The following is a 72,089-nucleotide window of genomic DNA, read 5'->3' as shown; positions in this document are numbered from 1 at the left end:
GATTAAAAATAAATAATATACTAATTATATTTATAATTAATTTATTAAATATTATCTTAGATAAATATTTGTAAATAAGTTAAATATACATTAATTTTTAATATAAATAATATAATTCATACAAATATAATCTAAAATAAATCCTTGTTAATCTTACTCAGATAATAATTTTAATTCATTTAATTACTTTATATTTAATAAAAAATCAGGACTTTGTATTATACAGAATCCTGAAAATTAATTTAAATAAAATATATTTATAGAAAGGACTGGAGTTCTAATTATATAAAAAATATATATTTTAATAATTAATTTAAGATTATTCTACTTTTTGCAGCCTGAGACAGTTGAGGCAGTAATATATATATTAAATAAAATAAACAACTAGAAGATCTTATATAATAAATTATATAAATATCTTGAGAATCTATTTATTTTTCTATATAAAAAATCTAATTTAGTTAATCTTAAGCAGTATAATGCAAAAGCTTATATAAAAATTATTAAATTATTCAGTTTTAGTAAGCTGAATCTAAGAATTCTAATTAATTATTTTATTAGCTATACTGCTTCTAATATATAAAAAATATAGAACTCTACTAAATAAAAGATAATATAAGTAAAATACTATATTTTTAATAAAATTTTATTATATAATTATTTATTTATAAAAATTAGTAAATTTTATAAAGAAGATTCAAGGTTAAATCCTCCTAAAGTTCTCAATTAAAAAGTATTAAATAAGATTATTAATTTTATTAATGAAAAATTCAAGAATTTCAGACTCCTACTAATTTGTTATAAAAGAAAATATTTCAAAAATTTAAATTATAATAATCAAAATAATAAAGATAATTAAACTGATTAAATTGATTAAAACGACTAAACTGATTAAATTCTAGGTAATTAATTATTAACTCTATTATTAACTTTATTTATTATTTTTATTAATAACATAGATTTTTCATTAAAATTTCATGAATCACATGATTAAATTATTAGAAAAAAAAATTAATTAGAATTATCTAACTCTGGATTATTAAAATAGGTTTATAACTTTTTAATATAAATAAACTAAACTAAGTAAATAAAGCAAATTTTATTATTTTTACAGGTATTTTTAACTGAAATTATAACTAAAATACTAAAAATATAAGAATATAATTTCCAATTTTCTTTAATTAATTAGACGAAATTATAAAAATATTTATTTTAATATTGATTTATTGAAGTTATAAAAAATTAAGTATTAATAATTATAAATAATATAAATATAGACCACTATTCTAATTAAAAAATTAAAAGTTATTAAATTTCTTCTATTAAAGTGGATCTTCATATATAAATATAATAAAAATATAAATTTATTAAAATTTAAGACCTATATTTATATACAGGAAGATCTTAACTTAATATTTTTATAAGAAAAAAACTAGGGCTCTAACTTTAGAATCTAGAATTTTAAAAATTTAATTTATATCAATTACAGTACTTAATCTTGAAATATATTAATTAAATACAGTAAATATCTTTCTAAATGATCTATTATATAAAAATATTTATATATTATTTTCTCCTAGTTTTACTGTTAAGAGAAAGATACTTAAATTACTTAAGTCTTTATATAATTTATAAAAGTTACTTTTACTCTGGCAGTAAATAATTAAAGAAATCCAAAATAAACTAGAGTTATAATCAGTAAGTAAAGACTTCTATATCTTTATAAATAATTATCCAATATTAATTATTTTTATTAATGATATAATCATTATTTTTATAAGAAAATAAAAAAATATTTAGAAGTTTTAAAAATGAACGGATTTATATATATAATATAAAAAAATAAATAATATAATAAATTTTTGGAATATTAATATTTTATATAATAAAAAAAATAAAATTTATAGATATTGTAAACAATATATATTCAAAAAACTAATTATTAATTTAGTATAATTAAGCAGAAACTATTAAACATACTATATATTACAAATATTTAAGAATAAATAAATGAAGTAAACATCCATGCAAATTCTTATTAAATTAACTTATATTAATAAGAAATTGGTTTTTTATTATATGCAGTTATTATATTAAGACTAAATATTATAAAAATAATATAAATATTAAGTGAATATCTATTAAATCTATTTCTAAAGTATTAAAATGCTGTAAATTATATGATTTATTAATTTTATAAATTAAGATATCTTTATATTAAATATTTAAATGATTGGATAATATAAAATAAATAAAAAAATTTAATTCTTTAAATTGCTAGTAATACAGTATTTATATATAATATAAATAAAATAAGCTTAGAAACTTATATTAATAAATCTTCTAATAGACTAATTAATTAGATATCTTAAAAGTAAAAAACAGTGATATTTTTTATTATAAAAACTGAATTTTTATTCTTTATTTAAATTAGTAAATAATTTCTCTGGTAGATCTGAATTTCTAAAATTATTAGATTTGATTTTAAATAACCTGTTTGCATTATTTATAATATATAAATAATATATATTCTTATTAATAATAATTTATTTTATTATTTAAACCTAAAATATATTAATATTTATTAAGATTAATTATAATAATAAATTAATATAAACAGAAATAAAATAAAATAAATCTTAATTAGTCAGATACTACCTGACGGGCTTATTAAGTAATTTACTAGTTAAAAATTTTAAAGCATTTATTTAAATATAAAAAATGTTAAATATCTAATTTAAATAGAATTAAATAATATAAACCAGCTATATTAGCAAGTTTTAATAAATATAAACCTGGAAAAATATATTAGCTAATAAATCTATTTTCTTATTATTTTAATTCTTATTAAATTATTAAAAATCAACAAATCCAGAAATATCCAGATTGGCTATATTTCCTATATAAATTATATGGAGTTTCCAGTTTAAAAGGAAAAATATAGACTAAATTCTTTCAAATTATTATATAATTACTTTTATACATGAATTCTCGTGTTTCTTGATATCATGATTATTATTTTAATTATTTACTATTATATATTCTGCTTTTGACTCTACTTTCCTTATTTAATAATTAAATATTAATAATTTAATCTTCATTTAGATTATCAGTAAATTAAATAAAAAATAAAGTTTTTTTAACTCTAGCTGATTCTTTTTAAGTAAATTAAATTATTTAATTTACTTCTTATCTTAGGATTTATTTATTTTTTATTTAAGAAGGTGGTTTGCTTCCCTTTAACTAATTTATTAATTATATTAATTTTTATTATTTTGATATCTAGTTTTCTATTTTAGACTAGTATTACCTGACTTGATTGTAAAGATTATATAATCATATTTTATATTACCAGACCCACTTATTTCTGCTTAGGAAGGATCATATCCTCTTAGGCCTAGTGGTACTAGACCGCCTTCCTATTTAGGCTTAGTGCCACTATCACCATCTGACATTATATATCTTAATAATATTTTATATATTTATAACATTATAAAAAATATATTAAATATATATAGGCAGTACTAGATTATTCAAAAAAAATTAATTAGTAATAAAAATCTTTAAGTATAAATTCTATATATGAGAAATATATTTTTTAGAATTTAAGATTGGGCTAGAAAATGTCTTAATAAAAAATAAATTAATATAATCTAATTATAACCAGAGCTAAAGATTATATATAAAATCCTAGTATTTACAGAATTTATGAATTTTTATAGATAATTTATCAAAAGTTATTTTTATTATTTTTTCTCTTACAGAGCTTATATACTAAAAAAAAGTTAAGATCTCTTATAACACTCCTTATAATATCAGAATAAAAAATTTAATAATATATATTTTTAGATTAATTTCTAAGTCTCCCAGCTAATTTAAAAAAATATTTAAAAAATTTAAAAAAAGTTTAAAATATATTATTCCTATAATACTTTAATCCGGAGCTGTAAATTAAGCTTAAACAGATTTTTTAAATTTTATTCTTAATATAATCATATGATAATCATAAATAGAAGAGGTATAGTATTCTACTATATTTTCTTTAAAAAATGATAGATATAGAGTACAGATATTTTATAGATAATTAAAAATTACTTATTATTATAAAAGTATTAAAGTAAAATTATACTAATCTTAGAATCTTTTAAGTCCTATACTTAAGAAGTTAAGTCTTTAATAAATTAGATAAATAAAATTATCTATAATATTCAATTTTATAATTAAATACCAGCCTAGGAAGAAAAGTTTTATAAATATATTTAATTAATATCTAGATCTTACTTCTTTACTAATAAAGATAAGATAAAATTTATTATTATTTATATTATAAAGTTATTCAAGAGTTTAATAAATCTAAAAAATAGATAAAATTATCTAAAAAAATACTAGTAAAAAATAGCTCAAGTAGTTATATAGAAAATTAGTTAATTATTAGGATATATATTTATAAAAAATATCTACAGGTATTAAAATATATCTATAAATAAGAGAAATATTAATAATAATATAAAAATTCTAGCTCTTCTAAAATTCTAGCTCTTCTAATACTACAGATTTATATATATATAGTAATTAAATCTGAGACAATATATTCTAATCTAGAGGATTTTATAATAAACTTATTTTATAAAATATAGAAAAAGAGTTTATAAATATAAAAATAAAAGATAAAAATTTCTATAGAAAAAAACCGAGCAATTTAATCTGAAAAATAAATATATAGTAATCCTGGCTAGCTTAATAGTAGATTAAAATATTATAAATAAATCATAATATACCAGAGAGTAGGTATTATTAAAAATATATATATAAATATATAATTTCTGCTAAAGAATTTAAATTTATTATTATATATTTTTAATAAGCTGGAACCGCTGCCCTGATCTAATAAATTAAATAAAATAATAATTATAAATTTTATTACAGGCTTATTCCTGAGTAAATAATAAAACAATCTATAATATAATCTTGATAATAATAAATATATATACTAAATTTATATTTTATCTACTCTGCTAGAAGAATATTATAGTTTTATAATTTATAAAATTAATATATAAATATACTATACCTATTCTCAGAAATATAAAAAAATGAACAACTAATAAAAAAACTATTTTTATAAGCAGATACTGGACAATCCGGTATTATTATATAAATATTTATAAATAATTATTAATAATATAGTATTTTCACATAAATAAGTAAATTAAGTGCCAAAATTAGACTTTTAAATATTATTTATAAATTTACTTAAATTTTTTCCAGAATAACTGGGCTTAATAGCTTCTAATAATTTAAATAATTTATAGTAGTATAATCTACAGTACTATAAAAATTATATTTTATAAAATATTAATAAATTTTATATTCTAAATATAAGTCAATATAAATTAAGAATCTCTTCCGGATAAAGCATCTGTTATAAAAAAAATAAATATTCTTATTAGAATCAGAAAATACTTGAAATCTTATTAAATAAAATAAAGAAAGTAATAGTAGAAAAATATAATTATAAATATAAAAAAAGATTTTTTAAATAAGACAGAAGATTATAATATAAATTAAAAATATTATAATTATTTATTTATATATAAAGCTTAACTACTGATAAATCAGATTTTTTTATAATTAATACTTAGAAATTACAGTTATATAAATTACTATTATTACTAAAATATAAAGATTTATATTTAATCTTCTATATCTCCCTTCTAGAATTTTATTATTTTTAAATAAATAAGTTTTATTAATCACTCTTGATACTAATTAACAGATATTAAAAATAATACTAGGTTACTGGTAAAAATAATATAGATAATTCAATATTATATATTCTTCTACTAGCAGTTATGTTCTATAAGAAATATATTATATATATATATAATTAATTATTTACGAAAATATTAAAAATTATTGAAAATTATTAGAAAATCTTTAATTATTTATAATTATGCACAAACACCAAATTAGAAAAAATAATTAATATTATATAAATTAATTAATATATATTTTTATATTATTTTTCTAATGTTATATATATCTGAATAAAGTATTAGTATTCTAAATATAAACAAACAGATTGCAGTAATAAGTTATGTATACTTATTATTTTTATAATTAAATTTTTAAAACTGATAGATTATATACTGAAAGATTAATTTTATTACTTTAAATATAATTTAATATAAGATATTACCAGGCTGCGCCCAGCAGCAGTAGTAAACTTCTATAATAATAATTATTAAATAATAATACTTACTGGGGACCCATTATATAAGTTAATCTATTTTATATCTAATATATTTTATATAAGGAAATTACTTACCGATATACAGGAATAGTAATAGACTAAATAATAATTATATTTAGTATATTTAGTAAGGATTATACAGTAAAGATTACTATTAAAACAGGATTCTATAAAAATAAAATATTAGTAATACCATAAGTATACAGGGCAGGTATAATATATAAATAATAATAATAATAATAATAATAATAATAGTACAGGTGGTAGCACAGGTATAAATAATATATAAAATATAAAAAAAAGCTATCTTTGTTGATTATTTTTATAAAATTTTTAATAAATAGTAATATACTCGGCCACGTACTTCTAAAAAGAAAAAGGAAATTAGTAGTCTAATATAAAAGTATATATAATATATAACTAAGCTATATATATACCTTAAAATCTACTTAATACAGCTATTTCTTATATAAAATATAAAATATATATTTCATTATATAAATTATTATATAAACTACCACCCATGCAGAATAGCAAGAAAAATATATTAAATAATTATTTTTATAAAATAATAAAAAATATACAAGTAAGCTATTTTATATAGAGAATATAAATAATATAAAAAAATATTAGAAATTATTATTACTAAGTAAACTAGTATAATAATATATTATTAAAAAAAAGAGATAACTACAGAAAAAAGAAAATAAAGAAAAAATCTCTAATTTTATATAATTTATTATTATAAAACAAACACAGTAAATAATAAAGTTATTAATAAATAAGTTTTATTTCTTAAAATAAAGGGCTGCAAGACTATATTTACTATTTTATACTAGTCTATTATAGAATGTGCACGCAGTATTATATTTTTATAAATAGAATTCTAGAATAAAAGTTATATTTTATATTAATAGCAGGAAAGATTATAGTTCTAATATTCTAATTAATTAGATTATTATGATTTCTTGATTTACTAATTAAGAGATATATAAAATTATATAGATTTTTCTATAGCTGCAGGGACATAGCCTCTAGAAAAAAAGAATAATATTAAAATAAATTAACTGGTTTATTATAACCTAGTAAATTATAAGAGTAATACACAGTCACAGATTATATAAAATATATTAAATTATATAATCTGCTTTTAATAATACACCTCGCTGCTTCCCGGTATTTAGGGAGGACAGTAATCAGTTCAAGGCAGAATAGTAGCTAGGCTTGCACATAGTAATCAAACTAATCACGTCTCTTACACCCCCCTAACAAAATCCTATTAATTAAAATCTTAAGATATATTTAGCATCCTGAAAATATAATTTTCATTTATAATAATGATATTGATATTAATATTCTATTTCTGTATAATATGCTAGTACTAGTCTTAGTAAGATAATTAATTATAATTAAAAATAGTCTTATAATCTAAAATTACTATAATAATTCTCTATAAAATATAATAAGTTTGTTGATAATGGTTTAAGAAATTGATGCAAGCCTGGATAATAGCTTGAGAATAAAATATTCTATATATTATTCTTGATAATATAAGTAATTTTCATAATTATTTAAATATATTATTATGATAGATATATTCCATTTAATCTTAGTACTTGACTAGTATTTAAGATAATATATAGATTCATTTTATATTTTTTACATTTCTTGAATCAAGAATATTCAGTAGTATCGGGAATTATAATTAAAAAAATAATAAAGTATAAAATAAAATATATAATCTAAGTTTATATATATAGATATATTATATATATACTTTAGTTCATTAGCTAGGTTCTATAATATTATATAGAATATAAACTAGAAAACCTTTAGCTTGATAATTCAATCAGGTTAGTCTTTATATATTATATAATAACTTTGTATTAGACTATAAACTTATAAATCCAAGTAATAAAAAGATAAAGATAATAAAATATAAAAATATTATGATATTCAGAACAGTAAATTTTTATAATTATTATAATATATCAATGAATATAAGAATATATATCAGAGAATATAAATTAAATAAAAAAAAAGTAATTAATATCCAATCTAGTATATAGTTATTAATAATTTAATTATAACAAGTATTTTATTTAATTAGATACTCTCAAATAAACAAGTATGTTTAACAAATTAATTTTTATAGTAATACTAGTAGTCTTAATCATATTTGAAATTGACATATCATATATATAAGCATGTTATGAAACATGTATAAAAAATAAAAAGATTTAAATTTGAATATATATATTTTTTCAGAATTATATAAGGATTTTAATTAAAATCATATATATTATATATTAAGACCTTTAGGCCTGGAGGTAGTATTTAATATAAATATTATTTATAAGATTTTATGTATTAGATAAATATTTCTTCTCTTCTTACTTATTTCTATTATATTATATATAAATAACTATTTTTTTATTTAGCATGTCTTCTTAAATAAAGAAGTAATCAAAGATATCTTAAAATAAACAAGTAGATGATCATTTAAGGAGTATATATATAAGTCAAGTATAGCAGATACTGCAGGAATGATTTAAAGAATTATTAAATAATAAGAGATTAAACAATGATTAAAACCACTAAATAAAAATAAAAATCTTTAATATAGGAATAATATAGAATAATACTAGTAGTATGATATTGAATTTATAAAATAATTCTAATCAGTTCATTATCAAAAATAAATAGTAAGGCCATTAAGAATGGTAAGTTCAACTAATCATTAAAAGTTTTATAACAATATATTAATTAAACAGATTAAGAGATGCTAAGATAGTTATGTAATAATATTATTTTTTATATAATCTATTTATATAGAAAAGACTAATATAGCTTTTCATAATAATAATTAAGAATAATTATAAAAGTATTTAGTTATTTAGGGTTTTCAGCATCGTACACAAGGCGCTGAAAAACCAAGAAGTAAAATAAATAATAATAGATTAATGAACTAATCTTTCTTTTTATAAAGAGATCGATTAAAGAATTTATGACGAAACTTTTGGATCATCTTGTAAAATTATAGAAATTTTTCTATTCTTTATCAGCAGTTATAAGATCCTTTAAATGTTCTATATCTTTCTTATTTTGATAACAGTAATAAATCAGAACATTATTAGTGAAGGTTTATTCCAAAACTATAGATATTCTATAGATATAACATAAAATAATATTTTCTTAATTGAGATTCATAAGAAATTAATGTATATAGATATCATAAATATAATATAAATTATCTGGTCATCTTATTCAAATCTCTATAAATTCATAAGTTCTATTTAAAAAATAATATTATTTGATTACTCCAATTATTTATTCAAATGTAGCAGATTATATTTGATTTTAATTTAATTCAATAAATATATATAAAGTCCTATTAAAACTTTTTATAAAGACATTATATAATCAGGAAACTCCTTTTAAGTTTTTCAAATTCCATTCTACAAGATTCTTCTGCAAGAGAATGACACAAAGAATTTTATTATCATTTATTATCTTATGAAACTACCTTAAATATTAGTGAATTATTAATTACTAAGATTAAGAACTATTATTAAATTATAATCTATATATTAATTATAATGACTAACTAAGTATTTTATTATTTATAGAATTATATTATTCTTATAATTAATTATATATAAATTTATATATAATATTATTTAGATGATTATTTTTAAAGTCCTGTACAATATATAATTAAATATTTTACAATAAAAGCTTTTTAAATTATTATTATTAATATTTTTTTTAAAAAGATTTATAATAAGCTAGAAAATTATGTATAAAAGATTATTTTATCAGTTACTCTAAGTTAATCTATAAGATTTATAATATTTAAACCTATTAGATTATACATTAATATAATATTATTTTTGATAAAGAACTTATAAATATTATTAATAATATTTATATATAATTTTAATCGTATTTATTATGATAAAACTAATATAGACTAGTCTTGAAGATTTCTATTATTGATTATTATTTAATATTTTTTTAATCCTAGTAATTCTTTTTTTTCAATATTTTATTATAATTAAGTAGATTAGTAGCAAGGAACTAGATTAACTGTTAGAATATAAATAAATTAATATATTTCTATTTTTATCTGTAATCAATAATACTATTTATAATATTCCATTCAAATAAATAACTATTTTTAAAAATAGTAAATCTAAAAATTATTCAAGTATTATAGGTCTTTCAGCTACTAGTATTTTTTATATAAAATCTATTATCTTTAATATAGAATCTGTATTACTATCTAAAGAGTTATTATCTTATTATTATATACATAATAAATCTTTATACACGCTCCTTGAGTTCCTGGAATTATATATTATTAATATTGATAATAATCCAGACTTAAATATTAACTTGTTATAAATTATTCATTGATAAAATGAATATATTACTAATGTTTTATTATTAAAAATTATAATTATATAATTTTTTATTAATCTGTAAGCTGGAAGAGTTATTTTTATTAAAGATTAATATTTTGAAATACTAGTTATATCTTTATTGTATATATAAATATTATAACTTGTACTAAAACATTTAATATAGAATAATATATTATAAAATACAAATCTAAATTAAATAAGATATTTTCCGGGTAGTTTTAAATTCCTATAATATGTATTTTCTTTTATTTAAAATTAATATGTAAAATTAAGTATAATGATATTTATAAGATCTATTTTATTATGAAAAACTTCTAGTAGTATATTAATAAAGACTAACAGAATAAAGAAATATATATATATATATATATATAATTAAGAAGATTATTTTTAAGACTTTTATTATTCTAACTATTAGATTTTGTATTTTAAATTATTTTAATATTATCATAGTATTCTTTAAATTATATAAATTAATATATATTAAGCTGCCGGACAGCTTCTAGAAAAATAATATATATAATAAATTTCTTAAGTTATTATATAGCTTGAAGTAGATATCATATCATATAATATATTTTAAAATCTTCTAATAATAAATGGTTATAAATATATATATATAAATTATTTCATATTTATAGAAAAAAATCTTTTATTTATTTATATTAATAATAACTTTTTACTTATATTAAACAGTACTGTGATTAATATTTTTAGAATATTATTTATTAAATTTATTAAATTTATTAATATCAGCCTCTGCATCTGCTTTCTAAATTAATATTATATAAATAAATAAAAATATTTATTTCTTACAGAAATTATATAAAATTAGAATACTTCAGTTTTTCTATAAGATCTTCTTTATATTATATAATCAAAAATTCTTTTACCAAAGTATAATGGAACAGTAGCTTTAAGAATAATAAATATATTAAAAATATAATAGCATGCTTATCTGGATTATAATTAATATATATTTCAATATTATATATATAATATATAAATTATTATTCTTTATAATCCTACTAAACTATATACTACAATAATAAATCTTATTTAATAGTATTTTATTAATTATTTAATTACTATTTTCTATTATTATAATAGACTAGATCGTATTAGCTTTTATAATATTAATTAAGTTAATTTTGATTTTTCAATATAATGTTAACTTTTAGCTATATATTTTAATTCATTGAAAAACTTATTTCATGAAATTTAAAGAAATAAACTATTATTATACTATTTTCAACTAAAAATAGATATATTATATAAATATAGTAAGACAGAAATTAATCTAGCTTTGATTACTATTTACTAAATTAAATTTTTGTTTTAAAATTATATTTATTTCAATAAATTATTCTATTTATAATTTATGCAGATAACTAGTCTGTTATTATCTTAATTAAAAATCTTAGATTCTATACTTATATAAAATATATCATTATTAAATAATGTTATATATTATAAGACACATGTTAAAAATATTAAAATTATTTATATCAATTTAATTAAATAAGTAGTTAACAGTCTTATTAAGCTACTTAAATATCTTATCTATTTTTATTTTAGTAAATAACCTAATATAGTAGATTATATTCAACATCTTATCTAATATATTTTATATTTATATATCTTTTATTTCTTATTTAAAGAATATAAACAATCTCATGTTTTCTTTTTTTATATAATGTTATTAACTATATCCTTGCTCATGGGGGGTGTAAAAGAAGATTATATAATCCTAAATCAAGTTATATAGTTATCTTTTTATATAGTTAGCCGCTAGCTTATATACACAATCCATTTTTGCTGTCACAGTAGTAAGCTGTATTTGTAAGACTATATCTTAAAGAAATATAAGTAAAAAATCAGTATAGAAGAAGCCTGGCTGGTATAATAATAATAATATCTCTTTAAAATTACTAGTAAATTCTTATAAATCCTTTTCTGATATGATATTTTCTATATTTGTATTAATCTCTAGATAATATATGTTTAACCAATTTAATAAAATATTCTTTTTTTTCTTTTTGAGTTTCTTTTTATCAAAAGAAAAATAGAATTATCAAGGAATAAGGATCCTGTAAAAATATAATAAGATTAATTTTCAATAAAATATTACTTATTATTTTATTTAGAATTAACTATTATGTTTTTATAGTACTGGAGAGAACTAGCAAAATATAATATAAAATTAATTATATAATTTTAATTCATGTAAGTGATAATTCTGTATCATTTATATAATTAGCTGGATTACTATAAGCCGGCTGTTTTACTCTAAATTATTTATCATGATAATAAAGTATCTTCTAAAATTATTAAATTGGAATTTAGATTTGAGAAGGTTTTCTATTATTTTTTATATATTAGTTATTTTATGATAATAATTTATTTGATAATATTAAAAAAGAATAGTTAGCTTAATTAAGCTGGAAATGATATTTAACTAATAAAATATATAAAGAATATTAATCTATAGTGATCATTCTTGATTCAAGCCTATGTATAAATATACTAAGTATTAAATTAAATATATATATTCTAATTTTTATTACATATATTTATGAATTTGGTATCTATATTTCTTAAATAATTATAGTAAAACAATCCAGTTATCAGGAGTAAAGCCATTAAGACAATACACTATAGTAATTATAAAAATTATAAGATTATAAATGATAGTTCTACATCCTTCCAACACCCTTAAGATATTAATTCCTTGATATAAAACTACTGATTCTTCAAGCATTAGCTTATTACATGGATGTAGACTATGCTTATTATTATTAGACTAATCTATGGTATCTAATAGCTAACTTTTTTATCTAATTGACAGGCTTTCTATCCTGACAAGTAGTAATCTTTATCAAAATAATAAAATTCAATTAACTGTTTTATATGTTATTAAATTAAACTAAAAAAATATTTATAATACTTAAGCATTATATCTGATATATATATAAAATATTTTATAATAAGTATATTGCTACTTAAAAAGATTCCATTTAATTATAATATTATTTAAGATCTTGGGGTCTCTGTAGACAGTAATACTTTTTTAATTCAATTGAACGAATTTTAGTTTCTAAGTCAAAATAATTGAATTATAATACTAGAAATCTTTTATATATATGTCTAGATTATATATGCAAGGAAACAAACTTAATAACACAATCTTAGAGGTTTCTATAAGATTAATTAAATCAAGCTGGTACTGCTGTTTTTAATGAATATTTTATTAAATTGGTTAAACATATATTATCTAGAGATTAATACAAAGCTCTGTTATATCACCCTTGAATATAAATATAATATTAAGATAAATACAGGGCTTCGGCCTTCTAATGTTATAATATAACGTAATCAACGGTTGGACGGCCCACACGGTTGGGCGGCCCATCTGGTAATACTATATAAAAGACTCTTTTTGAACACAAGATAACTCAACCATCATAAGTCTAAAAGACTCAATATTGCATAAATAGCATATAAATAATATAAATAACCATCTAATACTCCTCAAAAATCTATATAAATATAATTAGTATCTTATCATAATACAATATGTGTATTTTATCTGTAATTTTAGATATATCAATATATTTTATATAAGAAAAAATTTTAAAATTCTGGAAAAAAATAATATCAATCTTTCTACTATATATTATCTATTTGTAAAGTTAGAACTATTCAACCTTAGTAGTGGTTGAGATATAAAGGGTTCAAAATGACTTCTTTTATATGGGATAACCAGATGGGCCGCCCAACCGTTGATTACGTTATGTTTGATTAATTTGATTTGACTAATTTACTATAAAAATCTAATATCCTTAATCTCTGTAAGATCTTTTATAATTATATTAAAGAGATTATTACTTTTCCTGTAAATATAAAATATTATCAGTTTTTTCTAATAGAGTATGTATATATAGAAATTCTTGTATATAATTAGTTTAAATATTTAAGAATATATAGTAAAGTTATATAGTAAGCCTATATAGTTCTTCCAGCAGGTCTTTATAATATTATAGCTATGTAATATCAAAGAATACTAGAAAAGTAATATAAATCTTGGAGAATATCTGAATATAACTATTTAGGATTTTAACTCTTGAAAGCCTTGTGGATATACTTTTACAGAAATACTAGATTTTTTTAGATGGAAATCTCTATAGATATAGCATAGGCTCCTAAAGATAATAATTAGATTCTGTAGTATTCGCTATCCTGTAAACTTTAAGATAATATAATATATATTAAAGAACTTATCAATTTTAATATATTTTCAATTTTATTTAAATAATTATATTATATGGACTATTTTAGAAATAATTATTATTAATTATGATCTATTTATTTTCTTGATACCCGTTCTCTAAAGAATATATATAATATAATCATTTTTATCAATAATTTAATGAAAATCCAGATTTGCCCTAATTTATTTGACTGTTATTAATTAGATTAATATATTTCATAAAATATTATTATATAGTTTAATTGACTCTGTGGCCTCAGCTAAAAAAATCTTATAATATTTATTTAATCTATAATAATAAACTTATTATGAGATATGTTATTACGACCAGTATTGAAAGTTTTATTTGTATTAGTATATATAGAAGATCTAGTAAATAATACATTTTCATAATTTCTATATATATAGAATTTTTCTTTTTTTTATAAACTCTATATATAAATCTATACCAATAGAGAGCTCTACTTCAATATAAATATAAATTAAATATTATATTACTACTTTAACTTAATGTTAAAATTATAGAACTTAATATCATAATATGTGTACTTAATGAAAGAAATTTAATCTAATATATCTTTTTTAATGTATATAACACGCAGGTACATATATAAGAATATTTAGATAAAATTTATTTTAGGTAATTACAGATATATACTGGATTTTAAACTTATCAATATTTTTTATAAAGTAGCTTAGTTTATAATGATATTATAGACTTTGGATTAATTTAGGGTTCTTTTTATTAAAATACTTAAAAATAATAAACTTATATGTTTATGGTTTTGAAAGTGATAATATTACTTTTGAGAGGTGCTACTGCCACACCAGCCAGGCTTTCTCTATACCAGTCTCTACTTATACCACCCCCCCGGCTACCTTCCACCTATCTTAATAAGTAAGACTTGCTCTCCATCAGATAAGACTTACTTTTTAAGTAGATAAAATACTACCATCTTTTTAATTAGGACTAGTTATTGCCTCAGGTATTTGTTTCCTATCTAAGTTCTGAATTTTTATCTTAGATAATAATAATTTTAAAATAATAAGTAGTAGAATTCTGCCTGGCTCAAAAAGTAAATCTTACCTAAAAAAAAGCAAGTATTACCTATTAAAGTAGGCAGAAGGTAGCCGGGGGATATGGCATAAATAGAGACCGGTGTAGAGAAAGTCTGGCTAGTATAATAATAATATCTCCCTTACTTTTCCTTTATTAGAAGTGACATAGGACATATAATAAGTTTTATTATATATATAAATACTAGCTATTATCCTGCTGATAACGGATTACTATCTTTTTATAATATTCAAAAAACCAGTAAGATATAATATAAGGTTAATTATATAATTTTATTTAATTTATATAATTAATAGCTCTATATTATTTATATTATGTGCTAGATCATAAGCCAATTACTTTAATTTAGTATTATTCTTTCTAGGAACTGTAATTCTGTAGTCCTGAAAAGATATATATATATTTTTTATTTAAAGAATAAAATAATAATACAAATCTAAACAATTAGAATACTACCTAATATACTTATTTGCTCTGGAATTATATCATATATATATCTGTCAAAAGTGCACAAAAGGCTATTTCACATCTCATTTATACATTTTCGTCTTTTCTGATTAATTAATAAGGTCTTACCACCTACAGGTAGATTCTGCTATCTTCTTCTATTACTTTTATCTTACTAATCTATATCTATTACTTACTACTTTATATTTTTACTTATATTTCACTTTTCATCTTCTTATTTAATAGTTTAGTATCTTTTCCCTGATCTGTATCTTTATCTTATTATATTACTAATTTATTTATCTACTTTAATAATTAATAATTCTTTATTCTCTGTACTTGCAATTATCTGTATTATTACTTATTATATTTATTTCAGAGTATATCTGATATCTATATTAATATCTCCTTTTCAATATATATCTTTACTAATTATTTATTATAAATTAATTTTATATCTTCTAACCTCCCCTCTTAGATTAATAGTTAAATATTACTTATTTTCTGTCTTTTAATATCTATCCTGGTATATAAATACCAGTACTAGTAAACAGCTCTGTATATATATATATTGATTATTTATATAAAGTCTAAATTTTATATCTATATTCTTAATCTTCTTTATCTATTTTTTATTAAATATTTTCTTCTTTTTTAACTAGTCTGGCTTTTCTTGCAGCTATATTAATTAAAACTAATAATTACTTAAATTTATATTATATACTAAATTAGATTTCTAATACCTTCTAATCCTTCTTCTATTATTATTAGAATAATTAAAATTATTATCTAAATCTAATTCCATATTAAAATTACTATTAATATATCTAATTTTACCTTTTTTTCTGGTCTTTAATACCACTATCTAATTATATTATTTTTTATTTTAAATAATATTAATTTTCTTAATACTCTATATATCTGTTAAAAGATCTCTTATAATATTCTTAAATATATTTTTATTATTAGTCTCTTATCAATACTTAGCATCTGTTTATTATATATTAGTATATTTCTTATATTAAAGAATTTCAGTAACTTATTAAAATTTTTTTTATTTATATTTATTACAGAGTAAGTATTTCAGATAATAATCAGTATTTTTAATTATAATTATTTCATCTTTTACTTCCAGTATTAATTTTTTTATCAGTACTTTATATACTATATAAATAAATCTGTGATATTCTATATCAAGGAATATTATATTAATAGTTACTAGATAGTTATAATAATAATAATATTAAGATATAAAAATAAATATTTCTATATTACTAGCCCTGTTAAAAAATAAATTAATATAAGAAATTACTATATTTCTAGTATTATTTAACTTTTTTTATATTATATAATTCTACTGTTATTATACTGTTCTTTACTTTTATTATATATATTTAATTTATTTAGTTTATTTAATTTATTAATTCCTAGTTACAGGCTTAGCTGTATAAATTAATTTCTTTATTTTTTATATTATATTGTTACGGACCCCTGCTAGTCGACCTGCTAGTAAGGCGGACTCGTTAGGCAGAAAGCACTGATAAAGACAGCGCTCAAGTAATCAGAAACTTTTATCAAGGAGAATTCCGGATTACTCTTATGATGCCCAGGACGGCCTCACATTACATGATTATTTACCATTAGATTTACCATCAAAAGTATACTCAGGATATATTAGGATTCTAAAGCCATGATTAGATCGACCACCAATCTATCTTAGATAATATATAATATAGTATACAGAGAATAGAATATATAAGAATACTTATTTATATATTTAATTAGTTCTGTTCTTCGTGCTCAATCCATATTATCTTTAAGTAATCTATTTTTAAAAGCTTAATAATATAATACTTATTTATACTTACTTACAGATAGCTGCATAATATTATCTAATCTTACTTCTTTTCTCTTATTTAAGACTAGTATCTTAAATAAACTATTAGTCTGATACTATCTTAATCCAGTTTAACAGTATATATACCAGTGAAAGCTAAGCTAATAGGAACAGGAAAATAATCCTAGAATTTAATATATTAAATACTAGTCAGTACAAGTATTATCAGTTATAACTATTTATTATATTAATAATTCCTAATATACTGTACATCTCATTACAGGACTTAAATACCAGTAGAGAAGAATAGTAATAATAAATATATATACTAATAATACAGAAGTTAATAAAAATAATTAATTAATTATAGGAAAGTATCAGTATCTTAAAATAATAAAATCAGTAACTTAAAGAATACTTAACAGCTAAATTTATCAAGATCTGATTACTAGAACTATTTAATAGCAGTTAATTAAAGTTTAGGACTTTTATAATCCAATTAGACTTATATCTTAATATTAACTATAAGAAACTCTAGAATAAAATTAATAAAATCTTCTTTATATCTATTTACCTGACTAGAACAGTATTCAGTTAATTTAAACTATATATCTGTAATTACCAGGAAAAGCTAACAAAGAATCAGAATAATAATACCAGAATTATCTTCTTTAATTATAACAAGTTTAAAGAATATTTTAAATAAATATTTAAAGATATCAACACTGTATATAACACTAAATAAAAATTATAATAACTTAAATAAACCAGATCAGTATCTAAATATATCTCTAAATTCTAGCAGATTATTAATCATCTAAATTAGAATAATAATATATATATCTCATAATTTAAAAAAAGACTTAAAATAAAAATCTAGAAAAAATTTATCTAGCAGGAATAATCAAAAACATTATAAAAAATAATTAAAATAGCAGTCAAGATCAATAATAAGTTATATAACTTTAATATAAAACAGAAGGAAGACTGATAAACTAGTAAATCTATATTTTAATAAAATAATTAATAAAATTATAAGATTAATAATAAGTAACCAGCACAGTCTAGAAGCCTGGAATATAAGAATTTCTATAAATTAAAATTAATAGAGCTAGATACAACGCGGTATCAGACTTAATTAAATAAAATCTTTAAAAAAAAACTTGAAAGACACAAAAAGAACTACTTATATTTTAATTATAATAAGATAAATTATCAGTCAAAGAACTACAGACAGAAATAATAATAATCTCAAAAATAACTAAGAATTACTAATAAAAACCAGACTAGAAAAGTCTATAATATCATAGAAATCTAGACAGAAACTAAATTATTAAGTAGTAAAAAATTATAAACTATATAATAAAAATAACTACTAGTACTAGTAAGCAGGATATACTAGAATCAGTTAAAATAATAAATTAATATAAATAAGCTAACAGCACTAACAGAGCTATAAGAAATTTATTAATTATCTAAATTATTCAATTAGCTTACAGAGGTCGATAATAATAATAAGTCAACTTTAAAGAATAAATATTCTAATATAATTTAAAATAAGTTTAGTTCTTTAGATAAAGAATATAATACTTAGTTAGAAGATCTTAGACCCAGTAAAAAAAAACTTAATAAAATATCTGATATTCTAGAAAAATCTCTATCAGAAACCAGTAAACCATGCCTGATATAATAGAATAAAAATAAAGAAAATTAAGAAGATAATAAAGATAATATCTTTTACTAGTTAGATTATATTATAAAAGAGTTTAAGAAGAATCTGGTATAATTCTATCCAGAATTTAAAAAAGTTATACAATATTATCTGTATTAAAACCTAAGATATTAAAAAATATAAAATAAAGATTAAAGATTATATTTATAGAGATATCTCTATTATCCAGAGTTTTATCTAATATATGGACAGAATAATATAAATTATTATTATTATCTATTTAAAGTTAGTTAAAAGATAAGAATAACTAGACCAGACTTTTAATATAATTATAAAAGATACCTGTATAAATACTTCAAAAGAAGCTAAGAATACTAGAAATATAATAAACTTTCTTAAATCATATATTATACAGATATATATTCTTTATATTATAACTAGAAATATATTGCAGAATACTAACTAAAGATACTAGAAATAATAGAAACCAGAAGTAATTATTATTTATATCTTAATTTTAATTATTTATATATAAAATATAAATAGTATTTACACCATGATATAATATACTAGATAATATACTTTAATAATTAATATATAATATATTATATAATAAAAATAAAAAGTTTAAGATTTCTATAAGGATATTTAAAACTATTAAAATCTAATTAACCAGACTAATAGTTAATAATTACTGAATTAAAAAAATATCTGAAGATCCAGGCAGTTATATTAGATTAATTAGCTCAAGTACTAATAAACTTTAATATAACTAGAAACTTCATAAACCCACAATTTATACAGTAACTAGAAATACTTAGAAAATAAAAAGAAAAACCAAAACTAATTACAGAACTAAATAAAGAAAATCTAGGAATTCTTATATTAATAATTAAATCAGGAACTATACTTATAGCTGTAATAGATTACTTTAAATATATAAATTTTAATATAATATTATTAGAATAATATAATATCATGTTAAAGATTTCATGACTTAAAAATCATAATCTATAAATTAATTAGAAGACTAAGAATCTCTAATTTATAAATTATAATTACTTAAAATAATACTATCAAGAACTAGATATAGAATCTGAATCTATATAATTTATTATATAATATAAGACTGAAGTAAGGACTAAATAATTTATAGAAAAATTAAAGATATTATAGAAGCCTAATGCGCCAGGTACTGTAGGAAACTTAAAAAAAAATAATATTTTAGAAATTATAGAATAGATATTAGCAGTAATAAAATTATTATAAATTAATAAGCTAGTATATTTACTAGAATAGATACTAGATATATTATAAAAATACTATAAATTATATCTAAGTAATATTAATAGAGATTAGACTTATACATACTGAATTATAGAACTAGAGAACTAAAAATAAGAATTTAAGATTAATAATATAAGATAATAAGAGACTTATACACAGGAATATAGATTTAATAATATAAATTAAGAAACTCAAGATAAATAAAGACTTAAGTATGTTAATATAAGACTAGAAAATTTATAAGAATTTCTAATTATAATCAGAAGTAATCTGTATATCTTACTATAGTATAAGAGATTTAAGAATTTATTTAAACAGTTAGAATAATCTAAATTATTTTAGTATAGAAAGCATAATCATACTATTCTTATTAAAAAAAGAAAGTTACTAATATACAGAAAGATTTATCTGATATCTGAAAAGAAATTATAAATATTATAAGAATATATTAATAATTAATTAATTAAAAATAATATTAAATTATTAAAGTCACCCGCGGGACATGGTGTTCTATTTATACTAAAAAAAATAATAGTCTATAATTATGTATAAATTACTGACTACTTAATATAATTATAATTAAAGATTAGTATTCTTTATTCTTGATCTCAGAAATCTAGAATAAGATATAAAAAGTAAAGTAGTTTATTAAGCTTAATATTACAGATATATATTATCATATATATATTATAGAAGGTAAAGAATAGAAAACTGTATTCAGAATAAAGTATAAATACTTTAAATACTTAATTATACTATTCAGACTTATTAATATATCTATATTATTTTAATAATATATTAACAAGATACTGGAAGAACATCTTAACAGATTTATAATTATTTACTTAGATGACATCCTAATCTTTTCAAAAACTGAGAAAGAATATATAAGATATATAAAACTTATATTATACAGGCTATGCCTATACCACTTATAATATAAACTAAAGAAATATGAATTCTATATACAGAAAATAGAGTTTCTAGAATATTAGATATTTATAAAGAAAGTTTATACTGAGCAAACTAAAATATAAGTTATTAAGGACTGGCCTTAACCCAAGAACCTGAAAAAACTTTAATAATTTATTAAATTAGTTAATTACTATTAATAATTTATTAAATTAGTTAATTACTATTAATAATTTATGGACAGGTACACCATCCATATAATATTATTATTTAAACTTATAAAAAAAATATAGAAATTTAGATGGGAGGAACTACAGCAGTATATATTTAAAAATATTAAATATTAATTTATTATATTACCAGTACTGGTACAGTACAACTCCAAAAAGAAAACAACTATCAAAACTAATGTATTAGACTATGTTATTAATATATATATAATATAGCTAGAAGATAACAGAAAATCTAGATTAATTATATTTTATTTAAAAAAATTAGTTTAGATAAAATTTAATTATAATATCTATAACAAGGAATTGCTAGTTATAATAATAATATTTAAGTAATAAAGAATCTATCTTAAAGAAGTAAAATATATTATTATTATAAAAACAGATTACAAGAACTTGACTTACTTTATAATAATTAAAGAATTAACTAGAAGGCAGGCAAGATAAACAGAAATTTTATTATAATATAATTTCTATATTATATACTGTAAGAGAATAGAAAATAAATATATAAATATACTAAGTCACAGACTAGACTATAAAATAAAAAAAAAGATTATTAAACCAGCTATTTTAAAATAGAATAAAAATAGATTAATTAATTATAATAAAACTAATCTTACAGCAACACTGGAGATCAGCAGTAATCTGATTAAATAATTAATTAATATTACTAAAAATAATAAAATATTCTAAGAAATAATTAAAGGCTTACCAGATAAAATCATTATCAGTAAAAAGAGATTAGTTTATTTCTATAAATTAATCTTTATACTGACTAGTATAAGAGTATAAATTATAATTATATATTACAATAAACCACTCAAAGGATATTTAGAAGTTAAAAAAATCATAGAATTAATTACTAGAAACTATTATATTCTGAATCTCAGATAAAAAATATATAATTATATTAGATAATATAAGATATATATTAGGAATAAGTCCATAAGATATTAATTCTATAAATAAATATAAGTACAGGAAGTACTATAACAGCTATAAAAATAAATAATAATTAACTTTATTTATTTACTACCTGAATTAAAAGAATATAATACTATTACAGTTATTACTAATTATCTCACTAAATATATTTATCTTATACTAAGTAAAATAATAATAACAGTAATACAGATAGCAGAACTATTCTTAGAGAATATTATTATAAACTACAGGATACTAAAGTATATTATATTAAATAAAGATAAGTTATTTATTTTAAAGTTCTGGAGATCACTTATAAATCTTATAAAAATTAAAGAATAAATAACAACAGTCTATCACCCGTAAATAAATAGATAAATAGAAAGAGTTAACTAGATAATTAAATAATATTTAAAATATTATATTAATTATTAATAAGATGATTAAGTAGATTTATTATCTATAATATAATTTTTATATAATAACATTAATTACTTAATAATTAGAATTTTATTATTTTATACTAATTACAGTTATTACCTAAGATTCCTAGAAACACTATTAGGAAAGTAATCAGTTACTAATATAATTAAAAATATTATTATATTTACAGGATACATGTATACCCAGTTATTCCAAAATATTAAATTTATAAATCTATAAAGTAAAATCTACTACAGTCACTGACATGGAAAGAAATCTAATCTAAAAAAAAGAAAAAAAATATTTCTACTTTATTAAAATATTAAGATAAAATAATTAAACCAGAAGCTCGACCATTATAAACTAGGATTATTTATTATTAAAAAAAAGAAAGGACTAATTAATTATAAGCTAAAATTATTAAAATTAATAAATAAAATTTATCTAGTATTTTATATCTTATTATTAGAACCCGCACCAAAAAATACTAGAATTATAGAAAATATAGAAATTAATAACAATACTGAATAAGAATACAAAGTCAAAAAGATTCTAAATTATAAAAAGATTAGCAGTAAATCACACTATTTAGTAAAATAAAAAGAATATAATATCTTAAAAAATATATAGAAATTTATTAAGAACCTGATAAACTATTACTAGCTTATAAAGTAATATCACCAGCAGACAGGTTAAAGTTTATCTAGAAGAAAAAAAAACCAACTAATTAAGTCAGACTAGGATTATCTAATATAATAATAAGTTAAATAATATTATGCTTATCAGCTAAATATTCCAGCTTCCAGAAATTCTCAGTACTTAAAGGATCCTCCTCATCTAACTACTTTAATATATTTGAGTTATGATCTAATATCCGCTCACCACAATTCTTCAAGAACTGTTATTACTTAAATAAATAAGCTATCTTAACAGAAATATAAGCCTGCTTAACCAGGGCCTTAGCAAGCTTATTTTATATTTTTAATTAATTTTATTTTAACTTATTCTATTCCTTATCACTATAAAACTGTTTCTTATATTTCTAACTATAATAAGTACAGGCAGCATAGTTTTGATTTTTTGAATTCATGACACAAAGAATGCTTTTCAGAAAATAATATTCACAGAAATTTTTAATAATATGACTATTCTTATAAATCTTAATAGATTAGCAGATATGCTCTTTTACTTAATCATAATTAGTATAACAGTAAGATATATTAACCCATCCTAGGGAAAAGAAACTAAAGAATCCAGCCAACATATACGGGGGGGGCATGTACCTTTATATTTCTTAAGAATAAGAAATCTCAAAGAAGAAGAAGTAATATTACAGACCCCTGCTAATTAATCTGCTAGTAAGATAGATTTATTAGACAGAAAGTACTGATAAAGACAGCACTCAAGTAATTAGAAACTTTTATCAAGGAAAATTCTGGATTACTTCTACAATACCCAGGATGATTTTATATTATATAATTACTTACCATCAGATCTACTATCAAGAATATACTCAGGATATATTAGGATCCTGAAGCCATAATTAGATCAACTATTAATCTATCTTAGATAATATATAATATAGTATACAGAGGATAGAATATATAAGAATACTTATTCATATATTTAATTAGTTCTGTTCTTTGTGCTCAATCCATATTATCTTTAAATAATCTATCTTTAGAAACTTAGTAATATAACACTTATCTGTACTCACTTACAGATAACTGCATAGTATTATCTAATCTTATTTTTCTTCTCTTATTCAAGATCAGTATCTTAGATAGACTATCAGTCTGATACCATCTCGACCCAGTTCGACGGTACGTATACCAGTGAAAGCTAAGCTAACAGGAACAGGAAAGTGATCCTAGGGTTTGACATATATATCCTTCTTTCTTATTCTGTTATATATTTTAATATTATTTACTATTTTTAATACTTCTTTTTTATATTCAGCTAATACTGGATATATTTTTATTATTAATTTTATTTAATAATACTACTTAATAAATTATTCTTAATATTTCAGATATTTACTTTCAGATATTTCTAAATCTTATATAATATTTTTTAATTATATTAATCTTTATACAAGATATAATTAAATCTATTTAAGATTAATATTATATTAAAATATATATTCTATCTCTTCATTTACTGGGTTATAAGGATTTTATTATTTTAAATAATATTTATATTTTTATTCTTAAAGTTTAATTAGCAGTGTATAATCTAGTAATTTTAATTATAAATATATCTTTCTCTTCTATGTAATAAAATAATATATATAAATATAATATAATATATTATCTATCTGTCACTCTTTATTGGAAATAAATTATAAATGATTTAAAATATCTATTCTTATTTTTATATTTTTAATATTTATATTTATATTATATCTTTCTTTTCTTTATATTTATCATATTTTATTTCTTTATATAAATATCTACAGCTTTATTAAAGATATTATAATATCTGTTATTTTTTTATATATGTATTATTTTATAATCCTGGCATCTCTCTTTTCTCTACTATAAAAATTTAGATTAGTTATTATATTATATTCTATTATATTTTAATTCTTATTTACTAGAATCTTACTGCTTTCTCTGTATTTCTTATAATTTATATATATTTAATTTATTATTTTTCAGGCTCTATCTTAATATCTTTTTTAATTATTTAATATATTTAGTATAACTAATACAAAAAGATAGATTTTTATATTTAATAATAATTAAATATCTAGTCTATATAATTTTTTTATTATTAGTCTTTTTCAATTATATATTTAATATTTTATTTTATAATTTTACTTATTTACAGATATAGAACCTTCTATTATCTAATATTATATTATTATTATACTATATAATAAAGTAACTAATTCTTTTTTTTATTTTTATATAATTTTCTTTCTTGTCCTGCTGTGACTATATATCTATAATATTTTTATAAGTCTATCTTTTTAATAATTATAATTTTATTTTTATTTATACTTATTATTCTATCTATTTACATATTCTATATAAATTTAAATTTATATATTTAGTACTTTTTTTAAATTATCTTCTAATTATTATATTCTATTTTTTTAACTATATTTTTATTTTATTATTATTTATATCATAGTTTATTTACTATTTAATTCTTATATTACTAAATATTCTTTAAATAAGAAAGCTATCAAGAGTAATAAATCTATATTTTAAAATTAGTTCTAATTTTATATATATTATATTATTATTATTTCTGTTTTTCAGCACTATACTAAATATTAGATTTATTATATATTAATAATTCTTTTATTATCTTCTCCAGATATATAACCTGTATAGCTTACTCTGACTTCTGATTTATTTATTTGAAATATTAATAATATTATTATAGCTTTAGTACATGTAGGTATTTCTAATCTTATTAATTAGTATTTTAATATCTCTCTAGAATCTTTATCTAAACTAAATTATCTATTAATAGTATATTTTATTTTTACTTTTATTTTTATACCTGCTTGATAACAAGCTAAATAATATTAATTTTATAAAAAAAATTATATATCTTAAATAATTATTATTATATCTGTTTAAGAGTAATCTTTTAATCTAATTACTATTTTATTAATTTTAATATTATTATATTTTATACTTATTATTCATCTGCTGCTTAATAGCAGTTATTAAATTTAAATATTATAAATATTATATATTTATATTGTAATATTCTTTTCAGTATTCTAAGATTTATTTATCTTTTTTTAATTAAAAAATAATACTACAAGATTAATTTTTTATTTTCTTATTTAATATCTTATTTTTTTTAATAATTTTATTATTAATTAAGTACTAATACAGCTCAAGTAAAGCTATTTTGAAAATATATTTAATTACTAAATAATTTACTAATATATATTTTTATTAGTTATCAACAGGATCCTCGCCTGTGATTATATAAAAGTTTTTATATTTTTTTAATTATAAAATATTATTATATATAAAGTTTTTTATCTAGCCAGTTTCCTTTATATACTTAATTTTATTTTTTAATTATTATACTGCTACTAATATATATCTTTTATATAAATTTTTTAAGAAATATCCTATGGTATTATATAAATTTAATATTATATTTTATTTTTATAATCTATTTTATTATTTTTTCTTTTATACTTATAAGATTTTTTTTAATTTCTATATATCTTGTCTCTTTCTATAACACTATAGTATATTATAAATAAATTATATATATATATATATATATATCTAAATTTTTATTAAATATTAATCTATACAGTTTTATTTAATATTAAATTAATTTATTAGCTGTTCTTATAATCTTCTTTTTATAATTTTTAAAATTACTACTTTTATTTCTAATATTTTAAATAAATATATATTAATTAATTATCATAAAATTCAGTTATATTTATATAAAATTTTATATATAAGATTATAATTTTTTATTATCAGAGCTTAGCCTAATTATTATTTTTAATAATAATATACTTTTTTTAATTAATCCTCATCATATTCCTGATCTAGATCTAGATAAAAATATTTTTAATAAAAACTTTTTTAAATTTATATTTATTAACAGCTATTCTTGCTATCTATCTTATATTTATTTAGAATATATATTATATATATTTTTATACTATATTTTTTTCTATATTACTAGCAGTTATAGTTTCTACTGTTATATTTATCTGATTAATTTAATTAAAAATAGTCAGATTTGCTAGTAAAGTAATATAACTCTAGTAATATATTATTAATAACTGCTATATATATACAAAAATAATTTTAATATATTTTATTATAATAGTATACTATTTCAGTAATAAATAATTAATATTTTTTTATTCTATAATCTGAAATATATAGAATTCTTTTATTTTAATTAATATATAATTTATACAGATATATATACTGATACTCTATAAGTCTTTTTGAATAATGTTAATCCTGTTAATATTAGTTATTATTTTATTTTATTTTTTATAGTTAAGAAAACTATATATTATATATAATAATATTATCAGAATTCTATAATAATTATATATTATTTTAATAAGTTCTATTTATTTATTACTTTTATCTATAATTCTTACTAGAATAAAATCACTGATAATCTTATTTATAATTATTATAATATTTCTATATAAATATGGTGTGATTATTCTAATTTAATTATTTATATATTCTATCTCAAGCTATGAGCTTTACTTAATAATATTACTAGATTAGATAAAATCTTTAGTTCTTATATTATTTATATATATATATATTATTAAATATCAGAAATATAAAATATCTTATTTTTATATTCTTCTTTAGCTAAAGGATTATAATTTTAATATTACTAATTTAATAAATAAAGTCATTTCTGCTGAATTCCCAGATAAAAATAATAATAATATTAAATATGAATTCTTTGATATTATAATATATTATTTAATTTATTTTTTTCATAATAATCATAATCTCTCTGTTCTATATATAAAGATCAGGAATATTAAATATATCTATATTAAAAATTTTTATATAATTTTATTAAAGACATTATCTTTATTTTTAATAATTATTTTATATATTATTATTACTCAGGCTGTGCTGTCAAAGTTAAATATTTAATTTAAAAAAATAAATTTCTAATAATTAAAAATAAGTCTATTATATTATATAATTATTATCTAGCTTGAAAGTATAAAGCTTATATTTATATTAAAGTCTATAATTTTATTAAAACTATTAAATATATATATAAATATATATATATAAGAGCCCCGACTGTGGAACTACAGAATTTAAAATTAATAAAATTTATTAATATTTAAGTAATATTTTCAGTCATGGCTTTAGTTATATATTATAAAAATAAATATATTATTAAATATAATTTATTAATCATTTTTAATAAAGTTATAGAATTAATTAAATTATATATATCTTTTTTTCTTGAATTTTTTAATTACTGCTGTCTATATGTTCTTAAATCACATTTTATATATTAAGAAATACTATTATATTTTATTCTAGAATAAGGAATCCTAAAAAGAATATTGATAAAAATAATTTAACTCAGTTATTTTTATCTAATATTTTTTATTTATAATAAATATTTTTATCTTTACTGTTTACTTCCAGTGATAAAAAACTTAAAATGATATAAGAATTTATAAATTATTTAATTAGCTTCAGGAGAGGTTCTAGTAAATAATTATAAAATATATATTAATAAAAAAAAATTATAAAAATATTAATCATAATATTTTCTATATTATTTATTATATCTTTTATAATATCTGTTATACCCGAAGCATTCTCTAATATAATAATAAATAATTATATTATTTTTATTAAAAAAATTATTTTATATACAGATTAAAAACTATATTATATTTTTATTATTATAATATTATATAGAGATCTAGATAATATTCTATTTATTTAAAATACTTATAAAAATACCTTTATCAGTATTTATTAGAAAAGATTTATCAAAAAAAGTTTTTTTATAATCCTATTCTGGAAGATCCCTATCTAGATTATAGTTTTTTTCTAATTATTATAAAACTTTATATTAATAATAAGCTACTTGAAGATTTTAATCTTTTTTTATAAATAACTAAGACTTAGTAGTTAATAATTCTTTAATTAAAAAAAATTTAATTATTTATATAATTAGTAATATAATCCAATTATTAATATACTTAGTAAGCTTGATATTAAACAGTACTATACTTATAATTATATTATAATAAAAATATTAATTTTTATAATATATTATAATGCCTATTTCTTTTTATATAAATCTGATAATATTAATAAGATCTTTTTATATTATATTTTTTATATATTTCTATATACTGAAAGTAAAATTATAATATATATCATTTTAATTAATATTATTTCTTTACTTTTTCCAGGCAGTTATACTGTTTATAAATATTTTTATTTTTTATTTATTCTATAGTTAAATACTCCAGGAAATATTAAATAAAATATTCATTTTATTAAATTACTTTATACTATATCTCTAATCATTTAGAATAAGACTCTAATAATATATTAAGAATATTTTAATATTATTAATTATAATTTATAAAATATCTAAGTAGATTTACCTAGCGGTAAATAATCTTTTAAAAAAATATTAATTATTTTTAATAAAGACTTTTAATAGATTCTATCAGTTATTCCATAATTAAATTAAATATAAACTATTAATATCTGTCTTCAGAAAACAGTAATAGAATTATATTTAAAATATCTTATCTTATATTAAAATTAATAGCTTAATATTATATCCAGTACTGATAATTATAATCTATTATATTAATTATAATATATAATTTATAATAATTTTATTATAATTAAATATCTTTTCTTACTTTAAAATTTTATAAAACAGAATTAATATCTTTTATTAATTATATTTATTTTTTTAATATTACTATACCATACTTCTGACTATTTTAAATTCTTTAATAAATATATTATTCTAATATATTATAATAAAAATATTTATAAATTAAATAATATATTACTTTATTATATACCTAGTACTATCCATATTTTTTATTTATATAATTTTTATATTATAGATATAGAGAAGATATGGGCCCATCTAAATTATTAAAAAATTTTTAAATAATATTTATTTTAATAATTTATTTTTAATTTATTTATACTTGAAGCATAGTACTCTAATTATAATTATATATAATATTAACTCTCCAAATAATCTCTGTAATAATATAAAATATATAATTAAATATTTTATTAAATATATTCTTGAGATCAGAATTAGTAATCTTTTTTAAAAAAATCTTTATTAGCTTATTTATTATTATAAGTTATTAATAATAGATGCTGCCCTGTTATTTATTTTAATATAATATTAATTTTTTATATATTTAATATATACTATAATAATTAATAAATTATAAAATTAATTATTTATTTATATCAGTCTAAATCTACAGAACTAAGTATTCTCTTATAACTAGCTTTATATTACTCTATTATAGATTATAAATATATCTAATATTACTATTCTTTTTAACAGTCAAAATAAGAATGAATTAATTAATAATATTATTTATAATAAGATTCTTGATATTTTTTTAAATAATTATTAATATATTTAAATATTTTTTTAAACTCATACACAGAGCCGCTAATTTTACTATTTAATAATATTTTATATTACTTCTATTTATATATTTACTATAAAAGTTATATAACTATATTTTATCTTAGGACTTACTGCGGCTCAGATATCTTTTTATATTAGAATTTAATAATAAATTTATTTAATACAGCTATAATTTTGCATATTCATTATTATTATTTTAATGTATATATTTTTATATTTTTTTTCTTTATTTTACTGCCTCCTGTAATAATCTAGAATAGGATTAACTAAATATTTTTATTATTTTCAAGAAAATATAGTATACTATATATTATTATAATAAATTTAATATATTTTTTAAACTAGATTAAGCTGTCAATATTAATAGCTGTCTAATTATTAATAAAAAAACAAATAATTTTTCTAAACTCTTTATTCTTATAAATTTTATAACTCTTTTTCCCGGTAATCCCTAGAATAATGATTATTTTAATATTTTATCTTTAATATTTAATTTTAAAATCTATATCGTTAGTATAGTTCAGGATAAATATATTAATTTTCAGAATATTTATATATTTATTTTTAAGTAACTGCTTACACCGGGTATCAAAATAATAAATTATATTATATTTTATATTATCTGTGCTATCCTGGATATTATTTTATCTATTAAAAAAAATAATAAATTTTCTAAATTAATTATATTCTTTAAATATCTGGCCGTTTTATCAGATTCTATTCTTAAAAAAATTATTATATTATATATATTTTTTTTTATAATCTTTTCTATATCCCCCAGCCATAAGACTTTATTATAGAAATTATAATAACTTTTACTATTTCTAGTAAAAACTAGAAGTCTAAGATATTCAGTTATTAATTATCATAGTTCTCTCTCTTTAAGAGAATTAAACTCAGTAAGTTTTCCAGTAATATACTTATTAATTTATAAGCTAGTAAGACTAGTAAGTTTCTTAATCTTTATTAATATAATTATAATATTAAATATTATAATTAAAGTATTCTAAATTCTTATTTTCTTTATTACTGTCTCTAGTCTGCCAGATCTGAATTATATAGATAAATAATATAAATCTATATATAAGAAAAAGAATAAGTTAAAGAAAAGTAACCCGCACTATTACCAGTTATATAATACTTAAAGTTATAAGAAAAAGTATTAATAAAGTTCACCTGATTAGCCAGAATTTAACTAATCATATTACAATTAGTTAATTAAATGCGTGTATGCTGTACAAGAAATTCAGGTATTTAAGAAATTAGTTATTATATAGATAAGATATACTACATGGGTATTATTTATATATTTTTTATATTTATTATTTGCTACATGTAGTGTTTGAAATGGTAATTATAGAAAGATTATATTTATATTAGATAAGTAAATATAGAAAGATAAACACTGATTCTATTATTCTTTGTTGTCTATATTTTATCAAGTGCTAATGTCAACTGGCGGGTTCTAGGTTTTGTGGTTGATTAGTAAAAGGCAGCGCCGGAGGCGCTGCCCGAACTGCTTGTATATATATACATATATATTATAGACTGGTATGAAACATTAATATTAAATATGATTTTATAATTTTCCATCTTAGGAATCAATAATTTACTTATAGATAAGTATATTATTAATTATATTTAATTCATAATAATAAATTATATAAGACTAAGAATTCTTCTTCTAATTCTTATCAATTTTTATTGTTAATATATTAGTATACTGACTGACTTAGTCATGATCATGTCTAATCTTTTTTAATATTGTATTATCATTATAAAAACCCAAATTTATCAAATTATCTGTTACAGCTTTTTGTTATTTAATTTAATATCTTTCTTACTATCTATATAATTAACAATTTATATAATAAAGATATATAATAGAATTTCAATTATATAAATTAAAAATTTATATATATAATCTATTTATATATTATATATTTATAATCTTAGATAGTTAGACTACTTATTTCTTTTCTTATTTTCGAAAATATAAATTAAAATATAAATATTTATTAAAAGATCTATGAATCAAAATAAGAATAATTTATTTTTCTATATTATATATACTGCCTATACCTGTATAATTCACTACTTATATTATTACTAGTATTTTTTATATACTGTATTTATCTTATATATTTTTAATATTACTAAAATCTTATCTTTACAGAGTTTTATTTTAATAATGATATTTATTATATAATTTTTATTCGGTGGATTACTATCTTCATATTTTATTTAAATAATTTCTTAATATAATTTAAAGTAATTTATATAATAAATCTCTAGTAATATCAATCAAAAATTATTATTATAAGGATTCATGATTACTATTACATACATTTGGTATTATGTTATATTATATAATATTCAAAATAATAATAATATATTTTTAGTATATAGTCTGCTAGTCCTGAAGGTCCGGTTACAGAAATAGTTATAATATATAATATATTATTACCTTTTTTGCTTATATTTATATTGAGAGTACTTTAATCAAAGATATATAATAATATAAAAATAATATAAAAATATTAGTTAGTTACATTTATATGATATTAATTAATTTATTTACTTTACTATCTATATATAATCAGATAAATAATTTTATATACTTTACTATTTTCCTTTTTTATCTCTTAATAAAATGATTTAGACTCATTGACAAAAAAATTTCATATTTTTTCTATCTCAGTATATATAAATCTTATATTATTATTTTAAATATATTATTCTCAGCAATGCCTGTTTTTAAATATATTATGATTTAATATTTTCAATCTTATTATAGAGCTAGCGGGAGTTATTGTATATATATATATATATTTCTGAACAAATTTTATTGATTTATTCTTTATATTAGTTTATTTAAATATCTTCTAATCTTATTTTTATAAATCATTCTTCTATATTCTATAAAACAAATTTATTATAGAATTATTTAGATTAACATATATTCTTTCATATTTAATTGAATATATATTGAATAGCCATTTAATTTTCTATAAAATTACTAAAGTTATTTTTATAATATATTAAAGATGTGCCTATTTCTTTAAATTTATCAAACTTCTTAATAAGTTCATCTATGATATAAATACTAGTAAATTCTATTTTATTTTTCTCAGGAAAAAGATCTAAATATTGAATAAATATTTTATATAATAACCTTCTTTCTAAACTAGAATTTAGTTATAAAATAAGATATTATAAATAATTCCATTTATTTAATCTGCTAGGAGCTTAGCTCTTTAAAATTAATATTTAAAATAATATTAAGATTAATATAATCAGATTTTATTATAATAAGAAATTCATCTTTCTTTTATATAATAATATTATAATTCATTAAATTACTCTTATAATGATAAATTATCTTAATTATATGTAAAATATTTACAATTTATATTTATTATATTTAGAGAGAAAATATTATAAAGTATCAGGTTCTTTCTGTTTATAATTATAATATAAGTATATTTATTATATATTAAGTCTAAATTCAAAATCTTTCATTATTAGTAAATATTTTTCTAAATTATTTTATACTACTTACAAATCTTTATTTATTTTTGGAATTTTCATAAATATATAAGGATATTATTGGAACGTATTATATAGTTGATATTAAATACATTACTGGATAAATAATTTATAGAATTGTATAATATAACAGGCATATTAACTAGATTAAATAGATATTAAAACTTGAATTTCTATAATTCTTATAATATTTTATACTGATAACAATTCTATTATAATATATAGTTAGATCGCATATATAACGTACAGGCTACCCGCGAATATTATTTTCTTGAAAGAGAACTAAAATCTAATTTTTTTGAATTATTAAAGGCAGAGGTAAATCTTTTAAATAAAAAACAAATTCTATTTATAAATAGAGAATATAACAGTTAGTAACAATATTTCAAGAAAGTTAATTATTATATATTATATTTGTAATCAAAATATAATTCTTATACTATCTTATTATATTCACTCCGATAATAATACAATTATATATTTATAATAATTATAATAAATATAAAAAACAGTTTTCCATTTATTACTGCTCTAATTCAAATATAATAAATATTATATAAATTAAGCTTAATAAATATTCTAATATTATTAGAATATATATCTGGACAGAGTTATTTAATGTATTAAATTCAACTTGTATATTTATAAAAAATAAATCTTTCTATAATCAAAGCCCCAGCGCTGCTATTATATGTAAACTTAAAATAGCTCAGTTTTTATTTATATTATATTTTTAGGATAATAGATTATCATACAATCTAGTTTTTGATATATATAATATTTAATATTCAATATAAGATCACTTAATTAAAGTCTCTATTCTATTATATTCAAATTTATTATAAAAAGTTCTATTTATATTTCTGGAACCTTGTACTATCAGAACTATATTAATCTTTGTAATATTTAATATCTTATCACATTATATATATATATTATATTACTCAAATATTTATTTTATAGTTCATAAAAAGATTAGAAAGATATTATATATTTTTAGTTTTAGAGTATTTTACAGTCTTTTTTAGAAAATTTCAAGACTTAAATATATAATCAATCTCTTGTTCAATATATCGCTCGAGAAGTGTTATATAATATAAATATATATATTATATAGATTTATATATAAACTGGCACATTTTTTATATTATAATTTTAAGAATTTTGAATTATAACTTCTTTTACATATTCATGAAATTATCAAATTATTGAAAAAGAAAATCTTATTATTTAACATAGACTAAGACTGGCTACTTCTTAACAAGTATTTTATAAAAGAGATAATAAGAAATAAAGATAAAAATAACATTTATTGTATCTAAAATATAAATAAATAAAATATATTTTATACAAAACAGTTCTTTATATAAGCTATATAGATATAGTATCTTTATCTTTTATTATAATATTCTTTATTTATGACAAATCTAGTTAATAAATTTATAATATATATAAATCTTTCCCAAGTCCTTCTATTATAAGAAATTAATAAAGATAGACTATATTTTCTAGGATTCTTATCTAGATCTGTAATTCATTTTTTAATTATATTTTTTGATTAGATTCTTTTATATAATTATTGTGATTATTATACACTAATTAACATAATATTAAATATTCTATTAATCTTAGTAGTAGACAGGCGCTTACTACTTATAAATTTAAATATTAAAAAGATTTTATAATAGTTTCATTAGAATATTAAATCTTAATTATTCGAAAATCTTATAATAAAATTATTAAAGAATTCATGCAAATTCTTTTCTAGAATAATACTATAAATATAAAATTTTATTTTTTTATTACATCCATTTTCTGTGAAATATTCAGAACTACTGGAAATAATATAAAAAATATAATAAATTTACTTATATATATAGGTACTATTTATTAACCTAATTGAAATTAATTACTATTCTTTATAAAAATGGAAGGCGTAGTGAAATATAATATAAAATTAATTATATAATATATCCAAAATTATAGATAAAATACATATACTGTATTATAATCGAATACTATTCATAATTATATAGATTTTTGAAGAGTATTAGATGGTTATTTATATTATTTATATTATTTATAATATACTTATATAATATTAAGTCTTTCAGACTTATAATGGTTGAGTTATCTTATATTCAAAAAAAGTCTTTTACATAATATTACTAGATAAGCCATCTAACCATATGGGCTGTCCAACTGTTGATTATATTATATAACTTATAACTATAGATAACTTATATAATTAATTAATTTATAATAAGCCAGCTGCTCTGCTCTAAACTTTTTTAATTATATATATAAAGTTATAGCAGACTAGCAGTAATATATAATTAATATAACTGAACAGGTCTTGTATTTTTCTAGTAATAAATCTATTTAAAAGAATATCAGATATATATACAAAAATTTATATAGATGAAAATTAATTTTTCTAATATATAAAGATGAGATAAATAATAGCTCAAAATAAATGAGGAAATTTTGGAGTATTAAACTATTTTATATTATATAAATATATATATATATATATATTATAATTTCAGATATAAGTAATCTTTCCACTTACTTTAATACTATACTTAGCTACTAAATTAATATTATCAGCTAGTTAGATATTAAAGCTGACTAAATATATATAAATAGATAAGTTAATTAATTCATTAATAGAATTATTTTTATTTTAATTAGATTATGAGCTAGAGTTATATAAATCTTTTTAGCTGCTACTACTCAGATAAGTATATTTTATAAAGTAATATTATATAACTTGATTAATTTCAATATTTTAGCTAGACAGTCTTTCTACAATAACTTATAAATTGTAAGAGAATTTCTGATAATATTTAAATTAATTATACTATTAGAACTAGTGCCGAAGATACTATACAAAGATTAAATATTAATATTACTATTGTTATAGATAAGCTAATTTTATTCTTAATATATTAATTTATTCTTAAAACTTAGCTAACAAAGCATAGAAGACCTAGTCGATAATTACTTTATATAAATTTTATATATTAAAAGCTTTTTTAGAACTTTATTTAAAATGGTTTTTAATTATATATATATATTTTAGTTAAGGCATTCTATATATACTTATAAATATATATTAGACTAGACTTACCAGTCTAACTTATAAATAATATTATTCATTATTATCCGTTAGATTCTACATTAATTCAAGAATCTTATAAATAATATACTGGATAGTAAGTAAATATTTTAAGCTCTTTTATTTAATAATAATAACAATAATAATACTTTATGAAACAGTAATAGTCTTGCATATATTTATTCTAATAATAATATTATTCTCTATAATAACTATACAGAGAAGAATACTGCAGTAAGAATATTTATAGAAAAATTGATATAACTGAAAAAATTTTAGGGAGGCGCTACCGCCACACCAGCCAGACTTCTTCTATACCAGCCTCTGCTTATACCACACCCTCTGACTACCTTCCGCCTATCTTAATAGGTAGACTTACTTCCTATCAGATAAGACTTACTCATTTAACAGATAAAATACTATTATCTTTTTAATTAGGACTCATTGTTATTTTAAGTATTTGTTTCTTAGATAAGATCTAAGTTTTCTGCCTTAAGTAATAATAATTTTAAAGTAATAAGCAGTAAGATTCTGCTTGGCTTAAAAAGTAAACCTTACCTAAAAAAGAGCGAGTATTACTTATTAAGGTAGGCTGAAGATAGCCAGAGGGTATAATATGAGCAGAGGCCGGTGTAGAGGAAGCCTGGCTGGTGTGGCAGTAGCATCCCCCAAGTTTTATATCTTCCTAATAGTAAATCTAATAAAAAGAACCTAAATAAGTTTATATTGTATATAGATCAAATGCTCTTTGATCCATATAAATATAATATAAAAATAAATATAAAAAGATTTTAAGAATATAAATAATTCAAATATATTTCTACAATACTAGAGATTATATAATTCTATGTATATGCAATTCTGCTAGCTATTCCAATAATATTCTAACTTTTAAATTAATATTATACTACTTAGCTGTTAGAACCGACCTAAATGTATATAAGTAAATTAATTATTAATATATATATATATCATGACAGCCCTAGGGCACAGTTGTATATAATATTAATTTATCTAAATCATAATTTATTGTGATTAAAAAAGATAAGCATGATTAAATTTTTTATTTTCTTATTTTATTACTTCATTCAGAGTATATTAAGTATATATCATTATCTAAATCTTTTATAACAGAAGATTTAAGTTATATTAATAATCTTAGTATATATTAGATTATAATAAACTCTAATTAATTCTAATATTATAGACTAGTTATAAGAATCTATTAAACTATATTTATTATTATCAATGATTTATATGTATTATATATATTATATGTATAATTTTATACTAATTTATTTATTTTTTTATATTTAAGTATATAATCTCTTTCCTATTTTCTTTCTAATTATATATTTAATATATACTCTGAATCTAAGAACACTAGTATACTAATATTCTTTTAATATATAAGAAAAGATATCATGTTCTTTATATATTACAAATGAATATATATACTAGGTATGATTATAATACTTATTCTAATATTATAAGTAATACTATACCTAGTATATTCTTTATAATATAAACTGGATAATTCTAGCAAGGTAATATTAATATCACTAAATAAAGAATAAATAAGAATCAAGTTAAATCTATATATCTAATAAAATAAATCAAAATAATAACTATTAACTCTTAACAAGCAGAAAGTCACAGATTTCTATAAGTTATAATATATATTGAACTTGTATATAATAAAATTTTTAAAATATATTTATTAAAAATCTTATATTACTCAGCTTTCAGAGATTTATAACTCTTAAATGTTTTATATAGATTAAAGGAAAATAAGAAATATAATATATATAATTCAATGTAAATATCATAAATGATTTAATAAAATAAATATATTCTTTATATATATAAATCATATTATTAGAAAATGTTATCTTTATAATGTTAGAGTAAGTCTTATCTATGCTTTCTATATACATAAAACTAAGTCTACCATATTCTGTATATTTATCTTTTATAATAAAGAACTCACCCATAAGAGACTACTTTTAAGACTAAATTAACTTTTTATTATAATTATAATAAAAATATATTCTAAGTATATACTGTCATATTCTTTCTAGAAAAGTTGAATCTAACCAATAATTAAAATATGAATTATAATTACATAAATATATAATATAGAGTATATAAATAATAATAATTTTTTTATATTTTAATCCTCTTATTTTTATCTATATACTGTTAAAATAAATTAGTTTATATTTAATATACACTAAAGCAATTATCTCTCTGGATAATTTTTTCATATTTAATAGATAAAATCTAATTTAAAATAAATTAAAGTATATAATATTAATTATCTATCAATATTTTTAATATATAAATGCTATTATTATACTAGTCAGACTTTCTTTATTTTAGTCTTTACTTATGCCATACTCTGTCTACTTTATAAGATTTTATTTATTTAATACAAGATTTAGTTTATAAAGAAAGCAGAATACTTTTACCTGTTATTTTCAACAATTTTATGTCTAAAATTTTGATCTTATACTTTAAATAAACTACCTGATTAAAAAAATAGTAAATAATATTAAAAAAACTATATTTGCAATAAATATAGTCTTATCTTCTTAAATAAATAGAAAGAGCTGCATCAATAAAACTAGTATAAAATAAATTTAGTATAATAATATTACCTTTTTATATATCTCTAATCATTAATATTATATATTATATAATATATTAATATATACTCATCATCTCCTTTCTAAAGATTTGAAATATAAAATAAGCGATATATTAAGCCTATATAAAGATTTTATAAAATTTTAAAAATCTTATAAAGTTCTGGTAATACTTCTAATATATTAATTATATATATTTATTTTTCTATCAAAATTTTAAGTAGAAATCAGATATATTAGACTACATATATAAAAATAGAATAAATAAGTAATCTAAAATTCTAGTGAATATTATAGTTTATTAAGAATATAACAAAGTTTTGATAATATTTTCTATTTAAAATTAATCTGGAATATATTTTATTTAGAAATTATAAAATACCTGTTTTCTATCCCTGTAAATAACTTTACTAATTCTTTTTATATATAAAAAATCTTAGTGTTGATTCTTTTCAGTATTAATATTTATATAATAGTTTTTAGATAAATAAATAATCTTAATATAGTATAGTATTAAGCAGATAAGATTATCTAATATTATTTATGATATACTATCCTAGTATATATATAAGGTATTATTAAATATATCTTTGTTTTTTATCTATATTTTTTAAGCAGAGATTTAAATACTTTTTATGAAGAGTATATTTTAAGAATATTTAAATATATTTAAGATCAGGTTAATATAGCAGCTAATCTATAATTTATATTTTATATAATTCAAACTGCATTTAAGTTAATCTGTTTAATAAATTAGTATATTATTTTATTAATAGAAGACCCTGGCTTATATATAGATTATAAATCTTTTTTTAAATATTTAGATATATAGAAATCTGGCATAGTTATTCTGAGCAATTTTTAGATTATATTTTATTAGTTAGTATAATTACTAATCTTAGATAATAGTCTAAATTATATGCTGATAAATCTTGCTATAATATTATATGTTACTAAATTATACTAACAGACTTTATATTAGAAGAATTAAAAATATATTTAATATTTTATAAAGTATTGTGCTCAACAGAGTATTCATCTAAGAATATAATATTATTTTAATTATTTTTAGATAATTTTACGGAATTTATAGTCTTATTTAGTATTTTTCTTAGATAAAGGTATTATTTTTAATCTTCTATTTATATAATTTATAAGAGCAAAGAATACGTTTAATTATAATTTATGATATTTATATATTTATATTAGTATACATAATAGAAACTAGTACCTTCCAGATTATTTTTAATAATTAGTAGATTATTAAAAATATATAATAATAAATAGAATAACTTCATTTATAAGATGTATTAGAATAAAGTAGGAATATTAATTATTTATAATCTTAAAAATACTCTCTAATATATATAAGAATAAATATAATAAAATAATATAAAAAGTATATCTTGCTTGCAAGTATTAAATATAAGATTTATTTTCTGAAAATATTATCATTAATTATTTTATTTTCTATTTATAAATAGCAAAGTATTTACAGATAGTTAGTAAATTATATAATAATACTAGCTAAGCCTTATAATAGAACTATTATTAATATAAATATTGTTTAAAATTTAGTTAGTACAAGGATTATAAGAATTTATATTCTTATAATATAATAAATTATTAAATATAATATATTAAATTTACAAGTCAATTTATCTCGAAATTTCTATTTTAAGTTTAAGAAGAATAGCAGAGTGTACTTTAGAAAAAAACTTTATGAAATAAATATAATTTATACTTATTTCTGTACTAAAAGATCTTATTTTAGTTAGATAGTAGTTAGTTAAAGAAATTAAGTTTTTTAATATATAAAACATGGAAACAGGATATCCTGAGACTTTAATTCCTAATTATATAATATTAACTGGTTAATCTAGATATTTACCTTTAATTTCTTAATTATAATTTTATTAATAGCTAATAATTGATAATTGTTAGAGCAGGTCAGCTGGCTTACTGCGACCCATGAGGGTAACACACAGTCGCAGATCACGTGAAATAGGCAAAGTTATGTAATCTGCTTTTAATAATATATTTTACTGTTTTCCCGGCATCTAGGGAGAGCAGTGATCAGTTCAAAGGAGAATAGTAGCTAGGTTCGCACATAGTAATCAAACTTATCACGTCTCTTACTCCACCCTTAATAATAATTAATATATTCATATAATCTGTTTAGGTATATATATCAAGGATTTATAATATATAAATAAAATTCATAAGCCAGTTAACTATAAATTCAGTAATAATTAAATGTATTAATCTGAATTTTATTATATAAAGACTTTTAATAAATAATATATTTTTATATAATTAATATATTAATTATAATACATGATTAATTATTTTATTTTTTATAAAATTATATTATTCTTGCAGTTAACTATATATAGAATTAAAATTATATATAAATATTATTAATAGTAATTATAAGATGAATTCTTTATTAAAGATAATATTATAAATATATATAATTTAATAAATCAAAAAATTATATACAGAGAATAATTTATTTTAAATTAATTAACAAGGTTTATAATATTTAGATCTATTAAATTATATATATTTATAATATTATCTTTAATAAAGAATCCATCTTATAATTACTATTAATAATATTTATATATAATTTTGATATTAGTAAGCTATTTTTATTCTTTTAATTATTTTATTGTAAATAGGATAATAGTAAGAAACTGGACTAGTTATTAAAATATAAGTAAACTAAGATATTTTTATTTCTATAATAATACTATATTTACCATTATACCTAAACTAGTAGTTATTATTTAAACTAATATATCAAAAAATTGACTAATTATTATAAATCTTTTTTTAATTATTTATATTTTTATAGATTACTTATTAATAATTATCCCACTGATTCTTATTTTTAAAAATTATAATTATATAATTTCTGAGTAGTTTATAAACTGGAAAAACTATTTTTATTAGAAAATTAATATCTTAAAATCTAAGCTATATTTTTATTTTATATATTAATATTACAATCTATACTGAGATATTTAAATAAGAGAATAAGAGAAAATAATATATTATAATATACAGAAACAGGTTAAGATATTTTTTATATAATTTTATGATATATATTTTCTTCTATTTTTATGAATCTTCAAAATTAAATAAAATAATATTTATAAAACCTGTCTTGTTATAAAAGACTTCTAGTAATTGTTACAGACCCCTGCTAGTTAACCTGCTAGTAAGGCGGACTCGCTAGGCAGAAAGCACTGATAAAGGCAGTGCTCGAGTAAACAGAAACTCTTATTAAAGAGAATTCTAGATTACTCTTATAATACCCGGAACAGCCATATATCATATGATTATAGATATATGGGATGGTACACAGACGGGTATATGGTATATAATATATAGTATATAGGAAGGTATACTACTTAGTATATAAAGAATAGAATATATAAGAATATTTATTCATATACTTAGTTAGTCCTGTTCTTCGTGCTTAATCTATATTATCTTTAAATAATCTATTCTTGGAAGCTTAGTAATACAACACTCATTTATACTTACTTATGGATAGTTATATGGTATTATCTAGTCTTATTTCTTTTTTCTTATTCAAGATTAATATTTTAAATAAATTATTAATCTGATATTATCTTAATCCAGTTTAATAATATATATACCAGTGAAGGCTAAGCTAATAGAAATAGGAAAGTAATTCTAGGATTTAATATATTAAGTACCAGTCAGTATAAGTGTTATCAGTTATAATCACTTACTATATTAATAATTTTTAATATATTATATACCTCACCGCAGAGCTTAAATATTAATAGAGAAGAATAGTAATAATAGATATATATATTAATAGCACAGAAATTAATAAAGATAATTAATCAGTTATAGAAAAGTATTAGTACCTTAAAATAATAAAACCAGTAGTTTAAAAGATGTTTAGTAGTTAAGTCTATCAAGATTTAATTACTAAAATTATTTAATAATAATTAATCAAAGCTTAGGACTTTCATAATCTAATTAAACTTATATCTTAATATTAACTAAAAAAAGCTCTAGAATAAGATTAATAAAATTTTTTTTATATCTATCTATCTAACCAGAATAGTATTCAGTTAGTTTAAATTATATATCTATAATTACCAGAAAAAGTTAACAAAAGATTAGAATAATAATACTAGAACTATCTTTTCCAGTTATAATAAATTCAAAGAATATCTTGAATAAATATTTGGAGATATTAATATTATATATAATACTAAATAAAAATTATAATAACTTAAGTAAACCAGATTAATATTTAAATATACTTTTAAATTCCAGCAGATTATCAGTCACCTAGATTAGGATAATAATATATATATCTTATAATTTAAAAAAAAGCTTAAAATAAAAATCTAAGAAAAACTTATTTAGCAGAAATAACTAAAAATATTATAAAAAATAATTAAAACAGTAGTCAAGATTAATAATAAGTTATATGACTTTAATATAAAACAGAAGAAAAATTGATAAATTAATAAATCTATATTCTAATAAAATAGTTAATAGAACTATAAGACTAATAATAAATAACCAGTATAATTTAAAAGCCTGGAATATAAGGATCTCTATAAACTAAAATTAATAAAACTAGATATAATATAATATTAGATTTAATTAAACAAAGTCTCCAAGAAGAAGTTTAAAAAATATAAAAAAAATTATTTATATTTTAACTGCAGCAAGACAGGTTATCAGTTAAAAGATTATAAATAAAAATAATAATAATCTTAGAAACAGCTAAGAGCTACTAATAAAGACTAGATTAGAGAAATCTATAATATTATAAAAATCTAGATAGAAATTAAATCATTAAATAGTAAAGAATTATAAGCTATATAATAAAAATAATTACTAATACCAGTAAACAGAATATACCAGAACTAGTTAAAATAACAGATTAATATAAATAAGCTAATAATACTAATAAAACTATAAGAAATTTATTAATTATTTAAATTATTCAATTAGCCCGCGGAGATTAATAATAATAATAAACTAGCTCTAGAAAATAAATACTCTGATATAATTTAAAATAAGTTTAATTCTTTAAATAAAGAATATAATACTTAGCTAAAAAATCTTAGATCCAGTAAGAAAAGACTTAATAAAATATTTAATATTCTAGAAAAATCCTTATTAAAAACCAGCAAACCATGCCCAACGCAACGGAATAAAAATAAGGAAAACTAAAAAAATAATAAAAATAATATCTCTTACTGATTAAATTATATTATAAAAAAGTTTAAGAAAAATCCAGTATGATTCTGTCCAGGATTTAAGAAGATTATATAATATTATTTATATTAAAATCTAAGATATTAAAAAATATAGAATAAAAATAAAGAACTGTATTTACAGAGATATTTTTATTATCTAAAGTTTTATTTAATATATAGATAAAATAATATTAATTATTATTATTATCTATTTAAAATCAGCTAGAAAGTAAGAGTAGCTAGACTAGATCCTTAATATAATTATAAAAGATATTTATATAAATATTTCAAAAGAAATAAAAAATAATAGAAATATAATAAATTTTTTTAGATTATATATTATACAGATATATACTTCTTATACTATAACCAGAAATATATTATAGAATACTGACTAAAGATACCAGAAATAATAAAAGCTAAAAATAATTATTATTTATATTTTAACTTTGGTTATTTATATATAGAGTATAGATAATATTTATATTATAATATAATATACTAGATAATATACTTCGATAATTAATATATAATATATTATATAATAAAAATAAAAAGTTCAAGATTTTTATAAGAATATCTAAAGCTATTAAAATCTAATTAACCAGACTAACAGTTAGTAGTTACTGAATTAGAAAAATATTTAAAAATCTAGATAGTTATACTAGAATAACCAGCTTAAATACTAGTAAACTCTAGTATAACTAGAAACTTTATGAATCTATAATTTATATAGTAATTAGGGATATTTAAAAGACAGAAAAAAAATTTAAAACTAATTATAAAACTAAATAAAGAAAATCTAGAAATTCTTATATTAATAGTTAAGTCAGAAACTGTATCTATAGCTGTAATAGATTACTTTAAATATATAGATTTTAATATAATATTATTAGAATAATATAATATTATATTAAAAATTCTATAGTTCAGGAATTATAATCCACAAATTAATTAAAAGACTGAGAATCTCTAATTTATAAATTATAATTACCTAAGATAATATTATTAAAAATTAAATATAGAATCTAGATCTGTACAGCCTGTTATATAATATAAAACTAAAGTAAGGACTAAGTAACTTATAAAAAAATTAAAAATATTATAGAAACCTAGCGCGCCAGGTACTGTAAAAAACTTAAAGAAAAGTAATATCTCAGAAATCATAGAATAGGTATTAATAGTAATAAAATCATTATAAATTAATAAGCTAGTATATTTATCAGAATAAGTACTGAATATATTATAAGAATATTATAAGTTATATCTAAATAATATTAACAGAAATTAAACTTATACACACCGGGCTATAAAGCCAGAGAATTAAGAATAAGAACTTAAGACTAATAATATAAGATAATAAAGAACTTATGTACAGGGATATAAATCTAATAATATAGATTAAAAAATTTAAGATAAATAAAGATTTAAGTGTATTAATACAAGATTAGAGAATTCATAAGAATTTCTAGTTATAACTAGAAATAATCTATATATTCTATTATAATATAAGAGATTCAAGAATCTGTTTAAATAACTAGAATAATCTAAATTATCTTAGTATAGAAAGCATGACTATATTATTTCTATTAAAAAAGAAAAATTACTGGTATACAGAAAGATTTATTTAATATTTAAAAAGAAATTACAGGTATTATAAAAATATATTAATAATTAATTAGTTAAAGATAATATCAGATTATTAAAATTATCTGCAGAATATAGTATTCTTTTTATACTAAAGAAGAATAGCAGTTTATAGTTATATATAGATTACTAATTACTTAATATAATCATAATCAAGGACTAATATTTTTTATTCTTGATCTCAGAAATCCAAGACAAGATATAAAGAGTAAAATAGTTCACCAAGCTCAATATCACAGATACATATTATCATATATATATCACAGAAGGTGAAGAATGGAAAACTACATTCAGAACAAATAATACATCAACGAGGTACTGGGAGAACACCTTGACAGATTCATAATTACTTACTTAGATAACATCCTAATCTTCTTAAAAACTAAGAAAGAACATGTAAAATATATAAGACTTATATTATATAAATTATACTTATATTACTTACAGTATAAACTAAAGAAATGTGAATTCTATATGCAGAAAACAGAATTCCTAGAATATTAAATATCTATAAAGAGAGTTTATATTGAGTAAACTAAAGTATAAGCTATTAAAGACTAGCCTTAATTCAAGAATCTGAAAGAACTTTAGTAATTTATTAGACTAATCAATTATTATTAATAATTCATGGACAGGTATACCATCCATATAATATTATTATTTAAATTTATAAAAAAAATACAGAAATTCAGATAAGAAAAACCGTAGCAGTATATATTCAAAGATATTAAATATTAATTTACTATATTACCAGTACTAGTGCAGTACAACCTAAAAAAGAAAATAATTATTAAAACTAATATATCAGATTATACTATTAATATATATATAATATAGTCAGAAAATAATAAAAAATCTAGATTAATTATATTCTATTCAAGGAAGTTGGTTCAGGTGGAACTTAATTATAATATTTATAATAAAAAGTTACTAGCTATAATAATAGTATTTAAATAATAGAGAATTTATCTTAAAGAAGTAAAATATACTGTTATTATAAAAATAGATTATAAGAACTTAATCTATTTTATAATAATTAAAGAGTTAACTAAAAGACAGGCAAGATAAGTAGAAATCTTATTATAATATGATTTTTATATTATATACTATAAAAGAATAAAAAATAAATATATAAATATATTAAGTCATAGACTAGACTATAAAATAAGAGAAAAGATTATTAAACCAGCTATTTTAAAATAGAATAAAGATAGATTAATCAGTTATAATAAAGCTAATCTTGTAGTAATACTAGAAATTAATAATAATTTAACTAGATAATTAGCTAATACTATTAAAGAAGATAAGATATTTCAAGAAATAAGTAGGAGCTCACTAGAAAAAATTATTATTAATAAAAAAGAATTAGTTTATTTTTATAGATTAATCTTTGTATTAACCAGTATAAGAGTATAAATTATAACTATATATTATAATAAACTATTCAAGAAATACTTAAAAGTTGAAAAAACTATGGAATTAATTACTAGGAATTATTATATTCTGAATCTCAGATAAAAAATATATAATTATATTAAATAATATAAGATATATATTAGAGACAAGTCTGTGAGATATTAATCTTATAAATAAATATAAATACAAAAGATATTATAATAATTATAAGAATAGATAATAATTGATTTCATTAGTCTACTATCTAGATTAAAAAAATATAATATTATTATAATTATTACTGATTACTTTACTAAATATATCTATCTTGTATCAAGTAAAATGATAATAATAATAATATAAATAATAGAATTATTCTTAGAAAATATTATTATAAACTACAGGATACTAAAGTATATTATATCAGATAGAGATAAGCTATTTATCTTAAAGTTTTAGAGATTACTCGCAGATCTTATGGGAATTAAAGAATAAATAATAATAACTTATTATCTGTAAATAAACAGATAAATAGAAAGGATTAACTAGATAATTAAGTAATACTTGAAATACTATATTAATTATTAATAAAATAATTAGATAGATCTATTATTTATAATATAGTTTTTATATAACAACGCTAATTACTTAATAATTAGAGTTTTATTATTCTATATTAACTATAATTATTATCCAAGATTCCTGGAAATACTATTAAAAAAACAACTAGTTACTAATATAGCTAAAAATATTATTATATTTATAGAATATATATACACCCAGTTATCCTGAGATATTAAATTTATAAATTTATAAAATAAGATCTACTATAATTACCAGCACGGGAAGAAATCTAATCTAAAAAAAAAAAAAAAAATATTTTTATTTTATTAAAATATTAAGATAAAATAACTAAGCCAGAAGCTTGACTATTATAAACTAAGATTATTTATTATTAAAGAAAAGAAAGAACCAGTTAATTATAAGTTAAAATTATTAAAATTAATAAATAAAATTTATCTAGTATTTTATATTTTATTATTAAAACCTATACTAAAGAACACTAAAATCACAGAAAATATAGAAATTGATAATAATACCAAATAAAAATATAAAATTAAGAAGATCCTGGACCACAAGAAAATTAGTAATAAATTATACTATTTAGTATAATAGAAAGACTATAATATCTCAGAAAATATATAAGAACTTATTAAAAATCTGATAAGCTGTTACTAGTTTATAAAATAATACTATTAATAAATAGATTAAAGTTCACCCAGAAGAAAGAGAAATTAATTAATTAAATCAGACTAGGATTATCTAATATAATAATAAGTTAAGTAATATTATACTTATCAGCCAGATACTCCAGCTCTCAGAGATTCTTAGTATTTAAAGAATTTTTTTTATCTAATTACTCTAATATATTTAAATCATAATCTAATATCTGACTACCACAATTCTTTAAGAACTGCTGATATTTTTATAAATAAATAATTTTTATTATCACCTGATTTATCTTTTTAAAATATTATATAAACTATTTTTAAGCTGTCTTGAGGTCAGCCGTAATTTTTTATTTATTTTATTTAAGCTTATCCTATTCTTGATTATTATGAAACTATTTCTTATATTTATGATTATATAAGATATAAGCTAAATACTTCTTATTTTAAGCAGTTAAATTCATAATACAAATCTTATCTTAAATAAAACAGAAATTATATAAAATATTAACAGAATGACCGGAGCTTTTAATCTTATCAGCTAAATACTTATTATTAATATACTTATTATGCTTCAGCATATTAACCTATCCTAAAAATAAAAAAGAAACTGAAGGACTTAAACAAATCTACAGGAGAAATACATATCTTTATATTTCTTGAGAATAAGAAATCTTAAAAAAGGAGAAGTAATGTTACAGATTCCTGCTAGTTAATCTGTTAGTAAGACAGATTTACTAGACAGAAAATACTGATAAAAACAGTATTTAAACAAATAGAAACTTTTATTAAGGAGAATTCTGGATTATTCTTATAATACCCGGAACGGCTACATATTATATAATTATAAGTATATGGAATGGTACACGGACGGATATATGGTATATAATATATAATATATAGAAAGATATATTACTTAGTATACGGAGAATAAGATATATAAGAATACTTATTTATATACTTAGTTAGTCCTGTTCTTCGTGCTTAATCTATATTATTTTTAAGTAATTTATCCTTGAAAGCTTAGTAATATAATATTTATCTATACTTACTTACAGATAGCTATATAGTATTATCTAGCCTTACTTCTCTTCTCTTATTCAAGACTAATACCTTAAATAGACTATCAGTCTGATACCACCTTGATCCAGTTCAACAGTACGTATACTAGTGAAGGCTAAGCTAACAGGAACAGGGAAGCGATCCTAGGGTTTGACAGTAATATGTCAATAAAAGTTTTTAAATTAAAAATGAATATATAATTATTATTTGAAATATTATTCATTAAATCTATTAATAACACCTCCTGCAACCACTTCTTAAATATTAATATTATATAAACAAATAAAAATATTTATCTTTTATAAAAATTGTATATAAAAAATTATTTAGAATATTATAAGTTTTCTACCTGCAAGACCTTTTCTATGTTATATAATCCTAAAAATTCTTTATTAAAGTATAATAGAATAATAGATTTTTAATAATCTTAAAATAATTCAAAAATATAATAACACACTTATCTGGACTATAATTAATAAATATTCTAATATTAGATATATAATAAATAAAATATTATTCTATAAAAAAATTTTATTATATTATATCTCCAAATAATAAACTTGATATTATTTTATTCATTTTTCTAATTATTATTTCCTCTACTGTTACAATACATCTAATTTTATTAATTTTTGTAACATCAATTAAGCTAATAATTATTTTCTTAATATAATATTGATTTCTAATTATATATTTTAACTTACTAGAAGACTTATTCCATGAAATTTAAAAAACCAGATTATTATTATATTATTTAATTTATTTTTAATGATAAATATATTACATAAATAGTAATAATGTAGAAATTAATCTATTTTTGTTTATCATTTATTAAACTAGATGTTTAATATTTTAAAATTATATTTATTTCATAAATTATCTTATTATAATTTACACAGATAATTAATCTGTTATTACTCTAATTAAGAATTCTAAATTTTATATTTGTATCTGTTATAGAACAGTTCTCCACCAGAGAATTCAGCTACCTGGCCTCATTACTGTTTGCTGATTAAATATGATATATAAAATCTTAGAAGCTCTGAGGCCTTGTTCTGAATACCAGCTTCTTTTTATTTAACAGATAATATATTTTTAGAACTAAGAGACAACCTCTAATATTAAAAATAATTCTTCTAGATAACCCACGGAATGGAGTCTAATTATATAACTAATAAAATATAGTAGAATAGAATAAAATAAAAAAATAATAAATAATATAGTATAATTATAATTCCTTACTAATCTTATAAGTAGGTTAGAAAAAATGAAATAATACATAATAAAATAGCAGAATTATTATTAATAAATTTAATAGAATAAGCGCGAGCAGCTGAACTGATATATTATAAAATTATAAAATATTATCACTAAACAAACTGTGAGTAGTACTTTTATAAGAATATTATTTTTTTCTTTCAAAATATAATTCTATAATTAATATTTATGTATCTAATAGTTAAATTCTTTAATAAACAGAATAAAAGAAATTATTCAAAATTTAAAATATATCTGTAGTCTAAGTTTTTTATAAATTTAATTATATATCTAGATAATGCATCCTGAGTAGCTTATATATTTGACTAATTATAAAAATATAGAGAGAAGAATCCTCTTATAATATTAAAATATAAATAATATAATTACTTATAAAACAATAATAAAAAAATAAAATAAAGTCCACAAAAATAAAAATTTTAGACATTTTCTAGAAAATTATAATATTATTCTGATCCAGGCAGGAAGTATAATATAAAAAAATATTTTTAAAATTATAATATTAGAAAACTTGATCATTTATATTCTATTATAAGTTATTATTAATCTGAAAAAGAGTCTCTCTTATAAAAAATACTATAACTAGCTTTAATGATATAGTTATAATATAAAATAAATAATATTAAAAGAAAAATATTAAAATTATTATTGATATATATAGATTTATAACCCCCGTACAATTCTAATAAGTAATATATAAAATATTATAAATTAGAAATATACTGTCTCAATTATAAATAATAAAAATAAAAATCTATAATTTAATCTAGGAACTTGAACTAGTATAATTTTTATTTTACTAAATAAATCTTAATCTAAGAATTATAATAAAAAAAGCAGATCTCTGTTTCTAGTATTAAAAAGTAAATATTTACTTAAAGATTATTATTAAAATTTTATATTTTTATTTTTACTTTAAGCAGCTTTCATAGAGTATAAAGAAAAATTAATAAAAAAAGATTATAAACAGTAAGCAAGATAAAAATAAAAACAAAAGTTTCTGTATAAAATTATAGATAAAAGTTTTTAATAAAAAAATTTATTTTAAATAAAAGATCTTTAAAACGAAGTATATAAATTTTAAATTATTATTTCTAAGATTATTATTAACCAGGTAACTAATATCTGTATTATAATTATTATCAAATATCTTATTTATAATATTATTAATCTAAAATATACGAAAATAAACTAAATCTGATCCCTATTATTTTAATTCTAGTATCTAAAATTAGAGAAAAGAAAATTATTAATTATATTGTTTAAATATATCTAGATATCAGGGCCTATACCAAATCTAGATCTTATATATATATATTTAATTATGATCTAAAATATAATATTATCCTAAATCTTTCCTGGCTACAATACTATAAAAGAAAAATTAAATTAAATTAAAACTAAGTTTATTTTAAAATAATCTAAACTTAAATTAAAATAATATGAATAATATAATCTGAATATACTTTTATCCAGATATTAGTTATATTTTTTTAGTTATAGATTAAGAAAAAGACGAGGATACTATAATCGAAAATAGAAATATTTATTATATTTCTAAAAGATATAAAAAAGATTCTATATTTCAAATCTAGATCAATTTTAAAGAATGAGCTGCTATAGTAGTACTAATAATTCTTAAATTTTTTTAAATTAAAAAATATAAAAATCTTATTTTTATATTATAAATCTGGTATTTCAATCCACTTAATCAAATTAAAAGAAAAAATAGAAAGATTTTTTGATCTTTATAAAAATTCTTACATAAGATATTCAGAAAGAAATTTATTACATTCTGAAAGAAACTTCTAAAATTATTAAATAAAAAATTTATTTAATTAAATAGCTCTTCAGCTATAACTTCTATATTTTTTAATCAAAAATCAAGAGAAAGTCTCTGTTTTTATATTAATTATTATAAATTAAATATTATTATTAAAAAGGACTAGTACCCGCTGCTTTTAATTTATAAAATATTAATTTAAATTAAAAAATTCAGTAAGTTACTAGACTTGATGTTTGTGTAGTATTTTATAAAATATATATTATTAAAAAGTAAAAGTAAATAACAGTTTTTATATTTAATATAAATTTTATAGATAGTTAGTTATCCTGTTCAGACTTATAAATATTTCTAGTATTTTTTAAAAATATATTAATTAAATTTTATAAGAGTACTTAAGTAAATTCTACCTTATTATATAAATAATATATTTATTTTTTTAAATAAGAATCCTGCAGCAGTATTAAGAATATATTTAAAAAAGTTCTAATTAAGCTATGAGATACCAAAATATATCTAAATATTAATAAATATAAATTTCAATATAAGAAAAATAAATTTCTTAGATTTATTATTAAGACTAGACAAAGAGTAAGTATGGAATCTAAAAAAATTTATATAATTTAAAAATAAAAATTATTTATAATAGTTATTAAAAGAGTATATAAATTTATTAGATTTATTAAATTCTATTATTAATTTATATTAAATTTCTTGGGATTATTTAAATTTTTTCTAATTTTATTAAGAAGAATATACAGTTCTAATAAACTTAAAATTATCAAGAAAATTTCTTATATCTAAAAAAATATTCTGAATAAAACTAGTACTGATCTTTTTTAATTCTAATATTTAAATTATGTTAGAGACTGACTTCTTAGACTATAATCTACAAGAATATTTATTTTAATATAATAAAAATAAGAATTATACTTATATATCTACTTTTTAAAATAGTTAATATTAATAAAATATAATTATAAAATTTATAACAAGGAACTATTAGCTATTAATAAATATATAAAAACCTAAAATTCTGAATTATATTTTATTTTAAAATTTAGAATAATTACAGATTATAAGAATATAGAATACTTTTTTACTTTAAAAAACTATTAGAAAAATATATCTGGTGAAGCTTTTTTCTTAATAAATTTAATTTTTTTTATCTATTAAAAAAGAATGGAGAATAATTAAATTAATATATTTTTCTAGTAAATTAAGATATATCTAACTATTGAAATAAATAAATTATAATATAAATCTTCTAACTTCTCCAGCCAGATAGATACTATGGAATTATTTAAACTAAATTCTTAGAAATAGCTCTTATTCCTGCTAGTATTATATTATTATAAAAAAGATTAAAAAGCAGGATAATTAATATTAAAAAATTAAATAAATAATTTAGAAAAGTATCTAGAGGTTTTATCTAGTCTAGAATTAAAGGTTTTTATTTTAGAATATATAATAAATTCATAAGAGACTTTAATCTTTAAAAAATAAAAATAAATTTTTGATTATAAATTTCTACAGACAGAATTAATATAGAGAACTTATAATACTTTATTAATTAGATACCTGAAATAAAAGTAGATATATTTAATAATTAATTCAAAATATTTCTAGTCTAACATAGCATGAGATATATGGAAGTTTATATAAAATTATAATATCTATAAAAAAATAAAAGTCTAGTATAAGAAGAAATATAAATTATTAAAATCTTTTCTTGTTTTTAAATATTCATAATAAGATATTAATATAAATTTTATTCATAGGTTATTAGAGAGCAGCTGCTGCACTAATATTCTAGTTATTATTAATGAATTAATAAAAAATAATAATATTAGTAGCCATAAAAGAAATGATAGTTAAAAACTTAACTTAGATAATTCTAGATAATTACATATAATAATATAGTATATTATAAATAATTATCTCTGATTATGGGATATAATTTATAAATAAAAATTAAAAATAATCATTTATAGTATATTATTTCCAGACGGATAGGGCTACCATACAAATAAATAAGATTATAAAAATTTATTTTCAAATTTATATTTAATATAACCAGAGTAACTGGAGGCAGCTTTTATTATTTATCAAATTAATTATTAATATCTGAATCTTAAAATTAAATCAGTATATTCCTGTTTTTTCTGAGTTATAAATATAAATTATCTTCTTTTAATCTTACAGAAAATTAATTTATTTTATCTATCTAGATATATTTATTAGAATCTATAATATATTTTATATAAATTTACTATATTTAACAGTTATAGATTAATTTCTATTCTAGTAAAGAAATAATTAATAATCTGCAGCTATTTATATCAATGGAGAAAAGAGATTTTTAATATAAATTATTTTTTAAAAAAACTTAGTAATCAAGAAAAATAAGAATAAAAACTTTATTATTAAATTAAATAAATAAATTATATATAAAATATTTAAATACTAGTTAAAACTCTCTGAGACACTACTATCATTTATATATAGAAGAATTCCTAGAAAGAATTATATTTAAATCTAGTATATTTTTATCGGGGCTAAAGGAGATCTTATTAAATTAAAATAATAAAAAAAGAAAAAGCTATTTAGCTGGTTATTAATATTTTAAAAAGCTAATTATTAATATTCTAGAGAATTATAATAATAGTCTCAGTTATTTGTCTGATTGGAAATTAGTATAATCTAATATATTCAGAATTAAGAATACTTATTGTTAGGGGTGTAGTAAGAGACGTGATAAGTTCAATTACTATGTGTAAGCCTAGCTACCATTCTGCTTTAAACTGATCACCGTCCTCCCCAAGTACTGGAAGAGCAGTGAAATATATTATTAGAACTAGATTATATGATTTTACCTATTTCACGTGATCTGTAACTGTATATTATCTCTATAAATTATAGTAAATTAGTTCATTTATTCTAATATTATTCTATTTTTCTAGAGACAGTGTCCCCGCAGCTATAAAATAATTTATATAATCTTATATATTTTCTAATTAAAAAATCAACATATTATAATAATCTGATTAATTAAAATATTAAAATTATAATTTTTTATTATTAATATAAAATATATCTTCTACTCCGGGACCTTACCTGTAAAGATATAATATTATATATATATATTATAACAGACTAATATAAGACAGTAAATATAATCTTATAATCCTGTATTCTAGAAAATAAAAATTTATTTATAAATAACTTTATTATTTACTATATTTAATTTATAATAATAAATTATATAAGATCAAAAGTTCTTCTTTTATTTTTTTCTCTTTATAACTATCTTTTTTTTCTTTTCTGTAATATATTATTATACTAGCTTGCTTATTTGGTAATAAAAAATTTTAATATTTTTTATATTATTTATATTCTTTTATATAAATGGCTTACTTGTATATTTTTTTTATTATTTTATAAAAAATAATTATTTAACATATTTTTCTTACTATTCTATATAAATAATAATTTATATGGTAGTCTGTATAACAAGAATATATAATTCATATTTTATATAAGAAAATAGCTGTGTTAAGCAGATTTCAAGTTTATATATAATTTAATTATATATTATATATATTTTTATATTAGTTACTGATTTTTTTCTTTTCTTTTAGAAGTGCGCGGCTAAATATATTATTATTTATTAAAAAGTTTACAAAAATAAATAATAAGATAACTTATTTTTCTTATATTTTTATATATTATTTATACTTATACTACTGTCTGTACTACTACTACTATTACTACTATTAATCCTGCTATATTTATCTCATTTATTATATTTATTTTATTTACCATGCCTGCTGTTATTACTGTTATTATTATTATTATTATCTTTTTTCTTTCTGTATACTGTAGCTGTCTTATATACTAGTAATACTACTAGTATCTTATTTTTATAAGATCTACTTCTAATACTATACTTTATTATATAATATTTACTAATTATATCAAATATAATATTAGATTAACTGATATAATAAATTTCTAGTAAGTATTATTATTTAACAGTTATTATTATAAAGATTTATTACTACTACTAGATACAGCCTGATAATATCTTATACTACATTATACTTAAAATAGTAATATCAGTTTTCTGGTATATAATTTATTAATCCTGGAGATCTAGCTGCAGGAATAAAAAATAAATATAATTTATTATTTTTTTTTCTTATCTATATTTAGAGTGTGTTGTTCAGGTATATATAATATTATATATTAGTACATGATCAGATAGTTAATTAACTGTATTTTAAAACTTTCTTTTATTTTTCTTTTATAAATAATTAATTATTAAATAATAATAATTATATATATATATAATATATCCTTATAGAGCGTGAATAATAAAATATATAATATTAATTATTTATATTGTTTTTACCAGTGAATAGATACTGCTTTTAGTATTAATTAAAATAACTAATTTTAATAAATCTATATATCTTTAATATTATTAAGAAGTTTCTAGATATCTTTCTCAGAATTATAATTATATTATCATACTAAACATTCTTTCTGAATTTTCTTAATTCTATATATGAATTTTTTTTATTAACTATTCTTAATATCCATTAATTAGTATCAGAGATGATTGATAGAACTTATCTATTTAAAAGTAATATAATTCTAGAAGTAAGATATAAAAAACTAGATATAAATCTTTATATTTTAATAATAGCTGTAATTTACATAATCATAATCTTTAAATATTAATTATTAGAAAAGATCTGATTTATTAATAATTAAATTTTATATTTAAATAAATAATTATAATATTTTTAATTTATACTATAAACTTCCTGTTTTATTCGGAAGATCTTTTCTTTATATTTATAATTATATTACTTTACTATTATTTTCTTTATCTTATTTAATAAAATTTTAGATAATTTTTTAATTCTAATAAGAATATCTGCTTATTTTTTTATAGCAGGTATTTTATTTTAAAAAAATCTTAATTTATATTGCTTTATAACTGGAATATAAAGTCCATTTAGAAATCTAATATTAATATTTAATTTATTTATCTGTTTAGAGGTAGTATACTATTAATCATTTTTTATAAATATTTATATAATAATATAAAATTATCTAGTATTTACTTATAAAGACAGTTTCTCTGTTAATTATTAATTTCTTTAAAGTTTTAAAAATAAATATAATATATTTATATATTAACTCTATAAGTTATAGAGCTGTAATATTTTTTTAATAAAATAAATAAAATATAAATTTAATATATATATTAATTACTACCAGAATTATATTATAGACTTTTTCTTGTTATTTACTTGGAAATAAATCTATAATAAAATTTATAATTATTATTTTTCTGGAGTTATTAGATTATAATAATAATTCTAATCTACTATAAGATATATAATAATAAATTTAAAATCCTTAATAAAAATTATATATTTTTACATATTTTTTTACTTCAGTCATACATTATGCTATTAATATTTATATTAAATATTCTTTAAAATATAGTATTCTTAATGATACCTGCTCTCTAATATATCATGATTTATTTATAATATTTCTTATTTTATTACTGAGCTGGCCAGAATTATTATATATTTATTTTCTTAAATAAATTTATTTTATTTATTTACCAGGTTAGATTACTCAGCTTTTTTTTATTAAAAATTTTAATTTTTTTATTTTTATATTTATAGATTTTTTTTCTATATTTTATAAAGTAAATCTACTATAGAATTTTTAGATTAGAATATATTATCTCAGATTTAATTACTGTATATATATAAATTTGTAATACTAGAAAATCTAAAATTTTTATATTATTATTAATATTTTTCTATTTATAAATATATTTGAATATCTGCAGGTATTCTTTTCTATAAATATATATTTAAATATTTAATTAATTTTTTATATAATTACTTGAGTTACTTCTTATTAATATTTTTTTAATAATTTTATTTATTTTTCTAGATTTATCAGGTTTTTTAATAACTTTATTTATAATATAAATAGTAGTAAGCTTTATCCTGTTTTTTCTAGTAAAAATATAAAATTTAAATACTAGTTAAATATATTTACAGAATTCTTTTCTCTAAACTAATACTTAATTATAAAATTAAATATTATAAATAATTTATTTATCTAATTTACCAGAGGCTTAATTTGTTTAATATAAAAATTAAAAAGATTTTGAAATTAGTATAGTCAGATTTTATTATAATCAGAAATTTACTTTCTTTTAAGTGATTAATATTATTATTTAAATACTTCTATAATAATAAATAATTCTTAATTAATTATCTATAAAATATCTGTATTTTATATTTATTATTTTTCTTAAAAAATATAATAGAGTACTATACTTCTTTTATTTATAATTATAATATAATTATATTAATAATAAAATTTAAAGAATCTTTTAAGCTTAATTTATAGTTCTAAATTAAAGTATTATAAGAATAGTATAATTTAAAAAAAAACTTTTTTTAATCTTTTAAATACTCTTCTTGTATCAGGTAGAAGACTTAAAAATTAATTTAAAAATATATATTATCAATAATTCTATTTTAATATTATAAAAAATCCTACTTTTTTTAGTATATGAGCTCCGTGAGAGAAAAGATAATAAAAAAATAATTTTTAATAAATTATCTGTAGAAGTTTATAAATTTTAGAGATATTAAAATTTTAAATATAATTTTTAGTTCTGGTTATAATTAGATTATATTTATTTATTTTTTTATTAAAATCTCTTCTGGTCTAATTTTAAATTCTAAATAATATATTTTTTATATATAAAATTTATATTTCAAGATCTTTACTATTAATTAATATTTTTTAAATAATCTAATACTATCTATACATACTTAATATATTTCTTATAATTCTATAAATATATAAAAATATTATTAAGATATATAATATAGTAAATATTAAGTAAATTATTAAGTATATAGTTTATATAGCTCTAGAATATAGTAAATATATTATTTAAATTAAATAATATAATAATATATTTATAGTAGCTGTAATAAATACAGAAAATAATTATTTATTTATTATTTTTTTTAATCTAAATATAATAGTAAGCATTATATAAATTAAATTTTATAAAAACTTTTATATTAAGAAAGTCTATAATTTTACTGACTAAAAGTAAAAAATAATAATATCTAATAATAATTATATTTAGTTTATAATAATTTATATAAAGATATAGTATACTGTCTTTCTTAAAAATAAATAGAATTAATATATTTATTAAACTTTAAGAAATTAAATTTATTTTGATTATAATATAATTATAATATATTTATATAAGATCTGGAATTCAATCTTTAAAAAATTATAAATTAATTAATATAAAGATTATTTTCCTATTTTTAATCTAATTATATAGTTATGGTAAAAATATAATATAAAAATATTTATTTATTTTCTAAAAAATACATTTATAAAGTTATTATATTTATCCAGAAACTTAGATATAGTATTTATTTTTATTATTTATATAGAAATAATATTTAAATTTATATAGATCTGTATTATATGAATATATATTTCTTTCTTAAAAATAATATTAATATTTTTTTATTAATTATTTTAAATTATATTTTCTTTATATTATAGTACTAGTTTTTCTTTTTTTTATTAATATCTGGATTCTGGCTTCGCAGCTAGAATATATCTAGTATTATATTAAAATCTTATATATTTATTATATTAAAATACTATTAATTTTTTCTTTTCTATTTTTTATAATTTATAGTATCTGTTATAAGATTATATTATTTATATAAAAATATATAGTATTTATCCAGAATCTCTATGTAATAAGAGACTTAGTTTAATAAATTTAATTATTATTTTATTTATGATTAATTTATTAGATTCATCTATATATTATAATTTATCAAAATATATATAAATATAGGGCCTTTAGATATATTAATTATTATTTATATATTAATAAAATTAAAACTTCTTTATAACTGGAGTCCCAGTACTACTATTATATATAAAATTAAAATATTTAATTTTTTATTTATATTATATTTTCTAGATAATAAATTATTATATAATTCAGCTTCTAATAATAGTAGTATTTCATATTAAATATAATATTATTTATTTAAGATTTTCTTTTTATTATATTCAAATTTATTTTTAAGATTCTATTTATACTTTCTGGATTTTATATTATTTAAATTATAATAATTCTTTTAAAATAATATTCTAGTATTCTTCTTTTATTATAAATATTTTCTACTGTTTTAGTATTTAGTTCTTAATAATTTATAAATAAATTATAAAAATATTATATATATCTAATTCTTTAAAATATTTTAAGATTTTTTATAAATCTTTTCTAATATCTAGATATATAGATAGTTCTTTTATTAATTTTTAATATATAACTCTAGAAGTTAAGTATACTATTAATAAATATATTATATAAATTTATATATAGATTAATAATTTTTTTATTTTATATTTCAATAATATCAGTTTATATTACTTTATAGATCTATAAAATCATTAAGTTATCTAAAAAAAATAATAATATTTTAATTAAATTAAAATAAGTTATCTACTGCCAAGTATTTCTTTATTATATTATTTTTATTAAAAAATAATAAAAAATATAGATAAAAATAGTGTCTGTTATTTTTAAACTATTTTATATAAAATAATTTTTTATATAAGCTATATAAATACAGTATTTAATTATTTTTTTATAATATTTCTTATTTATCATAAGCCTAATTAATAATTTTATTAAATATATAAAATTCTTCTTATCCCTTTCCCGGGATTTTTTCTATTATAAAAAGCTAGTAGAAAAGCTTTATAATCTAGAATATTATTATCTTATATCTTTTATTATCTTATCCAGATCTGTAAGTTATTTCTATAATTATAACTTTTTAATTAGATCTTTTTTTATACAGTTATTATTTAATATTTTAATATTTTTATTATTAGAGGACCCCTGCAACTCAGAGATTCAATTAATTCTTATATTAATTAGATATTTACTACTTGCAGTTTTAGTTATTAAAAGAAATCTAATTATAAAATTATTAAAAGATTTCTATAAATCTTCTTTTAGTATAATACTTTAAATATAAGATATTATATTACTTATCAGACTTCTTATTCAAAAGAGTAATTAGAACTGTTAAAAATATAATAAGAAATATAATAAATTTAATTACTATATACAAGTCTAGTTATTATTATGCTTTAAACTAATTGCTGCTCTCTCTAGGTACTGGAAGGACAGTAAAATGTATTATTAGAAGTAGATTACATGATTTCACCTATTTCACGTGATCTGTGACCATGTGTTACCCCCCATGGGTCACAGTAAGCCAGCTGACCCGCTCTAACACTTATTATTAGAAATAATCTGTAGGTTACTAGTATAATTACTAGAAATTAAAATAGAATTAACAGAATCATCATTAGAAAAGATTATATAAATAATAAATATTATAGAAATAATAATTATACTTACCTGTTATTATTCTTTAATATTACTTTATTATATCTAAAGAAGATAATAAAGAAGTACTATAAACTGTAATAATAAAATTAAAAAATTATATAAATTTATTAGATACTATATTTTAACTGCAGATTATTATAAAAGTTAGTAAGATTTTAAGATATAAGTATACTTGACTGGGCCTGTAATCACTTTTTAAATAAACAAAAGAATTAGAGACTATAATAAATATTAATAAAGAAAGTAGATAATATAATAATTAATTATTAGTATAAAGTAAGATATAGAAATAAACAGGAATAAATAAAATAAAATTAAAGAATAAACAGAAGTAAGTAAAACAGGACTAAAATATAAATAAAAATAAATAAAATAAAACCAGAAATAGAAAAGAGAGAAAAAAAGAAATAAAAAAATAATTTTTATATATTTTATATAAAAGAAAAACACAGGGAAGAGTGAATATAATCTAGAAAAATAAGAGAAATAAAAAATAAAAGAAATAAGAGAAATAAAAAGAATAAAGAAAATAATAAATATTTATTTTTTATTATTAAATTTAAAGTAAAGCAGAATCACAGGCTCTGAGAAAAATACTAAAAAAATATTTTTTATTTATTAAATTTAAATTAAATAAATTTATAAGTAATATAATCAGAGTAGGAAGTGAGATAAAAATTAAATAAAAAAATAAAAAATAAAATAAAATATAAAAAGAACTGATTTTTTTATTCTTATGAGATATAAATAATAATAAGTCTATATTTTTATATATATCAGTTTTTAATCTCAGCTAATCCATATTTTTATATATATTAATCTTTAATCTAGGCTGGTCCAGTATTTAGTCTAGATATAGAATAGTTCTATTTATAAATAAAAAAAGAAGAAAAGAAAGAGACAAAAAATATTTTTTTATAAATCTAAATTAATTATATAATCAATAAATGATATAAGCAAGTCCTCGTGAAAGAATAAATTTCTATTAAGAATAATAATAAAAATTAAATTAAATAAGTAATTAAAAGATAAGATATAAAAGGGGAAGATTTTTTATAAATATAGAATATTTATAAATAAAGAAAATAAGAATAATATAAGACTTAGAAAACAGATAATAAGAAAAAAGCTGTAAATTAACGAATAAAAATAAAATAAAAATATACTAGTAATAGAAGTATGAATAAAAAATAAAAAAATAGAATAAAATATAAAGTTACAATAAGGCAGACCAGCTGGAGATTTAAAATTTAATATGTATTAATTCATAAATATACCAGTACTTTAAATTAATACTATACTGAAGAAGAAGAGTAATATTATAAAATAAATTTTTATTAAAGAATTTAGCTATCTAGTTTTATTATTATTTATTAATTAAATATAATATATAAAATCTTAGAAGCTTTGAGATCCTGTTCTGAATACTAGTTATTTCTTTTTAACAGATAATATACTTTTAGAACCAAGAGACAACCCCTAACAGTATTAAATATATCTTTATTAAATAGTATATTTTATATATTATAAAGTATATATTGAAAATATTAAATTTATTTATATTAATATAACTGAATAGACAGCTCATATTTTATTAAATTATTTAAATATCTTATCTACTCCTGCTTTATTTAAATAACTTGATATAATAAATTATATTTAATATCTTTTTTAATATAATATTTCTATATCTTTAAATCTTTTACTCTTTATTTAAGACATATAAATAATCTTATATTTTTCTCTTATAAAAAAATATTATAATTATACCAGCCAGACTTTCTCTATACTAAGCTCTATTTATACTATATTCTCCAACTATCTTAGTAGATAAGACTTATTCTTTATTAAATAATATCTACTTTTTTTAAAATAAGACCGGCTGTCTCAGTTAAATAAAATCTTATTATTTATTATTTTAATATTATTATTATTTAAGACAGAAAATTCAGATCTCAGATAATATATATTTAAAATAAGAAGACAATGGGATTCTACCTAACTTAAAAAGTAAGTCTTATCTTAAATAGAAGACACCTTTTCTTTTAAAATATATAGAGAGTGTGGCATGAGCAGAGACTAATATAAAAAAAGCCTGGCTGGTATAATGATAGAATTTTTCTAGAATTATAAATATATATAATCTCAAGATACTAGATACCTATAAGTTGCGAATATTAAAATAATATAAAAAATATATTATAATTATAAATATAAAATATAAGAATTAATTTTCTTAAGATATTATTATTAATTATCTTATTTATTATCTGTATATAATATAATATTTATAAATAATTTATAAATTATTTAATCAATATTAAGTGAGTCTTAGTCAACATGAATATGATTAGTAATGTAATTAGTATAAATATTTCTCTGATTCTAATAAAAAATCATAAAATTATGAGATTTTAGGTTATCATAATTATTTTATTTTATAATAATTTATTATATATAATAATATTTATAATGAATAAATCTTATTAAGATTTTTATTTATAATATGAATCTTTACAGAAGAAACTAAGTAGAGAAAAAGTTTATCTATCTTTTCTATTATATAAAATTCTTGTAAAACCTTTTCATATTATTTCTTATTAAGTTCTACTATAGAATCCATGTTTATTATATATTTTTATTTTCTTTATATAGATCATCTTCTATAAAAATTCTTTATAATATATTTCTCAGAGGCTTTCCCATGAATCCTTAATTATAAATTTTCATAAAAATATAAATTATTATTTTCTATATACAAGGTCCTGGAATTTACCGTAAAGCTTTAAATTTTTCTAAAACTTTTAAGAATTCTATAATATATATATATATGTAAATAATAATGATAAATCTTTATTCTAGTTTATGAACCCAGACTCAGAACTTAGAATCTTAAATAAATTTATATATATAATTTATTCTTCTGTTCATTATAATTATTTAATTATTTAAAAAGATTATTTTATAATATTATTTTAGCATGTTTTTTTATATAGTTAAATAAAAATCTTTAGAAAGACACTATTATTATACCAGCCAGGCTTTCTTTATACCAGCCTTTACTTATACTATACCCTCCAGCTATCTTCTATTTATCTTAGTAGGTAAGGCTCACTCTCTTTTAAATAAGACTTACTTTTTATATCAGGCAGAATCCTATTATTTTTTCACTTTAACTATATACTGCCTGAGGTCTAAAACTTTCTATCTTAAATAAAAATAATCCTAAAGTAGTAAGCAGTAGAAATCTGCTTAACTTCAAAAGTAAGACTTAATTAAAAGGGAGCGAGCCTTATCTACTGAGATAAGCAGAAGATAGCCGGAGGGTGTAGCATAAGTAAAGACTAATATAAAAAAAGTCTGGCTGGTGTAGTAGTAATATCTCCTAGTATTTATTATTATATTATTATATATAGTTATTTTTATTTTATAAAAAAAGAGTGGTTAATCTCTTCACAGATAGATATTATATTCTATAAAATATGATATTTTATATAAATCATGTTTTTTTATATTTTTACATTATTATAGTACTGCTACTGTTCTTAAATAAATTAATCTTATTTTTATCTTTATATATCTTTTACTTATTAATTTATTTTTATTATTTATAAATGTTTTTCTTATCTGTTTTTATAATAAGCTTGAGACTTTTTATATATATAATCATATTTATTAATAGATTATAATAATCATATTCTTTAATTTTTTAAATATAAATTAATTATCTTATCTTTACATATATTGTGTATGTGTAGAGGTGTTAATTATAATTATCTATATTTTTTTAAATATAATTAATATTATTCAACTTTTTATAGTACCCGCTATGAATAGTTCTTTATTAAAATATTCTTTATAATAAGGTATATATCTTAATAAATATATATTAATAGCTCTCATTACAAAAACTTTTTATAAATAATTATTACCTATTATAAATACTTTTAGATTTATTTAAAATTACTTGATCCTGTAATATAAGAGATTTATAAATTAATTTTTATATTTATTTATAAAGTTACTTATAGTATTCTAAGTTATTAGGATATTTATATTATTTTAATCTATTAAAATAATAACAAGATATATAATAATACTGTCTAGTCTTTTATTTTGAATGAAAAACTTTTTTTATTTAAATTGTAAATACTATTAGAAAATAGTATTAATTGTCATTAATTATTAGGTTAAATGATAAAATAAGCCCAGCTTTACAAAAACTATATTTATAATTAAAACCAGTATTAAGATAGTTATCTTTTTTTAACTTAAAAAGTATAATATATAAAAATATAAGAACCAGAGTAATATCCTAGCTTTTATAATATATATTAATAATTATTATAAGTAAAAATATAATAACTGTTTTTATTCTAATGATAAAGCTTATTTTTATTATTTAAAAAATATATTTTATGAAATTAATATGATTTATTTTAATCTTATAGCTAATACCATAATTACATATAATTTAAGAAAATATCTAATAATTGAATTTTAGAAAAAATAAGATAACTTTTTCTATCTTTATATTATAATTTTTATTATCTTTTTATTTTTATAACGAAGACAGTTCTCCTGCTATAAAAATTCATATAATAATAAATAATCTAAATATATAATAAATTATTATATATTATTTATACTAGACTATTCTTCTTCCTATATAACTAAATTTTTGTTATCTAATTTTTATTATAAAATAATTCTTATCTTTAGATAGTATTTAATGTATTCTTCTAATAAAGTATTCTTATTAAAATCTACTCTTTTTATTTTGTAATAATTATAAAATAATCAAATATAAAATTTATTATAAATTTAAATAGCTACTGGGAATTATAGTTAATAAATTTATATATTTATATTTTATTATATATAATATAATTTTTTATTTTATGAATTTTTTTTTCATTAATCCATTCTTACACAATAATATTTGTTAGGTAATAGAATCTTCTATTATAAAAGTCTTAAATTATTTTATATAATATTCTATATAATTATAAATCCTTTCTATCTTTTATAAATAATTATTTGTTTTTTCAATTCTCTTAGACTTTTGTGGATTTTTGTAAAAATATTTTATATCTTTGATAAAAGTCTAATTTAATTATTTACAGATTTTCTATATATATAATATAAAATAATTATTTTAAATTAGAATTTATACGAGATCAGTATATATCTATTCTATAAATAATAAAAAATCTATTCAATTATCTTAAAATTTATATAGTTGTATAAATATTATTGAAAAATAATATTTTTATATAATTTATTTATTGATAAATTCTTTTACAGTCTTTTTTAAATTATGAATATTTTATATACATTAAACTACTTTAAACTTATTAATTATTTAAAAGCTTGATCCTAAGATTAATTCTAAAATATAAAAATAATTATAATCTTATCTTCTTTATAAACATTTTATTAGATTTTTATGATTATTTTTTATATTTTTAAAATATATTGGAAAAATAATCATTCCTGCTGAGTAAATATTATTTTTTTTAAAGATTTGCTAAGTATCTTTGTAAAAATATATCTTTATTTTATAATTTTATAAATATCATAAGACTTAGACTTCTATTTATATATTTACATTTATTAATATTTTTAGAATATACTAAAGTTCTTTTTATATTTATAATAAATTTTTATCTTAAAATTATTACAGGCTAGAGTACTGATATTTATAAAATTATAAGAAAGTTTCTTTCTTAAAAAATAATAATTTTATATTCTTCTATTTTATAAAGTATATTCTAAAAGTACTTAATTTGATTTATGAAGAAAATAATCTCTTTTATAAATAAAATCTTTTATTCTACTAGTTTAAACTTTACAATTATATTAAAAATTTCATTAAACTTTATTTATTCTTAAAGAACTTCAGCTGTTTACGGATCTTGTATTTAATTATTATAAAAAACTATAAAAATTGAAAGAATTAAAAAATATTATATAATATTTAATTCCTAAATCTTACACACAAGTTTTATAAAAAGTTTTTTCTATGAAATCTTTTTTTTATAAAATTAATATTCAGTATTTATGACCAGACATTCAATTTCCTATTATTAAAACTTTTTATTTAAGTTTTAAAGATTTATATAGATCTGTTTAACTATAATCATAAAATCTCTTTTTCCAGAATCCAGAAACCATTAAAAATGAAATCTAGATAACTTATTATAATATATTTTTATATTTTTATATTTTTATATTAATTAATAGTCCTAATTTGTAGTTTATGATCTATTCAAGTAAATTAAATTATTTATAAGAATAATTTAAAATAATTTATACTTCTCTAGATTCTTCTATTATTACTTTTATATTAATCTTATAGATTAATAAATTAGAAAAATTTAAAATTTCTTAGAAATAGAGTTTCTACTATTATATATATATATATATAATTTAATAGATTATCTTCTAGAATTTACGCAATAATATTATATGAAATAAATATATTAAAAAAATATAATAAGTATACCTTAGTTACAACTATAGAATATAAAAATGAATTTTCTTATAATGATATTATAATTATTAAAGGTTCTTTCCACTAGCTATACTTACTACTGAAAATATCAGATTTATCTAATTATATTAAATTATTCTTAAATAAATATTTCTGCTGCAGCATTTCTCTCTATATAATTTATTAATAAGGAAGATATCAAAATTTATTAAGATAAATATATAAAAAATAAGATTATAATTATTTCATAGACTAGATTAATAGATCTAATTTCTAAATTATTTTATTGATTACTTCCAATATAGAAAGACGAAAATAGTCTAATAATATGAATACTTAGATAGTCTTAAAATTATCTTAATTAATGAAAATATTTTATTTAAATATTTCAGTACAGGAGTCTTCGTAAAATAAGAATAATTTAATTAATATTAACTATAATATATTTATTATATTTTAATGGCTACTCTTTGTATATATAATAATCATTAAAAAGTAGTAGTTCTAAATTTAATATAGTAATGTAATTACTAAATATTTCTATTATAAGATTTGAATACTTTTATACAATATAATTCATATCAGATAATAAAGATTGGGATTCCTAATTATTAAATCTTTATAATTAATATATATAATCTTATAAAATACTCTTATTACTAAGATATCTTTCCACGGTTTAGAATTTTTAATATTATATATATAAATATAATTTTATTTTCAGCAAGACCACTAACAACTAGAATATTGAAAATATTAAAAACAGTATTATATAAACTATAATTTATAATTTAGTTTATATTAAGTAAAAACTTATATAATATATTTTTCAAATATATATAATTCTATACTCTCTCTCTCTATATATATATATACATATATATATCTATTATATAACAGTTTAAATAAGGCTCTTAAATACTTACTTTATTAGATCCCTATGGTTACTTTTATTAAGAAAATATTATAATTTAAGTAAAGATTAGAAAAGCATTTATTATTATTATTATTAGAATATAAAAATTTGTTATTCTTATAATAGTTAATTAATTTAATCTTATTACTTAAAATAATTAGAAAATATATGTAAAAACAGAACCTATTACTAATAGATTTTTATATTATATTATAATATTTTTATTTTAATGTTATAAATAAG

The sequence above is a fragment of the Aspergillus piperis genome (genome assembly GCF_003184755.1).
Source record: "Aspergillus piperis CBS 112811 unplaced genomic scaffold BO85scaffold_2, whole genome shotgun sequence".
Taxonomy (NCBI): domain Eukaryota; kingdom Fungi; phylum Ascomycota; class Eurotiomycetes; order Eurotiales; family Aspergillaceae; genus Aspergillus; species Aspergillus piperis.
This window is presented reverse-complemented; position numbering follows the sequence as displayed.